We start from the raw sequence: 60,948 nt of genomic DNA on the forward strand, positions 1-60,948 counted from the left end.
AGCCAAAGTCGGATGCTTAACTGACTGAGCCACCCAGGTGCCCCATAGCAGCTTTATTCATTATCGCCCAAACTTGAAGCAGCCAGAATGCCCTTCAGTAGGTGATTAGATAAGTAAACGGTGGTCCATCCAGACGATAGAATATTTTTCAGCACTAAAAAGAAATGAGCTAACAAGGCATTAAAAGACATGGAAGAAACTTAAGTGCATATTACTAAGTGAAAGAGGCCAATCTGAAAAGGCTACATATTGTATGATTCCAACTAATGACATTCTGGAAAAGACAGAACTATGGAGACAGTACAAATATCAGTGTCTGTAGGGGGCCGGTGGGCAGTGTAGGGAGGGAGACGGGCATAGCACTGAGGATTTGTAGGGCAGTGAAAATACTCAGTATCTTATTGTAATAATGGATATATGTCGTTACACATTTGTCCAAATCCAAGAGTGAATCTTAATGTAAACGCTGGACGATGATGATGTGCCCATGAAAGTTCATCTCAGGCTAAGAAAAGGGAGCCATTCTGGCGAGGGATATAGCTAGTGGGGGAGGCTGTGTGTGCCGAGGGAAGGGGTGAGGGAAATCTCTGCACCTCCTTCCCAGTTTTGTCATAAACCTAGAGGTTGTGAAAACAAAGACTTCAAAGAACGAGGGGCGGGGGGGCAGGGAGGGGCCCCTGCGTGGTTCGGTCAGTTAAGCCTCTGACTCTTGATTTCAGCTCAGGTCATGATCTCACACTCTGTGAGTTCGAGCCCCGTGTCGGGCTCTGTGCCGATAGCTCGGAGCCTGGAGCCCGCTTCGGATCTGTGTCTCCCTCTCTCTCTGCCCCTCCCCTGCTCACACACTGTCTCTCTCAAAAATAATTAAAGTTAAAAAAAATTTTAAATAAAAATATAAAGATTAACCATACCAAGTGCCGGTGAGGATGTGCAGCATAGGAACGCTCTAACCTCGTCGGAAAACAGTTTGGCAGATTCTTAAAAAGTTAAACACACATCCTCACACGACCCAGTTATTTCATACCTAGGCATTTGCTGAAGAGTAGAAAAGCCTATGTCCACACAATTCCTGTACGCCAATGTCATAGCAGCTTTATTCAGAAAGCCAACTGGAAATACTTTGGAAACAATGGGAAATAGCTGGAAAGATCCAAATGGTTACCAACAGGTAAATGGATAAACAAACTGTGATGTAGCCATTCAATGCAACACAACTCAGCAACAAAAAGGATTACACTACCGATTGCACACAACAATATGAATAAATTGCAAAATAATTAAGACCCAAATAAGCTAGAAAACAAGACAGTACGTAACGTGTGATTCCATTTATAGAAAGTTCTAGAAAATGCAGAGTGGCGTGTAATGACACCAAGCAGCTCAGTGGCTTTTTGAGACAGGGCTACTGGTATGAAGTGAGGCATGTATTTCAAAGGGACGCAAGAAAACTTTTGGAGTTCATTATCTTGATTTTTTTGATAGTTTCAAAAAGACGTCAAAGATCATCAAATTGTGCACATTAAATATGTGCATTTTATTGGATGTCTGTTATCTTTCAATATAACTGTAAAAAAAAAAAAAAAAAAAAAAAAAGGTAATTTGTTTCCTAAGTAAAAGACCTGTGATACAATAACCATCACGGGCTGAGTTATGTCCCCCCGATATCCCTGTGCTAAAGTCCTAACACAGTGCCCCAGAACGTGACTGTTTTTGGAGATAGGACCTTTAAAGAGAGAATGAAGTTACAATCAGGTCATTGGGGTGGGCCCTAATCCAATATTATTGGTGTCCTTTTAAGAGGGGACATTAGGACACAGACACACACAGAGAGTTCCTATGTGAACCCACAAGGAAAAGACAGACCACTAAGCCAAGGAGAGAGGCCTGAGAAGAAATCAACTCTGCCAGCTTCTTGATCTCCGATTTGCAGGCCCTAGAGCTGTAACCTGATGCATTCCTGCTGTTTAAGGCCCTGGTCTGTGGCACTGTCCCCAGGAGACTAACACAATAATTCACATAAACTTGCAGAATTCGACATTTTCTCTTTCTAATGTCTATTGGGCTTTTTATTGTCTAATAACGTACATAAGAAAAGGGGGAACCAATCAAATATTTGACAAAAGTTATATCCGCAGTTAGAATACAAGCATCTGCCTAGAATTTTCTAATTTTCCAAAACAATCCCACGTATCTTTCCTATCTCAGTGGAAGATTTGCTGGCAGCTTTCCCCCTCTGTCTATAATATTAGCTCAAACTCGAATAACCCACGTGCTGAGGAGCAGGAAAACCATAGCATTTATTACAGGAGGGAGATCTCAGGTGTCCGAGACCTTGGCTGCCTGCACGTACAGAGGAGGACCGGGGGCTCCCAGGGATTTATTGACTTATTGAGATGATAGGAGAGTCCACCCTGGAACCAGCCCCGTAATCCGGGGTTCCTTGGCATCTAAATCCCATGATGTCTGCAGATAAAAGTGTGTGCATTCACAGTCTTTCTAGGATCACGCAACACTGACCGATCTCACACAATCGCCCCTGTGGCATTTCAGACAACCTGTATCCCAGCCCATTTCTCAACGAATACTTACACCAATTTGTAAGTGATCTAACCTAATAGATCCTCTCCCCAGTCTGTGCTCGCAGCTTGGTAATCCAGGCAAAGCGGTTTCCCGGGGCTGTGGAGAGCATACAGCTCTTTGAAATGTGAGCCATATGAGGGAGCCCTAGAGGTTTATGTGACATTTGTAACACAATCCAGTTCCTAAATCATTCCCACATGTGAGGTTCAAAGTAAACACTGTGCTCCCCTGCTATCATTTTCAATTGCATGGCCCTTGGGGCTAAATCCGGAAAGCTAAGGAAATGGCTGTTTCCAGTATGCAGGTAAATTGTCGAGCTTCAAATGCTCATCAGTTTTAGGCTTGTTCCCCTGGCAAAGCTGCGATGCTTTGGGTTTCATTTCACTCGCTTCTCTGTCCGTCTCTTTGCAATTATTTCAATTTATCTGGACGCTGGCCTTGCCGCCCACTGGTGCCGCAGACACCGGTGGAGAGAGCCTCTGTCCTCCCGGACAGGACGCCGTGTGCATCGTCTGTCGTAGTCAGCACTCCAGCCTCTCTGTGTCCCCACTGCTGCAACTCTGGGTGTGGTTCTGGTACCTGACTCGCTTCCACCTGATGCTCCCGTGGTCAGAGTCTGTCATCGATGTCACATGGCCACTTAGCACTGTCTGAGGCTGTGCGTGTTGTCTTTGGCTCTGTCGAGTGAAGGCTCCGGGACAGCAAGGACTTCTGTGATGGACCCGCTTGCTGTGGTGTCCCCGGCTCTTAGCACAGGCCTGGCACCCACAAAACAGCTGTCGGTGATCGTTCACGGAATGATGAGAAAACAAGCCCGTGGTTACTTGGCCTTCCTTCCTTCCTTCCTTCCCTTCTTCTTTCCTTCCTTCCTTCCTTCCTTCCTTCCTTCCTTCCTTCCTTCCATTTTGTCAGCATTTCTGGATAGCCCGCTGTGCACCATTCACAGGGAATATGTGGGCACAGTGATATGGTCCAAGGCAGAACGGAACCTAGAGTTCAGTGAGGAGGCATCCTGGGAATAATGTCAACCCAGGACGGTCACTGACCATTTTATTGGGTTGCTGACAAGATGTCGTGACCACATCAGCCAAGGACCCATTGAGCTGAAATTACGGCAGCTACTCCAATCAGGCGGACCCTGAACTGGGTCCTGAGGGACAGAGAGGAGTTGGCCAAATAGACAAGCAGGGGTGGGGTGGAGGAAGAGTCATTGCAAACACCAGGTACAGTGTTTTCAAAGGAACAGAAACCCGTGAGCATAGCACAGTTTTCAGCAGGTAGAAGCAATTTCTCAGTGCTCAAAATGAGATCTGAGTAGTGATGGTAGAAATGACAGAGCAAATAGGCAGGGGCACGTATTTTCAACACTTCCAGTACTTAGTAACATACTATACTGTAAGCTATCCAGTATTTATCAAGTTGTTATTAAATTACTTATCGATCCATATCATTGTCTCCCACTCAAGACTGTGCATTCCTTGAGGATCACCTCACAAGGAGCAGGTTTGTAAGTGTTGCTCATTGGGTATTTGTTGGATGGATGGGTGGATGGATGATAGATAGATGATAGATAGATGAGTGGGTAGATGGATGGATGATGCGTAGATGGGTGGATGATAGATGGATGATGAAGGCATAGATGTTGGATGGATGGGGGTTGTGTGGGCGTGTGTGGGCGGGTGGGTGGATCCACAGACCAATGGATAGATGAATAAATATGTACGTTAAACTGAAAATACACAGTTCCCAACTTTGTAGCTGAAGATCCCCATAATTCCCCTTCTCCTACAGCCGCTCTGCTCCTCCTCAGCTGTCTCTGCCAGATGTCTCCAGCCTCAAGAGACTCTTCCTTCCAACCACCCAGCTTTCCCAGCCAAGTGATGCCGAGGGGCTGGGAAAGGTCACAGAGCCCGTTCTTTCCCACAGCCTCAGCGCGGAGGGTGGGAGGATTCTTCCCCCGAGGCTGGAAAGGAACCCGTGGGGGGACATCATTCGATTAGGGTCCACATTGTAAACCGAGCCGGGAGGGTGACTAAGGAATGTCAGTATCCCTGAAAACAACCTCACCTCCCCGGGCTCCATCCCTGTGCCTCCATCACTGTCAGCAGACTCGTCCAAATGCTCTGCTGCTTCTCTGGCCCTCGGGTGGGAAGGTCCCCGCTCATCCCTGGGACTCCACGAACACGCCACTAAGCAGCCACGTGGACTGTTTTTATATTCATTAGCCTTCCTGTCTTGGCCCTACGACTCTCACATCCCGCCCCTTCTTGCTGAACACAAATTGGCCAAACCAAGGCTGATTAGGCTTCCAAAAAAAAAAAAAAAATTCCTTTTTCTTTTGAGAACCGTCTTTGACTCTTCCATTAACTAGCTAAACTTAGGCTGACCCACTTATTAGGGCTCTGTAAGAAGTCACCCCTTCTTTTCCAAGGCAGAGCGTTCCTAGGGCATGATATCAAGCTCTGGAATTCCGACAAAAGGTTTGTAGCTAACCGTTCTCTGTGTTCTGGTTCGTCCTCTTTCGCCAAAAGCATACACGGCCCCACACCAAGCCAGGTGTTTGTCAGCAAGGAGAACTGGGACACAGGGCGTTCTAATATGGGCCCAAGAGCCTGGGGGCTGCAGCTCAGGTCACCTTTGGTGCATCGGCAAGAGGAATCGAGCCCCACTTAGGCGCTGTTGAAGTGCCTCTAAGAAGCCAGGGAATTTGCTGCTAAATGGGGGACTATCTTGAGTTTTGGCTACCAATATTTCACTTAGCTGGGAAATAGAACTGCAGATCTGATATTCTGGAAAGAAGGTGGGCCAGAGGCACCTCCCTCCATTGTCCCCTTGATCTTTTAGAGTTCATATTCAATGACTTTGTCCCAGAGAATTATAACAAGGGCTGGATACTGGGCCCCAAGTTATTCAAGTACATCCATGCATCACTGAGGGGCTCACATGGCTGCTTAAATAGCAGCGTGTTCCCAAACAGTTGGATGTGTGGCAATATTGTATTCTATTATCATGGGTCGAGTCATGTCATCCTCTGGATTTTTCTAGTCCAGCTTCAAGTTGACACTCACCAGTCCACCCCTTTGACCATTAATTAGGCACATGCGGGCGAGGCATCCCCTGCCGCACGCCCAGCGTATTTATCTGTAGTTGCTATTAAACAAGGGTGTCTATGTGGCGAAGTCCCTGAGCTGTGGTGGGTCCTGTGATAGAGAGTTCACATATTTTCATTGGAAACTTCTTCACAAAGAAACTACTACTCCCGACTTCCCCTTGAAAATACGGAAGAAAAAAAATTCCTAACAATCTACAGGGGTGTTCTGAAATAAAGGCAGAATTTAACCTCTCTGATACACAACGGAGTCGTGCTCTTTGTTAAAATCATCCGTCCGGAAATAATAAAACATGATTTAGACCTTTTCTGAACCTGTTCCTTTACCTGTTAACCTTCGGAAAGCGAATTAAAGCTGGTGGAAGGTGCTGAGTTAACTGCAATTGAATCAAGGACCATGGAGACAGATGTCTGTTCCGGAACCATGCGGTGGGCTGGGCACTTGCCAGGGGAACTAAAAACATATCGAAACGACCTTGCCTTATACCAACCAATGCTCCTCTCAAATTCAGAGCACACCCATCCACAAAAATGTTCCTCCAGGAACAATTGTAAAAGTGACAGTAATCACATAAGAGTAGCAACGGTGGTGCTAAAAAATATTAACACCATTTTAAATTTTCTTTAAGTTTATTTATTTTGAGAGAAAGAGTGGGGGTGGGGGTGGGGGCGCTCGACCGGGGGAGGGGCAGAGAAAGACGGAGAGACAGAATCCCAAGCCGGCCCCACACTGTCGGCACAGAGTCCGACGTGGGGCTCGAACCCATGAGCCAGGAGAGCATGACCTGAGCTGAAATCAAGAGTTGGATGACTGGCTGAGCCACCCAGGCGCCCCCGTACTTGCACCATTTTAAATGCCTATTTTGCTCTGACACTTTATGCGCAGAGACCCGGATGATGGGACCGTCATCAACTCCAATTCATTCAGGTTAAAACTCCCATCCAGTTGCCCATATTGATACAGACTTAAAGATGTTCCCCGGACATAGGCAACGTGACACAGGCTTTCACCCAAAGTCTGTCGGTCAGAGTTCCTGGTCATGCGAACGTGCGAAGGCAGCCCGAGAGGTGACTGTATCACGAGGCTTCGCGTGTCTTGCTTCCCTACAGGCTCCAGCTCAAACTGCTGTCAGGATTCTTTACAGAGAAAAAAAATTACAAGTGTCGCTTCGCATACATCGTTCACTTTATAAGGAAACCCCAAAGAAACGCTACGCAAGTAGGTCTCATCTTGCACGGCCGGAGTGGGCGAGTGTCCTGGGTTTTTCTGGTGGGTGGTTTGGGGTGGTTTTTGGCTTTTTCGGAAAACCCATACCAAAAGTGTGGGTGGTCTGACTGGTGAGTGGGACCGGAAGCCATGAAGACACATGAAATTGCTTGGCCTTGTAAAGCCTTGTTCGTCATACGCTACTGGAAAATGAGGATTGCATTTGCTCTTGGCCTATAGTCTAATATGCACAACAGAGATCAGCTTTGGTTGCATGTATCTGAAAATTGAAGTTACAGAAGGTGAATGTTCAGAAATCAGAGTGCAGTTTAATACAGAAGGGACATGACGCATTTTCTCTTCTATTTGAGGTGACTTAAGGAAAGATACAGGGCTGTCCGCTTCGCAATAATTGGGTGGAAGACCGGAGTGGCGATCACACTGGTCGCCAGCGACCTTCATATTTTATAGTCCCCCAAGCAGGCCACACACTGGCCACACCATGGCCGGGTGTCAGGAAAACACATGCATGACTGTGATCGTCCCATTTCCTCCCTGGGTTTTCGCGGCTGGCAGACGGTTCCATCAGACCTGGTGGCCCCTACGTGGCCGTGTAGCAAGTCAGAGGGAATGAAACCTTCCTGACCAAATTCCCCTTCGTTTTCGGACTCCTGTATGACAGCAGACTTGAAATAACCACGTCAGCAACCCCGCACTCGCCCTCTGTCATTCTTCGGGAGTGTCGGACGCGGAACGATGAAAAAAGGGCACTTTTTGTAAATGGCAGAAACAAAGGAAACAACAGCCATGGGGTAGATGTTTTGCATTTTCACATAGTAACGAAAAGAAAGCGTGTTCAGAAAATGGCAAAATTTGTATGTTCTGCCTTTTCTTGCATTTTTTTTTTTAATCACAAATCTTCCTCTCACAAGATAGAAAGGTTTTCCCTCACAACGCTGTGTTATTTATAGTATGACCCCATGCTGCGTCCTCTTTCTGGGCCAGCAGTGACCTACCTAATACATTTCACACCTCAAGCAGATCATGGTTTAACACCATCTCCTCCTCTACAGAACAGAAGTAGTAATCGTGTTAATGAAACACATAATAATAATAATGGCAGGGGAGAAATGCAGTGAAAATGTCTTTTTAATCTTTTTTTTAAATGTTTATTTATTTTTGAGAGAGAGCGCGCACGTGAGCAGGGGAGGGACAGAGAGAGAGGGAGACGCAGAATCCCAAGCAGGCTCCAGGCTCCGAGCTGTCAGCACAGAGCCCGACAAGGGGCTCGAACCCACGAACCGTGAGATCATGACCTGAGCCGAAGTCGGATGCTCAACCGACTGAGCCACCCAGGAGCCCCAAAATGTCTTTTTTACTGAACTCGATATAGGTATATATAATCACATCAGTTAGAAATACAAAGTATAATAAACATTATAATAAAAGATACACTAATACACGTTTTGAAAAAACCAGGGAAACTTATAGTTATGTATTGGTCTAACATCTTAATGAATTATATTGCAATGTCTGTTTTCGATACCTAACTTCTTGCATTTTCATGTTCAATGGACATAGAACAAGATCTGTCATGTCTCTTCACCCATAGTTAATCGAAAAAGCACTTCCTAAATTTTAATTTTGAAAAAATTGCACATGAGAGAACAGATATGTGAATGTTAGGAAGGTCTTACCTACTAGGGTAACATTGTCAGAGATTTATAAAAATCACGTCACAATAAATTCCAGAAACTGAAATACTGTTGATATCTTTGTTTCAAATGTCTCTGCAGTTGAAGTATTGTCCCTAAGATAGCTGCACCGGAAAATTCACCATAAATTTCTACTAAGGGAAAACATTCAAAGGAATCTCAGAAAATGACTGAATATTAACGAACATTGAGAATGTTTATTCCATTGTTTTATTATTTTTTAATTAAAAAAATTTTAGTGCTTATTTTTGAGAAAAAGAGTGAGTTTTAGGGGTTTTTTAAAAATATTTTTTAATGTGTATTTTTGAGAGAGAGAGAGAGAGAGAGAGAGAGCATGAGCAGGGGGAGGGACAGAGAGAGAGAGGGAGACACAGAATCCGAAGCAGGCTCCAGGCTCTGAGCTGTCAGCACAGAACCCAATGTGGGGCTCGAATCCAGGAACTGTAAGATCCTGACCCGAGCCGAAGTTGGACGCTTAACCATCTGAGCCCCCCCCAGACGCCCCTTTAGAAGCGTCCAGTTCTCGGTGAAATTAACAAAACTATTCAAACAAGTCCTGCCGTTCCTTCTGGCAAGAAAAGGCCAGCATCCTTTGTCCTCTGCCCTGACCTTCTGCCTTGAAATTTGATTATTTTCTTTCTGTGTGAATTTCCATTTACTTACATATTATTATCGCATAGTTAATGGTGTTCTCTACAAGGTCTGTGTGCTGATCTTCAAGGAACAATTTTAAAGCCTGAGTTTTACTATACGATGTTTACGGTTGAATCTGGATGTTTGTAAATATTTTCTTTTCTTTTTTTTTTTAATTTTATTTAATTAATTTATTTATTTATTTTATTTGTAAATATTTTCTATCTGATTTACTTGATTTAAAATCTCACATCCGAAAAACAAGTGGCTCAGGAACAAACATCACGTTACAGCAGAACACAAAATTTCAGGAGCATCTCCGGTGGCCGCGTTGAGGTTCAGATTGTAAATGCACTTCAAAGGCTGAGGTAGACTTTTCAACATTGGTTTTGGCTCCATGCAGAGCTTTGTGAACATATTCAGCGGGGGGAGACGTTTCTTGGTTATACCCCTAGTTTAGAGCATTTCTCGCCTATATTATTTATAAGGAAAGGAATAAATTATTGTTTTCCAGATGTTACAGAAGTCATCACGAAGGCAAACTTCCAGTGGCCGTCCGGAACAACAGAAATGAAGTAACTCAAGTTCTGTTTCCTTGTGTTTATAATGTCTATGCTACCATTTGAAATTTTGAATTTCTTGGTTACATGCAGCACTATGTAATTCTGAGGCTGGTACCCAGGGCAGGCTCTAACAATGCTGAACTCCTACACATTTCCTCCCAAAATAAATGCAGGAACTTTCACTCACGGCTGGTGGGAATGCAAAATGAGACAGCTACCTCGGAAGACAGTCTGGCAGTTTCTTAGAATTTTAAGAAAAGAAAAATGAAATAAAAACTTAGTCTTTGACCCGGAAATCCCACTCCTATGTGTTTAACCAAGTGAACTGAAATCTTTACACAGATTTCCCTCAATAGGCGAATGAATAAACAGTCATATATTCATACAGCAGTATAGTACTTAGTGATAAAAAGGAACCAGATATTAATTCACACAACTACATGGATGAATCTTAAAGACAGTTTGCCAAATTAAAGACGACTTACCCAAAAAGTTACCTGTTGTATAATTCTAATCATATCACACAGTCTAGAAAAGGCAAAAATTATAGGTATTAAAAAGAGATCAGTGAGGGGGTGCCTGCGTGGCTGAGTCAGTTATGATCACGGCCATGATCTCACCATTAGTGAGTTTGAGCCCCGCATCGGATTCTGTGTCTCCCCCTCGCTCTGCCCCTCCCCTGCTCATGCTCTGTCTCTGTCTCTCAAAAATGAATAAACGTTAAAAGAAAAATTAAAAAAAAAAGAGAGATCAGTGGTTGTCAAGGGTTTGTTAATAAAAGCAATTAGCACTCTGGCAACAGGGCCTGTAATGTGTGACAGTTAAGAAATGAAAATCAAGGGCACCTGGGGGGCTCAGGCAGTTCAGCGTCGACTCTCGATTTGGGCTCAAGTTGTGATCTCACGGTTCATGAGATCGAGCCCGGAGTCCCACTCTGTGCTGACAGTGCAGAACCTGCTTGGGATTCTCTCTCCTTCTCTCTCTCTCTCTCAAAACAAATAAATAAAACTTAAAAAAACATGGGCGACTGGGTGACTCGGTTGGTTAAGCATCTGACTTCGGCTCAGGTCATGATCTCGCGGTCCGTGAGTTCGAGCCCCATATCGGGCTTTGTGCTGACAGCTCGGAGCCTGGAGCCTGCTTCAGATTCTGTGTCTCCCTCTCTCTATTCCCCTCCCCTGCTCACACTGTCTCTCTCTCTCTCTCTCTCAAAACTAAACATTAAAAAATATTTTTAAAAAACCTAAAACTTAAAAAAAAAAAAAAGAAATGAAAATCTAAGGACAACCAGTCAACTAGCCTATCGCCTATCCCAAAAAATACAACCACTTAAGCTATAGCCAACCAAATAATTTCCTCACTTTGCTTTCCTTTCTTTTCTAGACAAGTCTTTCCCCTAGATCCTGTCTGTGGAGCACGCCTAACAGCTTCTGCTTTGGTGCTGCCCGATTCGAATTGGTTTTTGTTCAGATAAAATCTTAGAATCTTCGCTATGCCTCAGTTGATCTTTACCAGTGTATACAACGGAATATTATTCAGCCACGAGGAGGAAAGAAATCCTACCATGTGTGACAAAATGGATGAACATAGAGAACATTATGCTGAGATAAGCCTGACAGAGAAACACAAATACTATATAATCTCACTTAAATGTGGAATGTAAAAAAAAAAAAAACCCAAAAGGCCAAAGTCCTAGAAATGGAGAGTAGCCTGTGGTTGCCAGGGGCTGGAGGGTAAGGAAATGGGGAGACATTGGTCAAGGAGTCAAGTCTTCAGTTATGAGATGAGTCAGTTCTGGGGAATCTAATGTACTGCGTGGTGACTACAGTTAGTAGTACAGTACTGTATACTTGAAATTTGCTGAGAGTAAATCTTAAGTGTTCTCATCTCACACACACACACACACACACACACACAGATGGTAATCCTGTGAGGTGATGTGTTAACCTGATTGTGGTAATCACTTCACAAAACATATGTATATCAGATCATCAGATTGCACAACTTATTCTTTTATTTGAGAGAGAGAGAGAGAGAGAGAGAGAGAGAGGATCCTAAACTGAAATCAAGAGCCACACGCTCAACCAACTGAGCCACCCAGGGGCCCCTATATTTTCAATACATACAATTTTATTTGTTAATTATACCTTAATAAAGCTGAGAAAATCTTGAACCATTAACTTCGGCTTTCTGGTTTTCTATTGTATGTATTTTTTTCTATTTAATTCCATTCTTCTCTCATCTTGATAGATTCTTTTATATTCTTGGAGTTTAATTTACTGGTCATTTTCTAACTTACCAGTATATGAGCTTACATTATGGACTTTTAAGCTTTTTTAATTTCATAATGTAACAATTTAGACCCACAGATTTAGACCCAGAACACTGATTGAGTCATATACTACAAATTTAGGTATGTCCATTTTTTCACCAAAATGTTTTCTGATTTCCTTTGTGATTTTTCTTTGACTTGTGGGTCATTTTGTGTATTGCTTATTTTTCAAATATTTGGGTTTTTTTTCTAGTTTCATTTTAGTTCTTGACTTTTGGTTAATTCTTAGAAAACCTGTCGTATAGTCTTCGTCTTTTTGAAAGTTGGTCTATTCTGGCAGATATTCAGTATAAACTGGAAAAGAACCCTGTTTAGAAAGTATTGGTGTTATATAGGTCAACCAGGCCCATTGGTTTTGTTGCTTAAAATCTTCTAAATGTTAACTGTTTTGGGGCGCCTGGGTGGCTCAGTTGGTTGAGCGTCCGACTTCGGCTCGGGTCACGATCTCACGGTCCGTGAGTTCGAGCCCTGCGTCGGGCTCTGGGCTGATGGCTCAGAGCCTGGAGCCTGCTTCCGATTCTGTGTCTCCCTCTCTCTGACCCTCCCCCGTTCATGCTCTCTCTCTGTCTCAAAAATAAATAAACTTAAAAAAAAAAAAAATTAAATGTTAACTGTTTTGTCTTTTTGTCTGCTCATTCTCTCCACGACTAAGTGTGGTATTATATTTCCCAACTCAGATTTCGATTATTTATTTATTTATTTTGAAGTTACTATTCAGTTTTTACTTCGCTTTGCTGCCAATTTTTTTTTTTAATTTTATTTATTTTCGAGAGCTAGAACAAGTAGGGGAGGGGCAGAGAGAGAAGGGGACAGGGGATCTGAAGCAGGCTCCGTGCGGACGGCAGAGAGCCCAATGTGGGGCTCGAACCCATGAATCGTGAGAACATGACCTGGTCCGAAGGCAGCCGCTTGAGCAAGTGAGCCACTCGGGCGCCCGCCCAACTCAGAGTTTAGATTTGGCTTTTCCTCCTTTTAGCTTTTCTGACAAGTGTATATATTTTGGAGGTTTGTTATTAGGTGCGTATGTACTTAGGATTTTCACGTCCTCCTTATTCATTCTAATCACCATGAACATATCTCCACTAGCGTTTCTTGAACTTTTCTTTTTATGTTGATTTCACTGCATCTGCTTTGTTTGCACAGCACGTCCTTTTCCAAGCTTTCAGACAGTGTGTCTCTTCTAAACAGCATCTGCATGGGTTTGCTTAATATTCTTTTATTCATTGGGCACCTGGGTGTCTCAGCCAGTTGAGCGTCCAACTGTTGATTTCAGCTCAGGTCACGATCTCATGGTTGTGGGATCGAGCCCCGTGTTGGGCTCTGCACTGAGCCTAGAGCCTGTTTGGTCTCCCCCCCCCCCCACCCCACCCCGTCCCTTCCTCCCTCCCTCTCTAGATACATAAACATTTTTTTAAAAGGAAAAAAAAATATTTTTACTTGTTTAGTACATTTAACGTAATTACTGAATCCTTGGTTGGTCCCGCATGCTCATTAGAAATAAAGCGAGGATGTGAGCTTTACGAGGCTTGGCTTTCCAGAAAATGTTACATTCGCTGTGTAATTCTGGTCACGCGAAGACATTCCATCATCTAAACAGCCCTCTTGTGTAAGTGATGCCCCCCTTATGTAACACACGCATGTGCCGAATCTCAGCCAGGGCCTACGGTACCGTGGAGGAACAGGGGAGGTGGGCCTAGATTTCTCTGCACCTCCCCCACGTCCTCAAATTCCCTGCACACCTGACGTTAGTCAAGGCAGATACTGGTTAAGATCTCTGACTCTCGTGACCCTGTCTATCACGTCAGCTCTCTATGCGATTTCGCTGTTCCAACCTGGGACCCCTCCGATTCAGTCTCGACCAGAGGAAGCTCTCAGGAGCGTAGCGAGATCAGGTCACTCCTCCAGCCAAGTGGCTTTCTAGACACTCAGAGGAAACGCCATCATCTCCAACAGTCTCAAGGCAGGCACAGTCAGGCCTCCCCTTGTCTCTTCTGTTCCTCACATTTGCGACACTGTCCTACATCAGGGCCTCTGTCCTGTCCCCTCGGCCTGAGGAAATCCACAATGGCTGGCTCCCTGTCCCTCACGTCTTTCCCTTCCCAGTGAGGTCCTACTTGCCGGTACGCGAGATCTCCTCCAGACCACTCTCTCCGTAGCCTCCACCTCCTTCTCAGACACGTATAACCGGTACGTCTATTTATTCGTTGCTGTCTCTCCTCAACGTAAGAACGCAAGCTTCCTGGGAACAGAGGCGTTTCATCTGTTGTGTTCACTGCTGTAGCCACAGTACTTTGAGCAGTACCTGAAAAAGTACACTTTCAAGTATCTGTGAAGTAGATGAAATTCTCCTCTGGGTACCGTTCTGGCTGCACCCCACGTGTACATTTAGTCCCTCAAAAGAAATCCGCCCCAGATACTCCGTAATCCGTTTTTATTTCCTCCTATGCTATGGATCATTTGCAGGTGTTTAAAATTACGCTGTTCTCTGTGGGTTACTTTTTATAGTTCATTTTTAACCCCCTAAGGGTCAGAGAACAATGCCTTATGTTATGCAACCTGTTTTCTCTTCTGGCCTCGTTCATAATCGATTTTAAGTTTCAGGTGTATTTCAAAGCAAGGAGGGTCCCAGTTTGTCGGATGTGGCACGTACACCCAGTTTTCTAATTATCGAGCTCAAATTCTCATGGTTTTTTTCTTAATCTGATTCAGTTTAGAATCCATCAGGACAGACATACAGATGTGCTACACAGAGCGAAGAACCTCCTGGGCCCAGTCGGCTTTCTAGTGAGAAACCCCCATTGCAGACGGCTACCCCACGTTCCAGTTTTCACTCATCAGCGTCGTTACTGAAAGTAATGGGTCTGAGAGCGGCTCGTCAGAACAACTGAGGTTAGGAAGCATCTCTTACTGGTAACACCAGTGGTGCTCCAGATAGGACGGAATCTGGACAGAGTAATTCAGAGGTAGTCGCCACCCGCAAAGGTCAGACTATCTAGCAAGGCCCTTGGGTAGTGCCTGAGACATAGCCCTAAAATAGCCCTGTGTCCCCACTGGGTTGGAGGGCAGCTCACGGCGTCAGGAGGAACAAAATCCTGCCCCTGGCACATCGAAACCACCTCAAACTTTTCCTGGAAGACGCCGTGGACCATCTAGAGAGAGAGACCCGGAACCCCACTAAGCTGACGTAACAGGCTCCAGGAGCTGTCGCGTGTCGGATCGCGAACGCGCTTTTAATAAACACGGTACAGGATCTGAGCTGACACCTATCTTCACCATGACTCACCGGCGAGGCTGCGAGGGAGCTGACCGACCTGCTCTAACACCTGACACCCAGCAGCGTCTAACAGGACTAACCTGGAGGCTGTATGCAGACAAGACGGCTCAGGATGGGCTCCACCGCCACCAAAGAACATGGTGCTTTGTCCTTTTTAACGTTCTCATCTTAAGTCCTTTTTGGCTGATATATACAAGCACGTGCTTATCATTAAGTCTAACTGGATTTGTTTGATACGTTCTGTTTTTTTAGATTTGTTTAAATATAAATTTGTTATATATGAATAATATAATTCTATATATAATTCTAAATCTATAAAATAATAGGTTAAATAGATTTGTTATAAAATATACGAAATAAGACTAGAGAATAATGTAATAAACAGGCATAAAGCTTTATCAAATCTTAACATTATTTATTTTTCAAAATGACCAGGGACCTGTGACAGGTAGGTTTGTTTTATAAATGCCAGTCTCCTGAATAAAAAACCAGTGAACATCAGAGCCTGGAAAAATCAATACCCTTTTACGTTTTTTTTTTTTCTGTAGTGACAAATTTTCCAAGCATTGGTCACTGGGAGCTGTCGTCGGCTCTTGGGCGGCTGGAAGAGCACAGCAGACGGCGGGTGCCTTACGGACCACGACTTCTCACGGTGCCGGAGGCTAGACGTCCAAGAGGAGGCTGCCGGTGGGGCCCGACTCTGCAGAGAGCCCTCTTCTGGCCGCATACTGCGGGCTTCGTGTCCCCTCCCCCCCCCCCCCCCCCCCCCCCCCCCCCCCCCCCCGCCCCAGGCAGGAGCCAGGGGGCCCTGGGGGGCCTCCCGTGTCAGGGTACTGATCCCATTCCTGAGGGCTCCACCCTCGAGACCCAAGTGCCTCCTAGAGGCCCCACCTCCTACTGTCATCACAATGGAAGTTAGCACGGGAACACATGAATGGGGGTGGGGGGACATAAATATCAGCCCGCAGTAGGAATTTTTAGAACACGAGGACACTAATTTAAGTAGGTATTTTAAGCCTAGGACACAATTTGAGTGATAGCATGGGGTTAAAATAATGTAGAAAAACTAAAAACTATGCCAAAAGGAGCAGAGGAGACAAACGGGGCGGGGGGAGGGGGGGGATGGAGGTGTAGTTTTACTAAAATATGTACTTGCTCGCATCTGTAAACTATGCAAATTTCCCTAAATTCTGGAACTAGGATATTAAGAAGCAATTGTGGTAAGTCATATAAAATAGAATTTTAAAATATAGGTCACATTTTTAAAGTCATTTAAAAAAAATCTCTATAAGCATTACCTTAGTATTTTTTTATCAGAGATATAGTCTTGGCAATAAATAATCATTTGACAAGGTTATACAGATCTTCCTTAACTTACAGTGAGGTTACAGCCCAACAAATGCATTCTAAGTTAAAAACTTCGAAAGTCGAAAAGCATTTAATCCGCCTAAGCTACCGAACGTCACCGCTCAGCCCGGCCTACCTCACACGCGCGCCCGCACGGACGTGAGCCCTGAAGGTGCAGCTTAGTGCCGACCACCTCGATTTACCGAGCACTGCACCGAAAGAGACAAAACGTTTGCGCGGGTACAGACGGCGGCCGGGCCTAGGGACTCCGCCACGTCCTGCAAACCGGAGAGCCAGACATCACTCGTCCCCGACCCAGGGAAAGAGCAAAACTCGAACTGTCGAGTACACCTTCTACCGGATGCGAACCGCTCTCACCCACCGTAAGGTCAAAACGTCGGACGTCAGGGACTGTCTGTGTCCACAAGTAATCACACACCACACACGGTTCATTTTAATACATGAATATTCTTTACGGTAGAGTTCACGTAAGAATAAATTATTTTCACGTGGCTTATAAAAACTGCCAAATTAAGTTCATGAGCTTTAACTATCACCCGCTCGGCTCTAGGGCCCGCGCCCCGTCCTGGGAAGCCTCGTCGCGTACAGACAGACGCCCTGTGAACGGACGGAGGGACCTGTGACGTTCCCCAGGACGCAGTGGCCGGCCCGGGAGGCGCCGGTGTAGGGGCCGAAGCGCGGTGTGCTGAGCGGCAGGGGCATTTACGGAAGACCAAGCCAGAAGTCTGCTGTAATGGGAAGCGATCCACTCCTGCCCTACCTCCTCCAAGAAACCTGTTTTAATTTAGTTTCAAAAATTCAAAGTCTCAGTTTCAGTGAAACTGTCTTTTAGCGCTTTCAGCCAAAAAAGCACCACTCTTTTCTTTTCTTTTGATTTTATGACCAAATATCCTGAAGGTACCGTTTTTCTTCTTTTAAAGTAGCCAATGTTTTCATTGCCTCTAGTTTTTCAACTCCAGTCTCTTTGCTTATTATCTCCACAAGGGTATCATTGACATCTTTGGCCATATTCTTTGCATCTCTAGAAAAAAGAATATTAGCGTCAGTGCTTAGGAAACAAGAATTTTCACCGAAGCCTCCGTAGTTCACAAATCTAATCCCACGGACTCCACCATCACCCACCCTGGTCCTCCCTCCGTCTCTCTGGGAAGCGACCCAACAGGTGCCCCAGCCCGTCAGCTGTCAGGCCTTCACCAGTGACCCATCCAAACCTCAGAGCTGATCACTGCCAGCTGGAAACCCTCAAAGGTGCCCCTGCTCCAGGAGCAGCCAAGTCCAAGGTCTCAGGACCCCATAAACCTAGCTCTGATCATGGCCCTCATTCCCCCACTTCATTCTCCGGGCACACAGCAGAACTTGCATTCCCAAGGGCAACCAGGTTTCCACCTACAAGCCTTCGTATGGACACGCACATGCCTGCGCGCGCACACACACACACACAAATATTAACAGACACAGTAACTGTGGGCCTGGCTCTAAGTGCTTCGACATGTTTTAGCCTATTCACTTATAGGACAGGGTGAGGTGACCCTCCTGTGCCCCTGCAGTCCCCTCCAAGCACCTGCTGATGTGGCTTTCCCAGCAGGGAGTGAGCTGTTTGGGGGCAGGGAATGTACTGCACTTATCACTCCACATCTGAACCGTGCCAGACAGGACGCTGGTGGCACCTGGGTGGCTCAGTCAGTTAAGCGTCCGACTCTTGATTTTGGCTCAGGTCACGATGTTGCAGCTCGCGGGATCGAGCCTCACGTTGGGTTCTGCGCTGACGGCATGGGGGCTACTTGGGATTCTCTTTCTCCCTCCCTCCCTCCCTATCTGCCCTCCCCCGCTCGCTCACGCACCTGCACACATGCGCTCTTAAAAACAAACAAGTTAAAAAAAACCAAAGTGTCAGGCAGGACTCCAAGATGTCGGGAACAGAACCTGTCCCGCCCTTGCGGTAACACTTGTTGAGAAAGGCGTCTCCAGGGGCCTCCTCGACTTGGTCGTGCTCTCCCCTCCACCACTGCACCGGAGTTTTCATCCCCACAGCCCTTCCCCGTGGCCCCAGTGGCTGCAGCTGCCACACCTCCTGGTCTCCACTGTCCTCTTGACTGTCAGCAGCACAAGGCTCCCGGCTTGGGACAGTGGTCCCTGGGCTGAGGGACAGGATCACTCCTGCTGAGGGGCTGGTCCGCATGAGGGCACCACGGGGTCTCGTCCTGAGCCCCGACCACAGACCACCATGATGCACATTATCAACTCCACTGCACAGATGGGAAAGTGAGGCACCAGGAATGAGTAAAGAACTATTCCTCAGTTAACATTTTAAGACTCTGGACATGTAAGATAGCCCCCAAGTTCTCAATTATCAGTTATCCGTAGACTTGTGCAACTGACTTTGCCTCCAGTAGTTGAGCTGCATCTAAAACTCCAGCCTATTCCTCATCATTGACAGCTCTACAGTCTCCAAAGTGAAGGTCAAATACTTCTCTAAAAGCTAAATGAAAATGTAAACCAACATCATGTCCAGAATCTCTGCCTTTATCAACCAAAAGCAGGGAGTCAAAAATCCATTAATAGGTCACAAAATCAACTCAGCGGTCAAAACCAATTTTTTTAACAATAAGACAGAATAGACGTTATCACAACAGGTCACGAGAAGTCAATAGAAAAAGCTCTGTTTTATAAAACCTGTTTCAATTATATCTATTCCAGATCACTGTACCAGTATTTCTTCTTCGGTATCACAGTTTAAAAACAAAACAAAACAAACAAACAAAAAAACCTGACTTGGTGATTTACAACATGTTTTAAACACCAGGGATGTGGGGGCACCTGGGCGGCTCAGTCGGTTAAGCATCCAACTTCGGCTCAGGTCATGATCTCATGTCTTGTGGGTTTGAGCCTTGCGTCGGACTCTGTGCTGACAGCTCAGAGCCCGGAGCCTGCTTCGGATTCTGTGTCTCCCTCTCTCTCTGCCCCTCCCTGGCTCACACCCTGTCTCTCTCTCTCAAAAATAAATAAAACTTTTAAAAATAAATAAATAAATGCCAGGGATGTGTTAGAATTAAAAACAACTACTTCTCACTTCAAAAGTCCTTTCTATTTAGCAGTTTTTTTAATTCCATTGACAAGTTGGTAAGTTCCCCAAATTTTTATTTTTTATGGCAATTTTGGGATTTCTATAATAGATCTTGCTTCAAAAAGTAAATAAAACTTAACATAAAGAAAATTCCTGGCTTAGGTCAACTTTGACATAAATTATGCCTTGAAAAAAAGGATCTTTAGATTCACATTCTCAGAGTAAAAAACCAGAGTTTTCCTTAGTTAGGTCAGCTGCACACGTCACATATTCTTGGATACAACAGAATCGGTCCTGAGACTGCAAGTTCAATGATTAACGTCTTAATACCAGAAAGAACTTCTAGAGGCTAAAACATGTATTCAATATGGCACACGGCATTCTGAAAAGCAAGGATTAATTTTCACTTCTATTTCTCGGATAATGACAACATCTGGGCTGCCAAAGGTATGTTAAAATCATTTTAGAACTTGTATTCCTATTCCTGTACTTAGGAATCAAATCAGTCATCCCTACCCACCTAGGTTAACAGTCCCTGGTTCACTTAATAAGTATCATCAACTGTCTTCGCCGACCCGGCCCCTGAGCCTGACGGCCACTCACCCACACACGTAAATGTAGCCGCTCTCCTGAAGAAGGACCCTGGCCACCTGCTTGCTGTGAAGCCACATGTTGTCTTGCACATACTTCACTGGGGCTTCCTCCTCCCCGACAGGAGCATCTCTCGAGAAGGAGACCTTTAAGTGAGTTAGGATCCCACGCTTATAGAAGTGTCGGAGCTCTTCTCTGAAATACGGTATATGAGTTACTTGAAAGTTCATCCTTTCAAGCTGAGAAAGCCCGGAATCAGAATACTAGAATTGTGTCGTACCTGAATAAATAATCCCTTTCCTTATGTCGGCAGCCAAAAAACAACCACATTGCTCCGAAGTGTCCCTCTGGATGTTGTTCTTGGAGTTTCTCTCTACGTGAGAAAGAAAGTGGAGATGTTGGACATAAAGAATATGTAAAACTGGGGTGCCTGGGCAGCTCAGCCGGTTAAGCGTCCGACTTCGGCTCAGGTCATATCTCACGGTTCGTGGATTCGAGCCCCGCATCGGGCTCTGTGCTGACAGCTCGGAGCCCGGAGCCTGCTTTGGATTCTGTGTCTCCCTCTCTCTGCCCCTCCCCCATTCACATTTTGTCTCTCAAAAATAAACAAGCATTAAAATATATATATATATATATATATATATATATATATATATATATATATGTAAAACCAAGCTATTAGGTCAGGAAATACCCCCAAGAAACCGAGGCAGGGTTTGCAGTCACTGAGTGACCACTGTGCGATGTTCCCAGGGATCCCTGGTCCCTCCAGCAGCTGCTACAACAGGCATTACCTGTGGGCTGCAGGCACCTACAAGCATTTCGTGGGGATCTAGGAGGATGACCCAGAACATCACAGTGTGAAACCTACACTGACTTCTACATTCACTATTAATAGCGACTCTGTGAATAAAATTAACTCTCAATTAATGGAATGGAAACGTGGCCCCGGGCTTTAAGCAGGAGAACGATCTGCTGAGAACTGTTTCAGAAATGACACAGCGATGAGACGAGCCGGCCACGTCTGCCCTTCCCCTCTGCTTCCTTGAGGAAAAAACGAAAACAAAGTAAAAACAACAAAAAGACTCTGTCCACAGGATATTACACCGCTATGCGGAGACCAGCACACAAAAAGAATTGTTCAGGATTTCACAGACAGGGAGAGAAGGACAACTTGTTTTACATCAAAGAGTTCTACACGGATACAAAGACACATCTATTCAGATCGATCTGCTGAAAATTACTGACGTTGGGGTTTAACTTTGAACCTTTGGTGTAAGCGAATCTCCGTCAGTAGCAGTTTTATCCAGTTAAGGGACACATGGGACAGTGCGCACATCATCACAACAGAAAGTGGTGCCTGAAATCTGTCCCCAACTACACGTTATAAACTATGTGCAGCTGGGGGAAAAAAAAAGAAAAATAAAGTGCTGCCGTAAAAAGGGAGCTTCTAACACAAAACGAAACCTCTGGGAGATAGCACATTTACTTTTCCCACGGTGACAAATTATGCTATGCGATCACACATTTGATAATAATTTTTTAAAATAAAAATTTTACAACCCAAGTCCAATATCCAAAAAAGTCACCGCAGAAACAAAAAAGGTGCTCTGTCGTATTTCTAGCCAGTATCACAAGGGATACATTTTCTCACTAGTCAAAGAAAGCACACACCTGTGTTGCAGGAAACCAATGAAGGGCGCTATGCCAGTTCCCGGACCCACCATTATGACGGGGGCGGCAGGGTCACTCGGTAAGTGGAAAAAACCGGTCGTTCGAGGAGAGATGGAGATCTGGAATATTAAACCAAAGCTCGTGAGTCTGAAAGAAAACCTAGACAAAGGTACGTAAGCAAGATGATCTTAGCTAGAGAAATTAAACAGCAGCATCAGATCTTACTGAAACCATGAACATTTCCACCACCAAAGAGAAAAACACAAGCCTGTCTTGCAAAGTTTTACTTTCCGTCGAAATCAAAGGTGCTTTAAAAATGACAGGTATATCTTGAAGGTAGAACACTGAACAGATACAATCACATTCTTGTCCTGGGCCCGTGGGTAAGATCTGCTTTCTAGTAGGCAACCCATTATATATATCATGGAGAAATGCACGAAAACCTGAAGACAGGATTCTCTGTGTTCGCACACGAAGGGGCAACGAAGATTAACAAGATGGAGTGAAAGTTTCCAGTGCAAATTAGGCAACGGAAGGAGAAAGCAGAGGGTTGCTCCAAAGATGCTAGAGAATTGTGCTGTATTTGTTAATCTGGGGTCAATGTTATGTGTCTGCAAAAGGGGAAGAATAAGTAAGCCGAATACACAGATAAATACAACCTTTTTGCTAAAATTTCCAAAGGTTGTTCTTCTAAACCGTGTGCCAGAAATACTTACAAGGAACCAACTTCTAAATATATTTCAGTTCCAGTCTCAGTTTGCTCTGCACAGAAGTTACACTGGGTAATGGGGAACTGCTCTACACACCCACGTGTAATTATACACGTTTTCTCCTTCGGTGGAAGGAAAATCATACGAGGCTCATCAACGGGATGAACACCGTACTTTTTATTTTTTATTTATTTATTTTTTTTAAATTTTTTTTAACGTTTATTTATTTTTGAGACAGAGAGAGACAGAGCATGAACAGGGGAGGGGCAGAGAGAGAGGGAGACACAGAATCGGAAGCAGGCTCCAGTCTCTGAGCCATCAGCACAGAGCCCGACGCGGGGCTCGAACTCACAGATTGTGAGATCATGACCTGAGCCGAAGTCGGACGCTTAACCGACCAAGCCACCCAGGCGCCCCAACACCGTACTTTTTAAACAAAGAACCAGCAGAGCTGTGAGTGAACGCGTGCTCTCATTCTGGTCATTAACGTTACCTTGGCCTTGACTCATTCAAGTATGAGTCTTCCCTGCCGGTACTCAATAGGACAAGCACTATGGATACAGAAATGAACAAAACAAGATCCCTGTCTCCGAGGACTTACATTTTCGGAACAAGAGACGATAATCAGACATTCGTCCGTAAAATGACTGGTAATAAGACGCGTGAGGCAAAACAAAACAGGATACACCGGGTATGACAGGAGCGTGTCGGTGACAGGGACCGCGAGGCAACCAGCATCGGTCCACTCTCGCTGCAGCAGACCCCACACGGCTCGCAACACCTCCACACACGTCTTCCTGGCTCTCCCGTGAGGCTACGGGTTGGCTACAGCTCTCTGCACCACAGACCAACTTCACCCACTTGCAAGCCCCAGCAGCGTCCCTGACCCGCGGCGTCCCGTCCTCCTGTCGCAGCCGCCCCAGCAGGGAGCTCCCGCCGGGCCAGGCACGCATCCTGTCCGCTCGCGTCTCATGGCGCCATCTGGCCACACACCGCCGGGAGGGGCGGTCCACGCCTCCCAGGGACAGGGGGCGTCTGTCACAGTTGTCCCATCTACCCGCGCGGGGAGGGTGTGGGGTGGGTCACGTGACCCTTAACAGTGTCTACACTTCCTAATAAAACGTGTGCTAAGCAGCATACAGTTTAAATCGTATCCTTTTCCCGGTACTTCTAATGCCTCAACACTGAGGAGCCTAACAATAAAAGATCTGTTAAAGTGGAGAAAGGAGCAAGAAAAGGGTGGAAGGGAGGAAAGAACGTGCAAAAGGCACCCGTGCTGAGTGTCTGTGATATGTGTGGCGCACACATGTTCAACTTTCTGGAGATCATCTCTTTTCATAGGATCGTACGACACAGTATTGTCCTGTCGGTATTATAGTATTTCTTTTCAAAACCGGGGTGCCTGGGTGGCCTAGTCGGTTGAGGATCCGACTTCGGCTCAGGTCATGATCTCTCGGCTCATGAGTTGGAGCCCCGCGTCCGGCTCTGTGCTGACAGCTCAGAGCCTGGAGCCTGCTTCCGATTCTGTGTCTCCCTCTCTCTCTCTGCTCACGCCCTGTCTCTCTCCTTCAAAAATAAACATTTAAAAAAATATTTTTATTAAAAAAAACAAAAAGAAGAACAGTGTGTTAGGTTAATATTTTGCTGATGCGTGAACCCAGGAGTACAGGGCGCAGGGGAGGAGACGGGGTCTCTCTCTCAGACGCCTCTGTCCAGGCAGCAGCCTGGCAAAATACCGCAGTAAAGGGCAACTTCGAGCAGCAGTTTCCCACAAGCCCTCTCAAGTATACACCGAGCCTTACTACCCCCTCAGGGCACGAACTCTTCCACTGCAATAACTTACAACGACCACATCCTTCCTAAGATAAGGCTACAAATGACAGGTACGTTTTTTTTCAATACCACAGAGAAAGACGACTTCGTGATAAAGCCTGAAATATTTTGTTTAATTTCAACCATCCTCGTGGGCGAGCAGGGACTTTAAACTGTTCCTTTCGCCACAGTCTTGAGTGAGATTCTGCCCATGCTGTGTCAAAACACGAAGGACGGGCACTAAGTCCAGATGTAGAAGTGTCCACAGTTCACAAAATCGAGTCACATTTTTCTCCCGTGTGTTTAAAAAGCCATTTTGCCACATTATGCCTTCACATTAACAGCACTAATTCGAATTCTGTACCACATCTGTGACAAAAAGGGAAGAAATAGGGTGAAACCCTAGTATCCTAGGGGTGCCTGGGTGGCTCAGTCAGGTGGACGTCTGACTCCAGCTCAGGTCACGATCTCACAATTCATGGGTTCGAGCCCCACGTCGGGCCCTGTGCAGAAAGCGTGGAGCCTGGAGCCTCCTCTGGATTCTGTCTCCCTCTCTCTCTGTCTCTCCCCTCTTTGTGCTCTCTCAAAAGTAAATAAACATTAAAAAAAATTTAAAAAACCAAAAAAAAAACAACCTTTAGTACCCCAAAACTAAAGGCTATAAAATTAATCTCTGGGTGTCGACTGACTCCAAGTTAAGGACTTATCTGGGACACAGGCTCTGGCCTGCACACCTCAACACCAGCCTTCAGTATGGTCCTGGACTCTTCCTGTGCCAACTGGCAGGAAAGGCCTTCTTTTCTACGAACAGGACAAGGAAGGAGAAAAGACTGTATTTTACAAAATTCATACTTTAAATATTTGAGAGAGACATGGAACGCAGGTAATGTTTTCCTGACTTCCCAGGAAAGAGATTCTAAAATTCAAGTATGGCAAAAATTTTCCCTTGAATAAACTGCACAGTAACGGACGATGCCAGGGAAGACCACGTTGTTTTTTTCGAATCAGGCAAACAGCATCATTTTAAGAACGCCCACACTGCACACTCCCGGTACCTCAGGAGCAGGGGCTGGCCCGCCTTCTGCAGGGGACACCTGCGTGTCTGGACGAAGGATGGACGCGACCACCGTGGCCAGCCAGCCTGTGCACACGCCCCTCCGCAGGACCTCCATCGTGGTGGGAGACAAAAACTCCACGACGTTGAAAACGAAATGAAGCTTCCCCGGGTGAGACAGATTTGAGCTGCAGAGACACACAGGTTACTTTTAAACTTTGTATCAGGACTAATCATACAGGCTACACTCAGCCTTTCTTACTGGACACAGGGAGGTTTCTTTCGGGGCTCTAAGCTGCCTTCTAACTCCTCAGGGAAAAGCGATCTGTTGCTCCTTAAAAGCTCCCCTCCTCCTGCCCCCCATCTTGTGAGATTCCAATTCCCTGTTTGCTTCGAGACTCCGTAAGATCTCTGCAACCTTTCATCTCTTCACTGGCGGCCTCTGCTACCCAGCGAAGGTGGCCTGGCCCAGCACTCCAGGCAGCAGGTGAGGCCCGGGCGACTCTGGCCTCATGTGGGGGAATGTGGTTGCAGCCCAGGGACTAAATGTGGTTGTGCTCCTGCAGGACCAGAGTCCCAAGACGGGTCTCCTTCATTCCCTATCGTGTCCCCGCTATTGTCTTCCACAAATCAGGTTAAACTTCCACCGGGTGAATTTGGAACTAATAAGGATTTAGAAGTCGGAGATTCACAATATTTTGGGAGAGAGATGCTATGTGTTAGTAAATATCAGTACCTTGCACACGAATATGGTCTGGGCTGGAGCTTAGGAAGATGCTCTAGAAAAAAAAGAATGAAAACAAGCAATGAATTCACTGCTACTGAAAAAAAAATTATATGTAAGGGTTTGTCAAAATTCAAGTCTGAGTTTGATGCCTATTTTTTTTTTATTTCGAATACCCAAAATAACATGTTTGCATTTAAATCATATTTTATTTTTATTTTTCAATATATGAAATTTATTGTCAAACTGGTTTCCATACAACAGCCAGTGCTCATCCCAAAAGGTGCCCTCCTCAATACCCATCACCCACCCTCCCCTCCCTCCCACCCCCATCAACCCTCAGTTTGTTCTCAGTTTTTAAGAGTCTCTTATGCTTTGGCTCTCTCCCACTCTAAAGCATATTTTAGAGCATGTGTAAATTCACTGTGACTAAGCAAATTATGACTGAATACTTTTTCCAATTCCTCACATTAAAAACCAGACACGTGGCACTCCTTTAACTGGAAATCAGTGTGTCTTTCTAAAGCTAGCTTCTTAACCCAAAGGATAATAAAAGCATCTATGAAGGGGCTTCAGAATCAAGAAACTCATTAAATTCGCTATGTGTGTGCAGTTTTCTGAGAAGTGTCCAGAGTTTTCATATTTCAAATAAGATCACGACCCCCAAAAGATTAAGGGTGTTAAGGATTATGGGAAATACTTAGGCTTGAAATATTTTTCCTTCTTATATTTATATAGTAAGAAGAAAATGGGAATGTAGTGGTAAAACCTTTAAGTTATCCAGAACCCAGTGGTTTCCAAATACATTGGTGCTCTTTTAAAAGTCGGTCAAAGAGTCGGGGCAGCTGGGTGGCTCAGTCGATTAAGCAACCAACTCTTGATTTGGGCTCAGGTCATGGCTCATGGTTTGTGAGTCTGAGGCCCGAGTTGGGCCCTGCACTGGCAGCACAGAGCCTGCTTGGGATTCTCTCTCTCTCCCTCTCTCTGTCATTCTCTCTCTCCCCTACACCCACACAACCCCTTCCCTACTCTCCCTTTCTCTCAAAGTAAATAAACTTAAAAAAAAGTCAAAGATTCACTACTTGAGGGTGGGAGGGAGGGTGGGTGATGGGTTTTGAGGAGGGCACCTTTTGGGATGAGCACTGGCTGTTGTATGGAAACCAGTTTGACAATAAATTTCATAAAAAAAAAAAAAAAAAAAAAAAAAAAGATTCACTACTTGAATACCTAACTGTCCACTAACAAACTCTGAAACTTTTTGTGTTCAACGTTATACGTTTAGTAGTTCTCTAGTAAAAACTGGGAAAGACCTGTTCTAAAATTTAACAAATAACAGAATAAGGCTTAAAAGGGGCTCAACATAATATAAGCTTTAGATACGTTCAATTTCTTTAAAGAAGCTGGAAAATAATTTTTTAATGTTTATTTATTTTTGAGAGAGAGACAGAGACAGAGCATGAGCAGGGGAGGGGCAGAGAGAGGGAGACACAGAATCCGAAGCAGGCTCCAGGCTCTGAGCTGTCAGCACAGAGCCTGACATGGGGCTCAAACTCACCAACTGTGAGATCATGACTCGAGCTGAAGTCAGACACTCAACCGACTGAGCCACCCAGGCGCCCCAAGAATCTAATTTTTTAAGCCTCAATGCCTTTACTCATTTTTTACATAACTGTGTAATAAATGCTATACAGAAGTTAAAAGACAGCAAATCGGTGAAAAGAACAGAAACCTATTCTCATATGCTGGGGAGCTTTACAAGGGTTCTTACAGTTTGTCTACACATGTTCTGGTTATTCTCCCAACCCCCGTTCTCCCTCCACAGACTCCACTGGGAAGGGGAGGAGCATCCCTTTGAATACGAGGAAGTGGGAGGAGCTGCCTCGCTCAGAAACTTCACCATTTTGAGGACAAGGAAAAGGAGTACTAAGAAAAAGGGAAAAAGGCGCCTGGGGGGCTCAGTCAGTTGAATGTCCGACTCTTGATTTCCGCTCAGGTCATGATCTCACGGTTCGTAAAACTGTGCCCCGCATCGGGCTCCATGCTGGGTGTGGAGTCTGCTTGGGATTCTCTCTCTCTCTCTCTCTCTCTCTCTCTCTCTCTCTCTATCTCTCTATCTATCTCTCTATCTCTATCTCTGCCCTTGCCCTGCTCGCCACTCATGCACGTGTATTCTCTCTCCCTCAAAACCCTCAAAATAAATAAACTTAAAAAAAGAAGGGAAATAAAGCAGGATCTGACTTATAGAGGAGCACACAGCTAATTCTGCGGACAACGGGGCACCTTGTGGCCTTACAGTGAGAAGCAGGACATACGTTTTCCTGGAACCAAAGATAATGTAATTCTGAAGGTTTTACTAGTTATCGCCACAGCAAAACAGCTAGGGGAGGACAAAACTACAAGCACAGGAAAGTACTACGCGTCTAAGACTCCTGCACACTCGTCCGTCACCATCCCCGGTACACGTCTGTGGTCCCCACGGAGGCTGCAGAAAGTCCCCCCCTGACACACAGTTCCTCAGGGAGGTTTTCTCTCTTCTGTTGGAACAAAGACCCCAAGAGACAGTGTGGATGAAAATCAAGGTGATGCTACATTTGGACATTCTGTGGCTAGTTCACCCAAGCCTCAAGCCCGGAGGCTCCCTGCACGAGGCAGCACGTGCCGGTATGACACGGGGGGCCCCTGCCGCCCTGGGAGCGCCCTGAACCGGACGTGCCCAGCGGCGACACCTCTGTGTTGTGCACAGAGAGCACCCACCTCCTTAACCTCTGTCACGTACACCTGATGCCTATCAGCTTTGAAAAACCTGGTTTCCTTCGGGAAACTCCTTTTTCGGTAAAATCTGAGCAAAAAAACTTTCCAAACCATAGCTGAATGAATAGAAAAGACGCTGAAGTCCAAGCCAAAGAAGGAGAATGACCACTGGCTGCAAGGAAGCTCAGACGATTGTGATGATGGCAGAAGGACGAAGTAAGGAAATAAACATTGTGGCAGCGGGGTTCTTCCCACTTCCAGGAAGACCCAGACACAGAGGCTCCCTCCCAGAGACGTGCTCCCCCCTGCCACCTGCCAGACAGACGGGAGGGCCCCTGGGGCACAGGGGTGGGGAGCACTCACAGGAGGGCCCCTGGGGCGCAGAGCCAGGAGCACTCATGGGAGGGACCCTGGGGTGCAGAGCCGGGAGCACTCACGGGAGGGCCCCTGGGGTGCAGGGCCAGGAGCACTCATGGGAGGGACCCTGGGGCACAGGGCTGGGGAGCGCTCACGGGAGGGCCCTTGGCTCAGGGGTGGGGAGCACCCATGGGAGGGCCCCTGGGGCGCAGGGCCGGGAGCACTCATGGGAGGGCCCCTGGGGCACAGGGCCAGGAGCACTCATGGGAGGGACCCTGGGGCACAGGGCCGGGGAGCACTCATGGGAGGGCCCCTGGGGCACAGGGCTGGGGAGCACTCACGAGAGGGCCCCTGGGGCACAGGGCCAGGAGCACTCATGGGAGGGACCCTGGGGCACAGGGCCGGGGAGCACTCATGGGAGGGACCCTGGGGCACAGGGCCAGGAGCACTCATGGGAGGGACCCTGGGGCACAGGGCTGGGGAGCACTCACGGGAGGGCCCCTGGGGCACAGGGCCGGGAGCACTCATGGGAGGGACGCTGGGGCACAGGGACGGGGAGCACTCACGGGAGGGCCCCTGGGGCGCAGGGCCGGGAGCACTCACGGGAGGGCCCCTGGGGCACAGGGCCAGGAGCACTCATGAGAGGGACCCTGGGGGCACAGGGCCGGGGAGCACTCACGGGAGGGCCCCTGGGGCGCAGGGCCAGGAGCACTCACCGAGCAGGAGCGCCAGCGGAGGCTGGCAGGATGGGAAAGCCAGCAGGAGGTCCAGGAGCCCGGTGTGGGCGTCCCGCACGAAGCGGCCGTAGTCGGCGGCGCCCTGCCTGCTGCACAGCTCGTGCAGCCTGCGCCTGTCTGGGCCGGCCGCGTGTTCCGCCAGGGCTCTCAGCATCGCCTGCGGCCAGAGGAGGAAGCAGGTTGAAAGTACCACGTGGGGCCAGGCTGCGCGAATCTTCCGTCAGTACGTACCCGGGAACGCACCTGGTCACCCGGGGACGCACCCGGTCACGCATCTAGGTGTGCGATCAGGAGAGAGAACTTGGCTGGCACCTATGTGCTTTCATTCAGCCTGCTCAAGAAAGTGCCCTCCCACGTCCTACTTTCGGTCACCTTTCCTGTTTCCCAAACCAATGTGATTCAGTCCCAAGTACGACCTCAGATGTCGTGTCTGGTGTACTTGAGTAACAGTGATCAGGAGTCTCGTAACTCCTCATTTTAACTCGAGACAAAATACCTGTTCTTGTCTTAGCAGATGACCACAAGCTAGACTTCCCTCCTCTGCTAACCGGTAAGCCCTTTATACAAAAGGCACTGGGCACGACCCCTGCTCTGCCCTAAGGGCTCCCAGCTCGTGAGAGTGCTCAGGAGGCCAACTACCCCGATAGGGGCTTCGGCAGCCAGGGTGTCCCGGAACGCAAGCCTGGGCCGACAGCTGGCCCCGTGGAAGAGACGGTCAGGAGGGCGAAGCGGCCAGCGGTTCCGCAAAGGCACAGGCGGCTGGCAAAAGCACGCTCCCCGGGGCCATGCCGTATTCACTAGCACGCAGGGAAATGGGGGCGCAGGACAAAGGCTGCAAAGACAGGCAAGGCCAGAGCATCGAGAAGCCTCCTGCACACGGACTCTCTGAGTCACCTCAGACTCACTGCAGAAAGAGGAGGAGAACAGAAACGAAGAAAGCCAAGCAATGACATCCTGAATCCCAAGCCTCAAAGAGCCAAGTCCAAACTCTCGGACAAAAGACCAAACTTGCTAGTAACGACTTCCGGTTTCCACGTATTCGGACCATGACATACATATAGATGGTTCTTAAGGACATACACCCGTTAAATGGCACATACAGCTGTCACCACTCCAGGGTTCTTTAGGGACAAAGCAAGTAAGCGAGTCCTCTGTTTCCAGTGCTAAATGAGATGCTAACAGACCCTCCTACTTGTCACCCCATGGCTCAAGCACCTCGTGCCCTGGACCCCCCCAACAGGAAGGACGAGGTCCCTCCTCTCGTGAGGGGTCACGGGTTTCCAGTGGCTCAGCTCAGGAGCCCTGCCTGAACTATCCTGGGACTAACACACTGCAAGCCTTCTTCACGATGCCAGGCACAGGGCCAAACACAGACCGAGCACTCGGAAACCGTGTGGGGTGAACGAGCACCCCACTTCTCTGCACGGGTCGCAGGCAGGATACCTTCCCACCCTGGGGTACACGAGCTCCTGAGTTCCTGAGTTCCTCATTTTTGTGTCCAGAATTTTTACAGTGAGAATGTTACTTTTATAGTAAGGAAAAATATGTTTATGTATATTCGCTGTATGGAAAGGTAGAGCTGAACTAAATTGTGAAACGTACTGTGTTTAATCAGGAAGTTCTCATCACAGTGAATTCTAAATTTACTCAAATTACATCCAGGGCTGAGCCTCTCTCTAAAGGAGTTTGCTTGCCAAAGGCTGCATGCAACAAACGACGAATACGACAGAGAGCAGAAACGGCATTGTGGAGGGCACCCCGATGGAGGCACCACCCACGCTCACTGGCGAAGTGCGGCCGGCAAAGTTTCCCCATGTGGATCTGTGTAGGGACGCGGTTGGAAGAAATCAGGTACGAGCATCTTCGAAACGCAGCTCCCGGCATCCTACTGACACCTAGTGGATCATTCTCTCTGCACATTCATCTAGAGACATCCGTAACCTCCCCGAATCCTTTAATTCTGATTTAACAGTAGGTGACTGTGTGCTTTCACCCGGAAGAGATCCCAACATTAAACAGGCCTGCACCCTCATAAGCTTCCTGTCATCAATTAGAAAAAGTGTCCCTGTGCAGCAGGAGAACACAAGGTCATCTGGGGTCACCTTAATCGCTGATTAACGTGTCACATCAAGTTAACGGCTGGTAAGAATAAGAAAAATGTCATTTCAACAGAAAACACAAAATTTTGGGGCACCTGGGTGGCTCCGTCGGTTGAGCGGCCGACTTCGGCTCAGGTCATGATCTCACGGTCGGTGAGTTCGAGCCCCGCGTCGGGCTCTGTGCTGACAGCTCAGAGCCTGGAGCCTGTTTCCGATTCTGTGTCTCCCTCTCTCTTTCTGACCCTCCCCCGTTCATGCTCTGTCTCTCACTGTCTCAAAAATAAATAAACGTTAAAAAAAATTTTTTTTAAAAAAAGAAAACACAAAATTTCAATATAAGCACAACCCCAAAAATATTTGTCCGTGACAAATACCATACACGCTTGGAAACTCTTGAAAAGATGCCCTGAACGCCGTATCTTCTACGCCTTCAAAGGGCAGATACCAGATTTAATGAATCTTACACAGAGCTAAGTATACTTGCAAATAGTCACCCAAAGAGATGTACCTTCTTAGGAACTGCTCTTATTTCAAGGCACCAGGTGAGAATGAACTGGAGAGAGCGTCCCTCGGGGATGTGCTGGGGTAAGGCTGCTCCTTTTCAGGCACACAGGAAAGAGTTCGTGACACAAAAAATAAAGAATAGAATGTTTTTGCATCCTTAAAAACACAATTACCTGTATTCTTTACATTACCGTGCTAGCAAGGTACAATAGGATTTGTGGCAATGTTTATCCAGTCAAAAAATTTTCCCAAAATGTTTATAGGGAAAAAAAATCCACTTTGCAAAAATAAATAAATAAAAGAATTATAAATTCCATAGTATTATTAGCCACACCTACCAAAGCCAAGGACCAAAACAAACAAACAAAAAAAAAAACAACCAAAAACCAAAATATGGCTCTTGTCCATTAACAATGCATATTATTCTCAAAAAGAATTTTAGAATTGATGAAACTCCAAGATTCTAGGCAAATAACTGAAAAAACAAATAATGCCCCTTAATTATGGAAAACTATTTTTATATACTAAATAAGCAATAAATATGCTATGAGAAATACACATTATAAGCAAACCTTAAAAAGGTCCACATAATAAGAGTTTACTGTAGGACAACTCTCGTAGAACTCCACAACAAAATAATGCTAAGTGCAGAAAGCCAACGAACAGACTCGGTTACACTCACGTGTCCTGTCCAGCAGTGTCCCAGGAAGCAGAAAATGCACGATCATCCCACCCCGTGTGATGGGTGTAAAAGTTAAGAAACCGGCAGGCCAGCACGTGCCCGCGTCCTACCCACTGACGGGGCGCCAGGCCTCAGGCCACCTGTGCAGCCATCACACAGGGTTGGGGAAGGAGGGCCTTGCGCTGGTCACCTCCCATGCGTTGGTCCAACGACACCTTAAGAAATAACAGATCGGGGCTGTACCTTTCTTCTTTGTGTCACCCTTAATTTTCAAGACGACACAGTGCTCTCTTCTGTCTGTGAGCCGCAGTCTTTGGAGTAGGTGTTGAACCTCAGAATCACTGTTGGGACAGATCACGTTGAAGGCGTCTCCAGGCTGATAGGAAAAATCTGTTTTCTAGAGAAGAACCAACATGGGAGGAAAAAAAAGCACATATGAGTTAAGAGTTTGAGCCGTGGGGTAACAAAAATATGTTTTTATTATGTTCTCATTTCAAAATAGGAACTAGAAACCAAATGATTCTAACTTCAAAAAATAAGGCCAACTGAACAAACCTTTTATTAGGAGTTACTTTTTTTTTTTTAATTTTAAAGTAACCTATACACCCCGCGCAGGGCTCCAACTCGCAACTCCGAGACCGAGAGTCACATGCTCCATGGACTGAGCCAGCCGGGGGCCTCGGGAGTTACTTTAAGAAAAAAACTTCCATAGTTACCCAGTGTTTTGTTTCGACCGTTTGAGTATTTTTTACAATGTTAAAACCTGTCTCATTTAAGGTGACTCAGTAAACGTTTTAATCGTCAACGTAAAATTCCCTCTCAGGCAAACACGCGTATTAGGAGCGAGAGAAACTTCCTGAGGCTGTCTGCATTGGTCCTCGATTTCCTTTAGTTTTTTCTTTTGGGGAAGAACAAGGGCAGGAGAGACATCGTATTTCTTCCTTACTGAGCAGAAGACGTTCCAGCACTTGGCTTTGCTGCTGTGAACGAACGCGGACTGGGAGATCCACGTGCCCCCCACGGCGGTTCACAGAGTGACACAGAACGAGTGCAGGATCCCGACAGCCTCCGACCACACGTGCTCTCGTCCCCGGCCAGTGAGGGACACAGCGTGAACCCACCTGCCGGCCAACCCTCACCATTTCACGACAAGAGTGTGACACAGAATGAAAAAGAAAACGTTTCGGTACACACCGAACATTTAACAATACTTCCAAAGGAACGGGAAACTACTCAACCGTATGCCAGCAAAACCACTTAGTTTGATGCCTGCCGTTTCTCTCTTCCTGTCAGAAGTTCGGCGAAATCTACAGACGGCCCCGACTCCCTTTTCTGAAAGCACGACCCCCTTCCCGGAACCCCCGCCGACATACACAGCTGAGGGACTCTCGAGCCTCCGGCCCTGAGGTCACAGGAGGCCAGTGGTTCGGGGCCGGGGCCGGGCAGTGGCCCGTGGATGGAGCGGAGACACAGCACGTGCCCCGAAAACTACATGAGAACGCTTATCACCATCTTTCTGGAGGGATCCGTGACTTCTCCCGGATTCTCAAGGCACGAGAGCCACCACGACGACGAGGAACGAAGCGGTCGGTGCCCGGCCGGGTCTGAGCTCTGCTCCCGACCACCCTCCAACGACCGGCTGCCTCTCTCAGGGCTCTTCTCGGACGGAAATGCCGCTTTGAGGCTGCTATGTTTCACGGCTTACTGAGTGAGGGGACGCTGTTCTCTCCCAGGCGAGAGACACTCTATAGGTGGCGCCACTGTTGTCTCCAATCAACTCACCTCCCACATCCCCCCTCATTGTAGCCCCACCCCCACACACCCCCAGAGTCAAAAGAAAACAGGTGTGACGTGGGGAGAAAACACGGGGGGTCGAGAATGAGCGGGCCTGCTGTCGGCCAGAGACCGTCGTCCTTCCCGAGCGTGGGGACTCCAGCAGCCCCTCGACAGCACACGGGGCTCAGAGCCAGCTTCTGGAACTTACCGAAATGTCCAATTCCACCAGGAGAGTGGTTTTGATGGCATCGTCCGTAGTCAGCTGAACTGCCTTTGAAATTGGAACTTGAAAAACTGGATCCACGGGAGTCACAGATGCTCGGCTTTCCTCCTCGGGAGACAAATGTGATAAAATATCACTAAATGCGATTTCCAATTTTACTCACCATTGCTTCGCTCAGTGACTAGGTAAGATCTATAGGGTCTTAGAAAACATCCTAGCTATTGAAGAATTTGTTTCTAAGGCAAATGGCTACAGACACACGCCTCTCAATCTTTCAGAAGAGATAGCTCATCCAGATCTTAAATGCCTTGGTTATTAGGTACATTTCTGGGATATTTATTGAAAACATCAGGCACCAGCATTTTCGCGTAAAGATCTAATAGTCTTCCAAGTAAACTGTGCGAAAGGAGGCAGCGTGCATGCATTATTTCAGGAAGGAGACTGTAAAGGAAAGGACAGATGTTTAAGGCTGGAAGACGCCTCCAGAGATGTTCCTGAGAACCTTCAGCCTGCTGGGCACTGACGACGGGAATGTTCCGCACCCGCCCTGATCAGCACAGGAGCCACCAGACGCATGTGCCTAACAAACAACTCTTATTTTCATTTATTTAAGTGGCCACCCATGGCCAGTGGCTCCCGTATTAGCGAGCCCAGGTCTTGGGAAACCATAAAGAAATCCAATTGGTTGCACTATTTCCACCCCTTTCCTACCCTGATGCTCCTCAGCTCTTTTGAAGACAGAAACTTACAAAACGCTAGTCAGTTAACACTGGATACACGGCTAGATGGGAAAACTGGGAAAAGCGTCAGAGCTCAGAGCCTAACAGTCATGACATAGGGCTACCGGGAGAAGCCCCCCGCCAGAGACAGCCTTCAGCAGGGCTGCTGGCAGCACTGTCAGCAGACGGCCCTCAGCTGGCTCGTGGTCATCTGGGACCCCGGTCACACCTCCTCTCAGAGGCAGCCCATATACAATGACTAGCTGATGACCATAAAGGCCCAGTCCCTTTGCCCCAACTCTGGCCAACTCTGAAGGGCCATCCCAGCTCCGGAGAACCCCGTGAGATCGGCTGGGGCCGTTGCTGGAACACCTCGCAGCCCACTTCTCACCGTGCCCCCTCCTGCTTCTGCCCCCCCTCTCCCCAAGGTGAGGATCTCAAGGGGATACCCTAAAAATAATCACGTAGTTCGATTTACAGGAACCCAGTCTGTGACAGCCGGTGCTAGAGTGGCTTCAAGATGCTAAAACGGGAGTTTGGAGCTGGATCACCCACCCGGCTGACAACAGCACACGACACCGGTGGCAGAGGGGAGACAGAGCACAAGGCGGCAAGGCGGGAGCTAAGTGGGAGGGCGCACCACGAAAGGGAACACACTGGACAGTAGCTGGTGCTGGAGATCTAGGGGGGAATAGCACTGATACGGCCGGTCGAGTTGTGGGTTTTACTAAACTTCGTTGACACCTCTGGAAAAAAATGCAAAAGCTGAGAAAACACTTAAAAACTAAACGTGGAAGCCAGAGAACATCCTCCACGGCATCCAAAGAAGCTGCTGTCTCTTGCCTCGGGACAGAAGGCTGAGGCCTGACTCTGATAGGGAAAGAATGGCCTCCCGGCAGCTGACAGGGGGACATGAAGCTTCAAAATCTTGAATCCTTAGATTCCCTTGAACCTGCTGAGCCTGCAGAAGTGGCTACTTCTTCCTACGGAGAGCAAGAACTCCCTGCTGCGTGAGTCCTCTGCCCTGCAAGCCACGCCCACGCCCCCACTAGGGCATCCCACCCTGGGGGGCTCAGGGCTATGTGGTGGCAAGGCCACGAGGAAGCCTGTGAGTTTGACGTGGCCTTCTCCCCCCACGAGGTACAAAGGGAAACATCCAGCATCCTGAGAGGAACTGCAGGCACAGATATCATCCCTAAAAGTCGACAGGACCAGGGACGGTCTCCATCCACTTCGCCAACCTGGGCCCTGCAACGACCAGGCGGACCCTCGGGGAGGACGACGAGGAGCCACAAGAAACACAAACAAGCGGGAAGCCCCAGCTCGGCCTCCGCGCGGGATGGCTTCCTCTGAGAGATCAGATCCACATGCCTCAGGCGCACGGCGCGTGGACACAGACTTAGCCAGTCTGCTCTTCTCCACGTCTCTCCCTAAAGAAGACCACACGCTTCCACGCGGAACAGACCGTGGCAACGCTCCGGCCGGCTGTTACGGCAATCCGGCTCAAGGCGGGACATCTGCACGTGCAGCACGGCACACGAGCCCACCCGGCACTGCCACGGGGCCCATCGGACCCAACGGGGGACACGTGGCTGGTGTGCGGGCGTCCCCGGGAAGACCCACGCCCTGTGCAGACCGAGGGGCCAGCGCTCTCGGTACAACCTCCGGGAGCCCGACAGCCTGGGGCAGGCCTGTACCTCCCAGCAGAGGACGCACCGATGAGTCCTGTCCGTCACCTCACCTGGGAGAAGTGGGACAGCCTGGGGCAGGCCTGCACCTTCCACACCTGGGATCCTAGGATGGCCGCTCCGACCCCAACAGCAGGCGACACACCAGGTAGCAGCCGTGCGGGGTCCGAGTGACGGGGGCTAAGGGGTCCCACGGCCGGTCCCGCAGCCCAGAGGCCCCACAGCCCAAGAGCCCCCAGGAAGGGCACAGGTGCTGTGGAGCGGGACTGGCCGCTCTCCCAGGGCTCCTCCCCTCCTCTCCCCTTCCCTAACGTGACCACCCCAAGAGGATGGCCTAAAATAAATCTCTGTCCAAGCCCTTATCCTCTAAGCATATCCTTTGGGCAATGTACACAAATATCCCTTAACCGGTTGAGATTTTAAGCCTTTCAACCACACTCCCAGCAACTGACGCTTATTTAAGGACACTTCCTGTAACAGACACCTCCTTAGATCCTCCTCAAGCGCCCGGTCGGGCAATCACGTTCACACACGCCTCTGGCACGTGCATCCGTCCCCAAAGCGTGCAACAGGGGCCCTGGACCCGCTTGTGCGCCAGGTTCGTTAGAGGCGCTCGTGTCGGTTCCCAGACCTGACAAACCTGTACCTACTGTCATCACCTCCGTCAACAATTCACGCGATAATCAAGCGGAATGACACCCAACAGTTGTTTATGTATGAAGACTTGTTTATCTGGATGCTTCAGAGAGATGCTATAAACGTTAAAAAACCACCATCATATCAGGTGTCAGAAAACAGTTCTAATATACCAGAAAGTCGTATTTAAATTGCTTCATTAAAAATAAGGAATCGAGGGGCGCCTGGGTGGCTGTCGGTTAAGCGTCCGACTTGATTTCGGCTCAGGCCACGATCTCAGGGTCATGAGATCAAGTCCTGAGCCCTGTGTCCGGGTCTGCACTGGGTGTGGAGCCGACTTAAGATCTTTTTCTCTCCCTCTCCCTCTGCCTCTCTGCCCCACGCATGCTCTCCCCTCCCACCCCCCAAAAAAATTGAAATAAAAAATCAAGAAACAAGAAATCAGGATGGCTGCATGAGGGTGTGGTTTCCATGAGAAAGCCGGCACGAACTCCACAGTCAGCCACTCTAAAGACAGAGTGTGGCTCTGCCCCAAAAGACTGGCTTTCAATGGAGATGTGTACCAGGCACGTCCGAAGAGTAGTGACGAGAAACGAGATATTATCCAACTTAATGCTCAAAATGTACAGGCTTCTTTTAAGTTCATTTATTTATACTGAGAGATGGAGGAAGGGAGCATGTGTGCATCAGCAGGGGAGGAGCAGAGAGGGAGGGAGAGATAGAATCCCAAGCAGGCTCCACGCGCTCAGCACAGAGCCCCATGTGGGGCTCGATCTCGCAAACCAGGAGATCGAGACCTGTGCAGAAATCAAGAGTCAGACGCCCAACTGACCGAGCCACCCAGGTGCCCCCAGATTTACAGACTACTTTAAACTCACTTCCTATTGGTACAAAAAATACACTTGACAAAAGAAGTGACTTAATATAGGCGAAAACAAGTTTCTAAGATGTTGCCAAGAAAATTAATCCCCAAAACGGAGCATCCCAAGACACCAAAAAGCCATGCTGGAAATGAGATTTTACTATAAAGAAGTGCTTTAAGTTTAGCTGCTAAGGTAATTTCCTGAGTACCCGCAACAAAGAATTCTCCAAAATAACAGAGAAACCGAGCTCTTAACCATTTGCTGCTTCAACCACAGAGGTAATGTAATAACACAAATGCTTCTGCAACACACAAACTTTCCCAGAAAGGGGCCGGGCTTCGCAGGCCTCGGTCACCACGTAACCCTGTCGCCGTAGCACAGAAGCAGCCGCGGACCACGTGGGAATGGACGGGCAGGCCCGTGTTCCAACAAAGCTTTATCTCCGGGGCAGGTGGTGGACCACAGTTTGCTGCCCTCTGTTGTCATGTAACAACAACAAAACAAACCCCCTGGTGAGTTAACATTCTACAGCACGAGGAATAAAGTAAAGCCACTTACCTGGCCGAGAAACTCGTGCAGATGCACCTGCAAATATTCTGGTGGAAGGGCAGGGATGTTCAGAGAGGCCTGTGACAGTGGGGGAACCGAGTGGGTGAGTGAGGGCTCGGACTCTGCTATCAGAGCACTCGATTGATCTCTGTTCATTGCATTCTGTTCCTGAACCTCAGAATCCCTTCTGCCTGAGTCGGCTAATCTCAGAAGTTCAACTCGTGATTCAATGTGCGATAATTCTGGTTTCACAGGATCCATCCTCTGGGAGGCAGTCGATGCTATCTGGAGAGCTCCGTTTATCTCCTCTTTTCCTCTAGTGGACGTAAAGTGCTTCGTGAGGGCGGCCCAGAGTCCGTCAATCCACGGCTCAACCACAAGTTCTAAACTGGATTGTGGTAACAAAAAAGGAAAAAATACAAAAAGGCCTAAGTTCTCCACTTAAATGTGCAATACTAGGGCAACGGTAGTCTATTTGGCTGAGCACTATGAAGCGGTCAAAAACACTAGACATAACAATGATTCGGAATACAAAATACACTTGAGATCGAGTTAAAAACAACACTATTTTGTGTTCGTCGGCACTTCAGCCACAAACAATGTCAGAACGGAAATGAAGCCATTTTAGTAATAGGTAAGAGGAATGGGATTGCTCTTAACTTTCTATAGTTGGCGATATTTATTTTAAGCAGCTGTGATTTTAAACAGGCATGCTAAATTCCGAGGCTAACAGAACTCCCCCCAAATCCAAGTCCACTCTAATATCACATGACAATCACATAGATCAAATGCAACTTCACTTTTTCACCTAATTTACTGACGATTTTTTCCCCCTAGAGATTAGAATATCACCACGAAATCACTCCAGATTAATGCTATTTTGACTAAGTATAAATAATTCAAATCTTCAACCGGTTCTGGATATTTTTGATAAAATCTGCAGCAAGTCTGAACATAAAGGAAAAAACTAATAATCCTTTAGGAAAGTTGAGTGAATCATAGGTAGGCCTTAAAATGTGGTAGTGTATTTACCAATAAACAAAGTAGGGTAGGCCCACAGTAACATCTCATATATTTCCTGAACTGAGAAACTTTAAGAAGAATGGATGGGTAAGCAACAGTGGACTGGAACCCTGGAAATAACCTCCTTCTCATTTTTAGTCACAACTCAAAGGACAGATCAATTAAATTCTAATTCATAAAGTTAAATGACAAGAGAAGACACATTCCAGGCCTCTGTCTTCATAGGACTCTGGCTATAAGCTCATTAGATTCACTAGGTGCTCACAGCTCAAAATTTGGTTCCACGCTCCACAGCCACCCCTCCGAGCCTTTGGCAAAGCAAGTACCTAAAACTCTGAGTTCCACGACGGCCGCTCCATTGAACCCGCCATTCTCAAGGCTCAGAGATATTAAGACGATGACACTGTCGCGGGAGAGCTAATGTTCGTGGAGTACTGACTACGTGGCAGACGTTCTTCTAAGAGGACAGCCTGTGTCAGTTCGTCCAGTCCTCCCCAAAACTTTCCACAACACACACTATTATTCTCTAGTTCACACAGGGAGAGATGGTAGCACGAGAGGGGGAAGTAACACGACCAAAGTTTCACGGTCACTAGAGGCGGTGGACAGTTCCGGATCTGGACGCAGGGATTTGGACCCCACGCTGCATCCCAAACCCATCGATGTGGTGACGGGTACACTAAGCCAGGATTCCTTCTTGAAAACAATTTTAGACGAGGGTAAGTTCAAGTAAGGTGGTTAGGTTAAAAGTTTCAGAGATGCAGGTTAATACACTTAAGAATTTTGAATTTTTTTTTTTTAACGTTTATTTATTTTTGAGAGACAGAGAGAGACAGAGCATGAACAGGGGAGGGGCAGATAGAGAGGCAGACACAGAAACTGAAATAGGCTCCAGGCTCTGAGTGGTCAGCACGGAGCCCGACGCGGGGCTCAAACTCATGGACCGTGAGATCATCACCTGAGCCGAAGTCGGACGCTCAACCGACCAAGCCACCCAGGCACCCCAAGAATTTTAACACTCCATCCAGTAAATGCACAGGGAAACAATGCCCCTGACAAGACGTAAAATACGGGCTCAGGGAAAGGCCCAATGGGTTCTAGAAGAAGTTAGCAAGTAAACGACTCTTATGAGACAAACAATGGGAGGTAACAGGATTCTGACAAAAAACCCACCAAAAAAAAAAAAAATCAATATAAAGGAACAAAACTAAAAGGTGAAGACACAAGGCAACACGGTCGAGCTCTGTCACAACTAAGAACGTGTGTGCTGAGATCTGGAAGCGTCCACAGCATCGCAGCTGCAGGCAATGATGGAGGGAGCGGACCCGAAGGGTGGGTTACGTGGAGCCACACTCGTGCGAGGTGGCGCTGTGCAGAAAAGCAAGACATTTGCTGACTTTGTCATTATCATAAAGAAAGATCAAGTGAGTAGGAATTTAATACACGCACCGAGGAGGAAAAAGCAAGCGGGTATGCTGTAATCTGGCTAAAACGGCCAAAGGCTAAGTGATAAACGAAGGCGGAGCACGACATCTAGAAGACCTTTGAACAGACACATGAAGAGGATTTGAGAGGCCGCACATGCCGTGAAATACTGAACTGTAAAAACGAGAATAATCTAATGGAAGCAGGAACTCTATTTCTGGCCGGCATGGTGGCAAATGGCCATTAAGATGGCGAGGGAGAGAGCCCAGGCACCCAGAGTGCCGGGAAGGCCTCTGGTCTGTGTTCTCTGCTGGTGACGCGTGGCCTGCCGGGCGCCCTCCACGTGAGGACCTGCACGCAGTCACCCCTGTGCGCGCGGCAGAGAAGCAAGCGCACGTGCCATCAAAGTTCCTAAAAAAAAATGTGGACTTTCGCAAAGACCTACACGCTTCAAGATAAAGGTAACGCACTGGGGCGGTTTTTCAAATTTCTTCCGGTAGCAGCTACTGAGATGGGTGAGGCACTTAAAGTCAACAGAATACGTACATCAAGCTCCGGCTGATCTCTGGCCCTAGAGCTAAAAAAGCTAAGGAAATGAAAATACCACTTTCAAAATAAAAGCTTCAGTGCTAAATCAAAAGTCATCACATTTTAGAACCTCACAGACTTTCATCAAGTACCAGTAGGGGCTGAGCGGAAACCACACAGTCTGTCCTTACCCCACGCAGTCATCTGCGTGTCCAGTGGCGTAGAAATGCTGGGCACCGAGTTCCTGAAGTCGCTTATCGATGATTTTCCCGCCATTACAGAAGTAGGTGTATTCTGAATCGCCCAGCCCTAGGAGCCCAAACGGGTTGTTAGTGCACCGTAAGATTTAAAGAAGGTACATAGAACAGATACATAGAGTATTTAAAACAACATTCTACATGCTGATTAACGAATAAATAACGTATAGCTTCACGTTTTCTGAGGTTTTCCTTGAGTAACACTAAGCATGCAAATGATCGTCTTCTATCTTACCATGTTAAAGTATCAGATGCATCGAAACACAAACAAGTGCTTCTTGGCCACTGTTAACAAAAATATGTTCACATGTTTGTTTACGCGAATCTGTAAAAATGTAGAAACCTTAGGGGCGCCTGGGTGGCTCAGTCGGTTGAGTGTCCGACTTTGGCTCTAGTCATGATCTCATGATTCATGGGTTCAAGCCCAGGGTCAGGCTCCATGTTGACAGCTCAGAGCCTGGAGCCTACTTTGGATTCTGTGTCTCCCTCCCTCTCTGTCCCTCCCCTGCTCTCTGTCTCTCTCAAAAATAAACATTAAAAAAAAAATTTTAATGTGGAAGGAAACCTTAAAACGAGAATTAGATACATTAAAAAAAAAAAAAAAAAAACCGTAACATCTGTCTTTGCAGATTTTTCTGATCTAGTGAGAGGTCTGCAAACTGCAGCCTGTGAGCCAAATAAATACCATTCGCTGTCTTTCTTCACATAAAGTGCTGGAACACAGCCAAGTCCATCTGTGCACGTAGTGTTCATGGCAGCTATCAAGCCACAACAGCAGAGGGAAGTAGTTGTTATAAAGAACACATGGTCCACAAAGCCCAAAATATTTAGCAGCTGGTCCTTTACTGATTTCACTGACCTCTAATCTAGAGCAGAGACAGGTAACATATAATCACTTGCCACGTTTCTGTGTGAGGTGAATTAGGAACTGCTTCTGTGTCTCCTGGTAAGAAAATGGACTAACATTTTCATACTTGGTTAAAAATTTAAAATTAAAATGGTCAATTTCTCACTTAATCATCTCCATGTACCTTCCCAACAAGAACATGGGAGCTTTTGGAGGGAGGGGGGCATAAACAGACTAAGAATGACCGGAAAGGTTGGGATGGGCTTCAGTCTATACTTTTTTTCAAGGAATTTTTTTAAAGCAACATGTGTTCATTCTTGAAAAGAAATCAGAAAAACTTGAATAAAAACATGTAAGTACTCTAAACCCCCCTCTTATTTGAATAAGTTCTGTAAGACAGAACCTAGTCAGCATCATAACCTCAAATTTCTGATGAGTCACTTAGCATAATCCATCCTTACCAGATACCCTCCCCAAAATAATTCTCAAAGAGCATTCAAAGAACAATACAGATCACAAGCCAGGAATATGGGCTCTGAATTCTCTCTCTGGTGTCCTATCTTGCTGAGCTGGTCTTTCTGATCCTTTATCTTAGTTTTTTAACCTATACTTCACAGAAACTTAGAGGCCAGTGTTTCCCAACCTGGGATACATATTAGAATCACCTGGGAGCTTTTAAAAACCACTGATGCCAGGGCCCCACCTCCAAGCAATTAAGTTAGAGTCACTGGAGATGGGCTCGGGTAACAGATTTCAAGGAAAACTCCCCTGGCTGGTCCTAATATGTGGCCGAGATTAGAAATCATACTAGGGGAGTGACTCCTCGGGAAATCAGATCGACCTGGGAGCCTGTTTTTAAAAAAAACAAAAAAAAACACACAAAAAACAATAAAACAGCATTTAAAGTTGCTCCTTCAGGGATTCCTTTTATTTTTAACCAAGTTTGGGATGGAGACTAGCCGCTGATAGTCAGAAAATGTCCCCTGGCCCCAGAGAGGCGCTGCTGTGGGGTGAAGCCAGGGGACACGTTTGCAGAACACAGCACGGTATTTACACTTACGTGTTTTACACACTTCTATAAAAAACAAACAAAAACAAGACCTCTACAGCTACACACCACGGTTTTGAAGGATACATCCAGATACCAGAAATCAAACCTGTAATAACTGAGGAGAGTTGGAACCAAAACACAGTCCGTACCCAGTAATCCATACCGCAGGTGAGCAAAGAAATCCACTGGCAGCGCCTTGTCCTGGATTTTCTTGACGAACTTGCGAGCGGTGTCGGGTGGGTCTCCCGTGCCCGTGGTAGAAACGACGACGACGAGAGGCGCCGTTTCGGTTTTCAGATCGTACTAGAAGACAAGCAGGCACGTCAGGGATCTACAGCTGTATGTAGTTTCGACTTAACGCATCGGCCATGCAACCGGCTTAGTCTCTATCCTGAACCGGTCACCTGTACTGCGCGTTGTTTAACGGCAGAGAGGGTGCGGGGCACGGTCACTCTGGGAAGGTGCACATCCCACTCCTCAGACACCAGGGAGCCTGGCTAAGTCCTCACTCCCTCAGGTCTCCGGGGGGCTGGGGATAGCGTCAGCGGTAAGCCGAGATCGTCCGCGTTTCTGTGTCTTACAGATCAGGTTTCTTCATCCTAATTCTCACCTAAATTTAAATATTCCAAGAAGAGCACTTCACCATCTCTATCATGACTCCAGAGCTCTACTGAGCATGCGGATCCAAGCTGCTTCTGAGGAATTCACTCATTTCTCAGGCGGACACAAGGATCTGAGCTAACGTTTTTCCAGGTGACTCAATGCTTACAGGACGCGGCGCAAATCGTGTATTAAACTTCTACAGTCTGTTAAAGTAACTCCACCTTGAAAAGGACGACCACGACCTAGGAAGTAGAAAGCTATCTGTTTGAACTTGGATCAGGAACAGCTGGAGAAGTCCATCAGCTGGGACCGCACACGTGACTAACAAGGCACTAAAACACTCACCGAATTTTCAAGCAGCCGCTGATTTGGGTGGTGAGGCGACCCTAGGGGCCAAATCCGGGCCAGTCACACGGTGCGGACAAGTCTGTTTTTGTTCCTATTCTATCATGTGGCATCCGCTACGCCAACTCTGAAGTAACCACAGGATTACAGAACCTGCTGATTGGCGGTGTCCTCCAGGATGCTCCCTGCCGGCTCACCTTGGCCCTCACACACGAAGGAACCAGGTGGCTCTCCTATGAGCAGAGTTTATAATTCAAGCGTGCTGCCGACAGTCTAGTCTTCTGAACCAGAGATGTGGGAAAGGACAGAGGAGCTTATGAACTTGAGTGTACCGGCAGGGTAACTTTTAAAATACTAAGCTAAATTTGACTCATGAGTGGCTGGTACATCATCTTGTGCTGGTATAAAAAGCTGTTAGTTGCTATGAACCAGACTGTATAAAACAGTAAAACTGCAGGACTCAATCCCACAAACTGAGAGAAGAATGTACATGTGTTATGATCTCACATAACCTAAAGTATGAACTTCTGCAGAGACTGAACGTAAAAATAAGCAGTCCTTGACCTAAAGAAGCCAAATCTTCTCTAGATCCTTCCCCTTCGACTTTAAATTTTATTCCACAGAACAATTACGTGGTCCTTGGGGTGCCTGGGCGGCTCAGTCGGTTGAGCATCCAACTTCAGCTCAGGTCATGATCTCGCTGTTAGTGAGTTCGAGTCCCGCAGAGGCTCTGCGCTGACAGCTCGAAGCCTGGAGCTGCTTCGGATTCTGTGTCTCTGTCTCTCTCTCTGCCCTCCCCCGCTCCACACACCTCCCCACCGCCACTGGCTTTGTGCACGAGCCCATGCGCTTGCTCTTTCCCAAAAATAAATAAACTTGAAAAAGATTCCATGGCCCTTCATTTGCAGGAACTCTGACATGAATGCCAAGTCTTTATTTTGAGACATGGGATTTGTGAGTTGGAAAGCACACACGTGCACGCAAACACATCTCATTCGTTGGCAAAGCCACCCCAAGAACCAAGAAAACCAAGGCAAGCATTACGACTTCTGCTTACGGTTAATAGTTACTTGCTTCGATTTGGGGGACAGTTTAGTCTAATTCAAACATACACTTATATGCTTAAAAAAATGGCAGAAATTTTACAACACAGTTGATAAAATAAATTTCTGAATGTGGTGGGGGAGAAAAGGATTATGGTGGCATTCAGCACCTTGCTTTGCTGTTTAACATTCCCTCCCAACCAAAATACTGCAGGCACAAAACACACGATAAAAACCACATGAGAAACCACTTACCTTATCTGACTCACTGATACAGTGAAGATCTGCAGAAAATCCATGCACAAATGCTTTTTCACAGATCTCCTCTGCTATGGCCTTTGCTTGTCCCTGCTGCGTAGCATAGAGCAGCAAAAACCTCCTCATCACTTTGAGGCATATGCTTCACCTGTAACAATTACACTGAAAAAAGAAAACAAAAGAGAACAAAAACAGAAAAAAGGGATTTTCTTTTTAATTAAGTAGTACACCACAGGCATTAATTCTCCCTCACAATCTTTTTTAAGTCTCCACCAATATCCACACATACGAAAGAGACTTCTCTAGATCTGTTAGCATTAATTCTCAGTGAGTCTTAAAAAGAGAGAATTCATTTAACCACGAGTCAAGCTTTAAGTTCAAGGCTCGGAAATCAGTTTCTGGGGTCAGGCTACTTGGGCTTGAATCCAGGGTCCATCACTCAAAACGAGAGAACTTCAGGCAAGCTTTTCAACTGATCTGTGCCTCGGCTCCCTCACCCTTACAATGGGGACAATTGTACCCACCTGACAAAGATGTGCTAGCTGCAAAGACTTGAACAACAGCTGAGACACGGCAGTGTTCACTACGTCTTAGATATTTTTATTTTAAAAAAACTTAAAGGGTCGCCTAGGTGGCTCAGTCGGTTAAGTATCTGACTTCAGCTCAGGTCACGATCTCACCATGCCCAAGGCTGGGCTCTGTGCTGATGGCTCGGAGCCTGGAGCCCGTTTCAGATTCTGTCTCCCTCTCTGTCTCTGCCGTGCTCTCTCAAAAATAAACAAACGTTAAAAAAAAATTAAAAATAAAATTCCAATGAAAGTTTAGGATTCTGTTCCTACATGATCCTAACGCCGAATAAACTGATCAAAGTACTGAAGGTAATCTACATACTCTGCTTTATAGTTTAATTCAATATCAAACATATGTGGGTGCACAGGTAGATACACTTACATATGTACAAAGAGAAAATATTTCCAATCCACTCAAGCTAGTTTATATGTTTTCCTGGAAAAGAAAACCAGGAGTAAAATAAGGAACACTCACAGGCTCATCCAGTATCTAAAACTGGGGAATTGTTAACTTGTGGGGACAGATGTCACCAAATCAAATCTTGGCTCTTCCAGAATGAACCATCAGCAGGTTTATGCTCCTCTGACCAGTTACATCCAAGGATAAATTAAGCCACGAAAGACATGAAAAGAATTGGATTAGATAACATGTCTAGAATCATGGGCTGTTTAGAATCATGGAATGGGGAACATAGCCTGGTACAGAGCAGGTGCTCGATACATTGAACGAATGAACGCGTAAGTACTGTAAGGATAATACACATTTGGACTCGGTGAGAATTGTGGGAATGCAGCGAGAGAGATGGAAATTGTCACCGCTTATCACTATAGCTTGGGCCCTCGAGCACTTCCTAGGCGCCAGGCACAGCCCCAGGCGCTGCAGAGGATGAACCTCTCGGGTCCACCAACACTTATAAAGCAGGTGCCGCGGCCCCGCGTTTCTCAGAGGCGGATCCCCGGCAACCACAGGCGCAGCAGCAGCAAGGGAGCCAGACCCCGCCTGCCGGCCGGGGCTGTGCTCCAAACATTCTCGAGTCCCCTCGCCCCCAGCCTAGAGAAGTGTTCGGAACAGAGACGCCCACGGGAGGGACCCACGCCGTGGGTCAACGCCGCCACATGGGGCCGGCTCCCGGAAGGCGGCCGCAGTCCCCCGAGCACCGGCCTCCGGGCAGCCCGCCTTCCGCTCTCTGCCCTGCGGGGCCGAGCTCCTGACCGACCCGCGAGCGCCCAGCCCGGCCGGGGGAGGGACGTGGGGGCGCAGAAGCCGCTGCCCTTGCCCACCCTGGGGCGCGTCCCCCAGGCTCGAGCAGGACGGGTTGCTCACTTAGGAAACAGCCACCGCCAGACGCTCACCTAAGGGTGACCGGCCGGAGACCCACGGGGAGAGCGGGCGCCTGCGCACTCTTGTCAGCGCCGGGGACCAATGAGCTCGGGAAGGAACTGTGCCAGTCACAGGGCTCCGGACGCGGGGCGTGGCCTCCGTCCCCGCGCATGCGCCCGCTGCCCGGCGCTTTGGAAGGCGCGTACGGAGGCCCACGAGGCTCCAGGGTCCTCGCCGCTGCACGACCTCCCGCGGTGTGAGCGCAGTAGATGTCCCAGCGTGGTAGGTGTCCCGGCCCGGCGTGCATGGGCCCGCGGCATAGCTGAGCTGTCGGTACTTCCCGGGCCCCTCCGCTGCTCTCCAGCCGCCGCCGCCTCCCTCCCGGTGCTTTATCGAAGGTCCGCTAGACGTCGGGTTTGGGGACGCCCGGCGGGGTTCCTTTCATTCCAAGGAGGACCGGGTCCCCGGGGCGCCCCGTCCCCTCTGGCGCGCGCACTTCTGTTCCCAAATCTCACACGGGGTGTTTAGATCTGGAGGGACCGCCCACCTTCTTCCTTTACACGCCCGCCTCCTTTATCTTCTTTTAAATCCTACATTTTCCCTCTTTGCCAAGCTAGATCCTTTTCTTCCTTACCACTGGCCAGGTCTTTACTCCGAGCAGAAACCAACGCCTCAGGGCTTCTTAAACGTGGTTTTGACCTTCGTTTTGCGTGGACCTATACGAATTTTGGCCATTTTTAACCCGTTGCTCCTTTTGAGTCAGTTTAACCAAACGCAGTGCCTTCCGTCGACCCAACACGTAACATGTAGGAGGTGTGTTTCGGATCTGGACTGCCCGAGGGGAATCCCAGCACCGCCACTTACTGTGTCCAGCTTGGAAGCTGGACAGAAAACCGAGGGCATCGGTTTCCTCGACTATAAAATGACACCAGAAGTACTTCATTCATTGAGCTGTTGTGAGGGCTAAGCTCTAGGGGGCACAACATTGCATAGAAACCATAGCGATTATCATCGTTGGGTGCCAGCCACGTTTCTAAGCTGTGGGATGCTGCGACTGATCTCGGGGTGCTTGTGTTGCAGTGGGAAACTTTTGTGTGTCGTTTCTTATGAGTACTCATCCTCAGTTTCAGAAGCATTCATGTTGTTGAGCGAGTCACGTTCTCAGTATGTTTGACCGTGTTTTCTTTATTTTCTTTAGTTACAAGTCAAGAGGAGTTGAGAATCTGATGGCATGGCTTTGATTACCTTGCGGAGGAACCTTTACCATTTATCCGATTTTCGGATACATGGAGCGCTGGCCGCCCTGAAAAATCACCCCGTAAACCATGTTCGCAAGATGGTCAAGGGGCGTCTGTGTCCGTGGTTCCCTTCGCTACAACCCGAGCCTTGCAGGGTCAGGTTCCATCATGCCTGTTGTAAAAAGTTCCACTCGGACAACGGAGACGCCCTGCATCCACTTGGTGAGCCAGTGTTCTCTCAAGCACATGAGTGGGCTGGGCCTGAACAAAATCCTAAAAGCCTGGATGAACAGATGTTTTACGGGAGACTCAACGACTTGGATTCCTCAGAAGACGTGTTACGTTTTATAGGCACGCTGCAACCTTTGCCTGATAGCCTGGCAGCAGAAGCCTTGCAACGGATCTGTGAAGTGGAAAAAAAAGATGGCAATCACAGGCTGCCAAAAGGAATACTAGAGAATCGTGTCTTTCAAGCTTTATGCGTTCGGTTTGAGCAGGAATCCCCGAGCCTGTCGGACACTGCTTTGGTGACTGCTTTGCAAGCTCTGAGTCTGTTGTACGTGGACCCTCAGAGTAACTTGTTACTAAACCTGGTGGCAGAAAGCCGCCATCGTGTCAAAAGAGGCGGCCTGGAAGTCCGCAGTCTCTGTATCCTTGGGGAAAGTCTGATTAGACTGCAGGGTCCAGGCGGGGAGACACTAGAACTGATTATATATCAACTGCAAGGGGAAAAATTGGAAACATTTGCCCCTGAGGATATTGTGGCCCTTTATAGAATACTGCAGGCATGTGCTGAAAAAGTGGACCGACACCAAGCGTTTCTAAACAAGATAAACAGCTTTTCCCTGTCGGTAGTTTCCAACTTGAGTCCTACACTAATGAGTCAAATGCTCACTGCCCTAGTGGCTCTTGATCAAACTCAAGCACTTCCTCTGGTTATAAAATTGGGAAAATACGCTGTGAGGCATATCCCTCATTTTACTCATGAAGAGCTCAGAAAAGTCCTGGAGGCTTTCATATACTTTGGGCACAATGACCGATTTTTTACAACAGCCCTGGAGCAACACGTGGCCTCACTGTGTCTCACTTTGGATCCTGAGGTCATCAGCACAGTCATGGAGTACTGCGGTAGGAAACGGATTCTTTCAAAACCCATCTTCGATGCAGTGGCGGAAACTTTTGTTGGCCAGTCAGAGAAATTTTCACCTCGTCAGGTTTCCGAGTTAATTGAACCGTTTGGAAAACTCAATTATTTGCCACCGAACGCCTCTGCTTTATTTAGAAAGCTAGAAAACCTGTTACTCACTCGTTTCGATTATTTTCCACCCAAAACGTTATTGAAAATTCTCCATTCGTGTTCACTCGTCGAATGCCATCCGGTCAACTTTATGGCAAAAATATTCAGCCCTTATTTTCTTCAGCAGCTGCAAGGTGAGTTGCTTATAACTTGGAGAGTGGAAAAATTAACCCTTGAATGCGTGCGTGATGTTTTCAAGTCGCACATCTACCTCTTAGCCTGAGCCGTGCGGTGCCTTTGATTTCTCTCCCATAATAACCTAAAGAAGACGTGAAGTTTCAGATGCCAGTGTAAATACGGAGTTAAAGAATGATGGACACTGCACAGAGAAAACCATTCCGGGTGCACGGACTGCTGAACTGAGTCTCGAGGGGACAGGGTGTGGCATGGGTGATAGTCATGCCAATATGTCAGAAGCCACAACAGCAACTGTAGACTCCCCTGTTCAGAAAGGGTGTGGGTCATCTTCAAGGCCACCCAAGTAACATCAGATGTCTGTCTCCACTGCTAAAGGAAATTCTCACTAATTTTAACATATCTGTTGACTTTTCATTATAGCTTGAATTCCTCAGAAGTTCAAATGAGATAGCATCAGGGTACCTGGGGAGCTCATTCAGTTGAGCATCCGACTGTTAACTTCGGCTGAGGTCATGATCTCACGGTTTGTGAGTTCGAACCCCGCATCGGGCTCTGTGCTGACAGCTCAGAGCCTGGAGCCTGCTTCGGATTCTGTGTCTCCCTCTCTCTGCCCCTCCCCTTCTCATGCTCTCTCTCTTTCTCTCAAATAAAACTTAAAACAAAAAAGTTTAAATGAGATGGCATTTGATGGCAAGGCAGAAGGCATGGTTAACTCTGACAAGTTCTTCCCCGAGTGCCATTTATTTTATTTATTTAAAAAAAATTGTTTAATGTTTATTTATTTCTGAGACAGAGACAGAGCATGAGTCGGGGAGGGGCAGAGAGAGAGGGAGGCACAGAATCCGAAGCAGGCTCCGGGCTCCGAGCTGTCAGCACAGAGCCCGATGCAGGCTCGAACCCACAGACCGCGAGATCACGACCTGAGCCGCCGTCGGACGCTCAACGGACTGAGCCACCCAGACGCCCCTCCCGAGTGCCATTTAATAGTACGTTACTTCCAGAGTGGTTAGTGTACATCGTCCATTCGTGATGTTCCTTCACAAACCAAATTCAAACTTACCTACAACTGGAATGCTTCTCGTTTCAGGGGAAGAATCGTCCGTGGACAGACTGAGCCTCGCACAGCTGACCCAACTGTTCCTAACCTCGGTGCTAGAATGCCCTTTCTATAAGGTAAAAGCAGGGGTCCTCTTAACCTTATTTCCCTGTGGGGGCGGCTTTCTTTTGTGTCTCCCTCCCCATCTTTTAAGTTTTTCCTCTTTTGATCTGTCTCAGTAACCTCATCAGAAAGCAAAGCTTTCATTCATTCCAACTTACTTTCCCACTAGGTAGCCTTCTCTTTGATAAATTGGCCCCATACCTGTTCTCTTGTGTTGGAAGTACCCATTTCCAGTTGCGTAAGGTTTCTTGGAAGGTTCTGTGGGGTGCTGCAGGCACATGAGTCAGAGCGTCCTGGATGCGCTCTGAGGGCCTCGAAAGGCTTGCACTCCCCACAGCTGTTAGATAGTAAAGGTGAATCCCTCATTCGGTCAGGCCTGAGCAAATCCTAAACTGTTTCAAGTACATTTCTACGCCAAGCCAGAACTTTCACTCTCACCTGATAGGTGGAGTTGGTGCTTCCTGTCTAGTACCCTGGAGATTCGTTCTTGTAACTTAATCCAGCACCTTGTTTAAGATCACACATGGCCTCTCCAGACTTGCTCATCCCTCCCTAGACTGAATCACATTTAAGACTAGCTCATTTTCAGGGCGCCTGGGTGGCTCAGTCGGTTGAGCATCCGACTCTTGATTTTGGTTCAGGTCATGATCTCCCAGTTTGTGAGTTCGAGCCCCACATTATTGGGCTCTGCGCTGACAGCGTGAAACCTGCTTGGGATTCTCTCTCTCCACCCCACTACTGCTCATGAGCACAGGCTCTCTATCTCTCAAACCAAACATTAAAAAAAAAAAAAAAAAAAAAAAGGCAGCTCATTTTAGATTAAGAAGGAAGAATGGAAAGGCACTCCTATTTTCTTCTTTAAAACAGCTTCAACAGGGACTCCTGGCTGGCTCAGTCAGTAGAGCATAGGACTCTTGATCTCAGCGTTGTGAGTTCAAGCCCCATGTTGGGCGTGGACCCTACTTAAAAAAACAAAACAGCTTTAACAGTAGTGAGGCACAGAAAAGTAAATGCTACTTACCTCAGCTTCCTTCCATCCCTGAAGGAGTGGTGTTAGCAGTTTTATGTACAAAGGTGCACAAATACATGAACACTCCTGTTTCTCTCTTTCCTTGGAACGGGGCTCTTCCGAGGACAGTTGGCTCTAATATGCCCAGTCTACCATGGACGTTCCTCGAGGGCAATGCATGAAGATTAAGTGCATTCTTTTTGTTTTTCAATCTAGAGACTAGACTGCGGACTAGATTCTGGACTACTGGCAGATGTGTTTCCCCTGATAGTTGGAGATGTCCCTTTACCTATCATTTCTGTTGCCGAGCGTGGTTAGTCCCTTGAATCATTGTCATTTGACTCCGTGGAAAAGTGCCGTGTCACATGTTTAAATTGCATCTTAACGAGCTGAGCATATTTTCACAATGCTTATTGGTCGATTTGCTGTGAATTACCTCATTACCTCCTGACTCAGATTCCTATTGGTTGTCTTTTTTCTTTCTCTTTTTTTTTTTTTTTGTCCTAGAACACATTGTGAGATAGAGATATTAGCTCCTATGTATGTTGCACATACTTGGTCCTAGTTTTTGTTCTTCATTTGGGGGAGGGGGGCTTGTAGCTTAATATTGTTTATGATCTCTGTTTGCTCGACAGAAATTTTCAAGTTGTTTATAGTCAAATGTGTCCATCTTTTATGGTTTCTGGGTTTCCTCTCTCTAGAATATTTTACCACTCCTAAGGTAATACACATATTTTACTAAATTTTTAAAAATGCTCCTTTCCCTTACTGTATTTATAGCACTTTAACCCACCTGGAATTTATGGCAGTCCTCAACATGTGCTAGAACTTTCACTTGGTTATTTTCTGGATGGATTACCGGCTGTACCATTTATTACGTAGCTCTCCTTCTCCTGGTAAATTGAAATGTCACCCTTATCACATTGTCCTCTGTTAAAAACATGAGTGTCCTTAAGGCCCTTAAAGCAATTCTAAGAGTTCCAAAGAGATGTTTCTTGAGCTGCAAGAGCACTGTTGTTTCCTCCCTTCCTCCCTCCCTCTCTTCCTTCCTTTCTTTCTTTCTATGACCACGGACTACTTTTGAAACACATATAGGAGCGCCCGGGTGGCTCAGTTGGTTAAGCGTCCAACTTTGGCTCAGGTCATGATCTCATGGTTCATGAGTTCGAGCCCCGCATCGGGCTCTGTGCTGACAGCTCAGAGCCTGGAGCCTGCTTCGGATTCTGTGTCTCCCTCTCTCTCTGCCCCTACCCCCTCATGCTCTGTCTCTGTCTCTCAAAAATAAATAAATGTTAAAAAAAAACCCACACATTTAAAAGATCTATCGAACTATTGGATTTGAGCTATCGCAAGAATATTTTTCTGTTGTCATTTTGAGGAAGGTATTTGTCCTTAATCTGGAAAAGTATCCTGCTTATAGAGTAATATTGATCAGACTTATTCGCAGGTAACCTTGTTTTATTTTCTGGTTTTGGATCATATCTTCCTTTCTCATGTTTAAACATACAATTTTCAGGGTCGGAAACTTCTTCCTAAATATCAAGTGAGGTCATTTCTTACTCCGTGCTGTTCTCTGGAGACGCCCGTGGATTTTCAGCTTTACAAATCTGTGAGGATTGGACTGATTGACCTTCTGGGTGCAAGAATGTATTTTGCTTCAAAAGTGTTAACGCCCTATTGTTATACAATAGGTAAGTACTTGGGAGTCTCCTTTACCAGGCTCAGCTTGCTGTCCTCTTTGGGAATATGCAGGACTTTGCAGCCACTGGAAGGTCAGGAAATATAAAACGGAGTTGGCCCTTCCCGGAAGGCAAATTGGAACCATGGGCCGTGGAGTCCAGATGCGTGGGGGGAGTCCCACCTGTTAGCCACGTGGTAGGGGAATGTCTTTGGGCAGAGTAATCTCTTTCCACTTGCTCCTTTTCTGTAAAATGAGAGTACGAAGAATAGTGACCCAGACTTGCTTAAGCACTACGTGAGTGATACCCAGAGCATAGCAGGTGCTGGGTCATCATTAGCCAGTATAATTGCTGTGCCACTCTAGGTCAGTGCTGTCCGACGCCCTAGCCAGGAGTACCTGTGACTACTTAAATTTACGTTAGTTAAAGTTTAAAAACCAACCAAAGTTCAGTTCCTTGGTTGCCCTGGCCACATGTCAAGGGCTCAGAACCACAGGTGGCTGGTGGCAGGCATGCTGGAACAGCAAAGGCGCAAACATGTGATCACGGCGGAAAGTTCTGTTGGGTGGGGCTGACGGGAGAGTTCACGTCCTTCTGCCCTTAACAGTGTTTTAAATGAATGACTACAAGAAAATCAGCTCCGAGGAGGTAGTGTTTTATAGGCTTCAGGACGTCGTAGCTCACCTCCCTCCTCCTTTAGGGGCTCTTTTCACAAAGAGAATAGCAGGACATCAGAGGGGAGGAAGTGGGGGTCGGCCGTGCCCAGCGACCACGGAGTGGAGTGCAGGAGGCTTTGCCTACCCTGGAGACTCTGGGAGATTCCGTGATGAAAGTTGCGACTTGTATAGGCCACAGTCTGGCTTTGCTTCCTGTCTGGGGTGAAGGGTTCCCAATACTCACCTCAAGGAGAGAGAGGAAGTACGTGCAGTTCTTATCACACCCGGCACCTTGATTTAGTGGCTGAGCCTTCTGAAATTAAGGCTGACTTGGTTGATGGTAGAGCTGGTTAAGTTAAAATTCTCACCATGGTCTGGTGTGGTCATTTCTTCGCAGCCTCCAGCGCAGCTGGTAAATTGCAGTGTGGGAGAATTCAGAACAGAAGGAGGAGGAGGAAAGGAACGTAGTGTTTGTGAGGGTATCACACCGAGAATGTTTCCTTTCTTCTCTCACCAGATGTGGAAATTAAATTAGACGAAGAAGGATTAGTATTGCCATTTACGATTGATGAAGATGTGCATAAAAGGTAAAGAAAGCTGGTGCGGTTTTTATGTTACAAAACTTGTCGGGATTAATAATTGATGGTGTTTTCTTTTTTTTTTTTTAATGTTTACTATTTTTGACAGAGAGACAGGGCATGAGCAGGGGAGGGGCAGAGAGAGAGGGAGACACAGAATCTGAAGCAGGCTCCAAGCTCTGAGCTGTCAGCACAGAGCCTGACGCGGGCTCAGACTCACCGCGTATCATGAACTGAGCCAAAGTCGGACGCTCAACCGACTGAGCCACCCAGGCGCCCCCTCGATGGTATTTTCTTAAGAAGGTGGGAAAACAGGAGTGGCTCAGTGGGTTAAGCATCCGACTCTTGATTTTGGCTCAGGTCATGATCTCACAGTTCCTGGGTTCAAGCCCCACACTGAGCTCTTTGCTGTCAGTGCAAAGCCTACTTGGGACTGTCTCTCTCTCTCCCTCTCTCTCTGTCCCGCCCCCCCCCCCCCCCCCCCGCCAAATAAATAAATAAAGCATTAAAAACATGGTAGGAAAATAGACATGTTTCTAGAAGTAAAGACACTACTGAACAGCATCCCAATTTTGGAAATTCCTTGTAACAGAAACATTAATATTAATAAGATTGCTTTCTCAGCATATTAAAGAATGGCACACTCATGATTTATGTGAAAATAACATTGACACACAGGAATAGCCGAATCCCAAATAAACACTTTCCACGAAAAATGTATAAATATTTTGGATTGTTTTAAGAACTAAGTTTCTCCGTCCGATTTTTCAGGTTAGCACTATGCATTGATGATCCAAAAAGATTTTCTCTGAATAGCAGACACTTACTGGGAAAGGAAGCTATTAAACAGAGACACCTGCGCCTGCTTGGTTATCAGGTTGTTCAGGTAGGAATTCACCCGTTTTCTTCTCCCCCAAAGCAACTTCTAGTTTAGATGTGCTTTCTCCAGAGGGCTAGGTGGTCTGGCAGCCCAGTGGACCACGCATCTTACATCTAGTTTAAAGGCCAACTTTGAGCATTATTTTCCCAGTTAAAAAAAAAAAAAATCCCTGTATTTATATTTTGAAATACAGAATATTCAGACCCACGGTTTTCTCAAGTGCGGCATCCGTATACCCTTTCTAAGCTATACTAACCTCTGCTTCTAGGATTACTGAATTATTAGGGCACCCGTTTTGCTTTAATGTCCCTCTGATTGAATGAATAGAAATAGCCAAGATGACCCCGTTAAAACCAGGATCATCATCGTACTTTTAAGCTTCAGCCCTTATTTGTGTTTGTCTTGTCGATCTCTTAGCGAGGCTGTCTGTGCGGAGTCAGCAGCGAATGTTCATGGAGCTTCCCAGACTGTGTGTTCCCAGTCTGCTGGTCTGCTCTCTGCTGTCCCATCTGCTTACTTTTTTCCACTCCATAGTTTACCTACATCCCCAGATTAACGCTCCTGAAACTGACATGCCTGTGTGTGTTGAGAAACCTTTACTGTTCCTTTACTGCTTACTAGATGAAGTGGAAACCCATCTGCATCTGGGCATCCAAGACCCCCCACGGTCGGCCCGTGCTCAGGGGTCTCTTCCGCACCCCTGCCCCCCTCCGCTCTCTTGCCTCTCTCCCTTTGGCCCCGCTGCTTCCCGCAGAGGACTGGTCTCGCCACTCTGCGCATCCAAATTCTGGCTCGGGCTCCCCTTCCGCCCTGACCCGAAATGTGAGCCTCTCTCCACGCGAGACGCCCGTTCTCTCTGCGTGTTCTGCGGCTTGTTTGCTGAGTCGCACTGGGTGCCGGGCACCCTCGCAAGCACTGGGGAGACCCGCCGAGCAGCTGTGAGCTCTGCCCTCCAGGAGCCGTGGCGGAGGGTTCGAGGGACCGAAACACCAGGGTGACTTCAGAACATGACAGATTGTGTGATGTATTCTATTTCCCTCCCTTTACAGATCCCCTATTATGAGATTGAGATGCTAAAATCAAGAGTTGAATTGGTGGAATATTTGCAGAGAAAACTATTTCCTCACAACGTGGGCGTTCGTTGGTAACAAGAAGGAATACTGGCTTCAGGACTCGGTGAACCAACTTGTGTTTTCTTGGGACTCAGTACAAAGAAGGATGTAAAAGGATGGAAGTTGTGAGTTGGCCGTGATCCGGCAAGGGTCTGTGGTTTTCCTTATACCGTGTATACGCTCACCAGTGGTAAATTTAAAATAAATTTTTATTTTTATTTTTATTTAATACTAGTATTATACTTTTATACACAAAGCAATTGATCAAGTACAATAAAGAAATGTAATGAGTATTATTTTTGTTTTGTATTCTAGAGAGGGCGTGTGTGTGTGCGTGCAGGAAGGGGTAAGGGGCAGTGGGAGAGAGAATCCCAGGCAGGCTCCACACCCAGCATGAAGCCCGACTCCGGGCTCTATCCTGTGACCCTGGGATCATGACCTGAGCCAAAATCAAGACGCTGACGCTCAACTGACTCAGGCATCCCAGGTGTGCTTATTTTTAAATCTTTGTTTTGCAATAGCCGCTAACTGAAAATATTTTCTTTCAAGATCTTTGTTAACACTTGTAACAAATATAAGGACGAAAGTTTGTCTCCTGTTCCTTTGTTAGAGGCAGTCTCGTGGTAAGAGGAGGAATAATGAAAAAGAGGATTATGGATATAACATATGTAATTACAGAATTATGCAGAAATAACCCCGTAGTTATGAAGAAAATGGTTTCCATTGGAATGGGAGCCGTTTGGTTCTTTTTAAGGGATAAAGACATAAAAGGTCATTTCTTTAAAAAAATTTTTTTTAACATTTACTCAATTTTTGAGAGACAGAGAGAGAGAACAAGCAGGGGTGGGGCAGAGAGAGGGGGAGACACAGAATCCGAAGCAGGCTCCAGGCTCCGAGCTGTCAGCACAGAGCCCGACGTGGGGCTCGAACACATGAAACGCGAGATCATGACCTGAGCCAAAGTCTGACCCTTAACCGACCGAGCCACCCAGGCGCCCCAAAGGTCAGTTCTTTAGGCAGGGTTTCGGGAGGGGCATTTGATTGGAGGGAGAAGCTTCTGAATTTTGAATCCGGAATCAATCGTGTTGTCTCCCATTGAGTGCAGATGCGTCCTCCTCCTGTCCCGTCCCGTCCCACTGGGGTCAGGTTAAAGTGTTGGGGGAAAAGAGGACATGGAGGCCGGCTGGTGGAGCAGAGAGAGCTCGGACAGGGAGCCGCTGCTGTCCCGTGCTCAGACCGCGCACCCGCGCTGAGCACTGCAGCCCACACTCCTGTGGGTCCCTGGCCTTCTGAGTCGGGTGTGGTTCCCATTGGTAGGTTATGGGGCCAGCTCAGCCGGCTTGAGGGCCGTCCCACCCCTGTCAGGCATCACAAGTGACAGGCGAAGATTCGAGTCTGGTCTTGAGAAGCAGTAAGAGCACAGCCGCAAAGAACCCAGCCCGGGTTTGAGTTCCAGCTTTTCCTCTTGCTGCCTGATGACCTTGGGCCTCCCTTCCACCCGAATCCTCATCAGTAAGGAAGGGCTTCTGAAAAGTTTCCTAGGGCGGCCACAACTAAGTGCCACACAAGTTTATTTTCTCGTGGCTCTGGGGCCCTGGAGTCCGCAATCACTGAGTCCGCAGGGCTGCGCCCCTTGGGCGGGCCCCAGGGGAGGGTCTGTCCTTGCTTCTTCCAGCTTCTGGAGGCCTGGGCTTCCCTGGTGTGCGGCAAGTTCAGTCCAGTCTGTCTCCGTGTTCACGTGGCTGTCGTCCTTGCGCGCGCGCGTGTGTGTGGGTGTGTGTGTCTGTCTATACATGCTCGTCTCCCTGTGTATGCATTTCTGTGCCCAAATTCCCCTTTTTCCAAGGACTCAAGCCATATGGGATTGGGGCCCACCCTAACGACCTCATCTTGTCTTGACTGACTCTGGGAAGACCCTATTTCCAAATAAGGTTATAT

At 47.4% G+C, this 60,948-nt stretch overlaps 2 protein-coding genes across 7 annotated transcripts; one reads left to right on the top strand and one right to left on the bottom strand.

Moving 5' to 3' along the window:
- Positions 1–17,208: 17,208 nt before the first annotated feature.
- Positions 17,209–49,352, bottom strand: MTRR (5-methyltetrahydrofolate-homocysteine methyltransferase reductase). 4 transcript variants are annotated; one of them, XM_042953317.1, is made up of 16 exons: positions 47,372–47,458; positions 46,074–46,306; positions 45,736–45,970; positions 45,232–45,428; positions 43,162–43,279; positions 40,004–40,382; positions 35,525–35,647; positions 33,784–33,937; positions 32,863–32,951; positions 30,235–30,412; positions 26,423–26,465; positions 25,688–25,874; positions 22,111–22,229; positions 20,717–20,809; positions 20,449–20,631; positions 17,209–17,802 (listed from the first exon to the last, which is right to left on the bottom strand). In XM_042953317.1, exons 4-16 carry the CDS (start codon positions 45,284–45,286, stop codon positions 17,658–17,660), a joined length of 1,866 nt encoding a protein of 621 aa, XP_042809251.1. In that variant the 5' UTR covers positions 45,287–45,428; positions 45,736–45,970; positions 46,074–46,306; positions 47,372–47,458; the 3' UTR covers positions 17,209–17,657. The 4 variants fall into 4 exon arrangements, with proteins under 4 accessions (XP_042809251.1, XP_042809234.1, XP_042809243.1 ...); XM_042953300.1 differs by lacking the exons at positions 45,736–45,970; positions 46,074–46,306 and adding an exon at positions 49,297–49,352 and having other exon boundaries at positions 45,275–45,428; positions 47,372–47,536; XM_042953309.1 differs by lacking the exons at positions 45,736–45,970; positions 46,074–46,306 and adding an exon at positions 49,268–49,287 and having other exon boundaries at positions 45,275–45,428; positions 47,372–47,536.
- A 117-nt stretch (positions 49,353–49,469) lies between these two features.
- Positions 49,470–59,260, top strand: FASTKD3 (FAST kinase domains 3). 3 transcript variants are annotated; one of them, XM_042953330.1, is made up of 7 exons: positions 49,470–49,546; positions 50,463–51,933; positions 53,025–53,110; positions 55,622–55,796; positions 56,958–57,027; positions 57,790–57,904; positions 58,948–59,260. In XM_042953330.1, exons 2-7 carry the CDS (start codon positions 50,496–50,498, stop codon positions 59,044–59,046), a joined length of 1,983 nt encoding a protein of 660 aa, XP_042809264.1. In that variant the 5' UTR covers positions 49,470–49,546; positions 50,463–50,495; the 3' UTR covers positions 59,047–59,260. The 3 variants fall into 3 exon arrangements, with proteins under 3 accessions (XP_042809264.1, XP_042809273.1, XP_042809268.1); XM_042953334.1 differs by lacking the exon at positions 49,470–49,546 and adding an exon at positions 49,553–49,662; XM_042953339.1 differs by lacking the exons at positions 56,958–57,027; positions 57,790–57,904; positions 58,948–59,260 and adding an exon at positions 56,838–56,928.
- The last annotated feature ends 1,688 nt before the right edge of the window (positions 59,261–60,948 follow it).

Source organism: Panthera leo, chromosome A1, assembly GCF_018350215.1.
Source record: "Panthera leo isolate Ple1 chromosome A1, P.leo_Ple1_pat1.1, whole genome shotgun sequence".
NCBI lineage: Eukaryota > Metazoa > Chordata > Mammalia > Carnivora > Felidae > Panthera > Panthera leo.

Excerpts from the sequence above, each read along its gene's own strand:
- MTRR (XM_042953300.1), bottom strand. The coding sequence starts at position 47,500 with ATGAGGAGGTTTTTGCTGCTCTATGCTACGCAGCAGGGACAAGCAAAG. Across the intron at positions 20,632-20,716 it reads GAAAGGGATTATTTATTCAG|AGAAGAGCTCCGACACTTCT; the intron begins GTACGACACAAT and ends ACCGTATTTCAG. Across the intron at positions 17,803-20,448 it reads GGCTACATTTACGTGTGTGG|AGATGCAAAGAATATGGCCA; the intron begins GTGAGTGGCCGT and ends TCTTTTTTCTAG.
- FASTKD3 (XM_042953330.1), top strand. The coding sequence starts at position 50,496 with ATGGCTTTGATTACCTTGCGGAGGAACCTTTACCATTTATCCGATTTT. Across the intron at positions 53,111-55,621 it reads TAGAATGCCCTTTCTATAAG|GGTCGGAAACTTCTTCCTAA; the intron begins GTAAAAGCAGGG and ends TACAATTTTCAG. Across the intron at positions 55,797-56,957 it reads GCCCTATTGTTATACAATAG|ATGTGGAAATTAAATTAGAC; the intron begins GTAAGTACTTGG and ends TTCTCTCACCAG.